Raw genomic sequence first — 72,089 nt, 5'->3', positions numbered from 1 at the left:
TGTTGTCCACCCTCTAGACTTCAATGAGGTTAAGCCGCGATACCTAAGACAGATCTGCACTCGATGACACCTCGATAACAGCCGGTCCCCACACTTACACCTTGCTCTCCTTACGTCAGTATACATCATATCAGTCTGTGACGCTGGCTTTGCAACATCTTGCGTGCCTTTAGGTTCGCCGCGACCAACACTTACCATGCACTGACCACAAAAAATAGAGGCGCCGCGGCTTCAACCCTGGAACTTTCACATGCCAAGCGAACGCTCTACCAACTGAGCTGCGCCCCATGCACCAGCAAACTGCGCTATTCACCATTCTTTGCGACTCAGATGCGCACGGACACGATGGTTGGTTGGTTTGTAGCGGTGAAGGGAGCAGAGTACAAAGGCGCGGACCCGTTCATATACACAAAAGTTCCAAGTAGTTTCGATGCTCTGGTATTACAAATGCAAATTCCGTCTGTTTTTAACGTCTTAAATTGAAAGAGCCGTCACAAATTGCTCCGTTTTCACTCCTTGTCGACAATCATACAGCACCTGAGGTAACAAACACATCTCGAGCCCCATTGTGCACTCCATTATTCATGCCAACTCTGTGCCTCGCTCTTTACTACTGTGTACCAATCTTGTCGTCCAACTGCAAAACACTGGGCCACAACAAGTTTCCGCGTCTCCATTTCACTGCGCATACTGCGAAACGCTCCCCAAACTTGGCACTCACCCTCGCAGCCGACTTTTCCCACTTTCCACGACGCTCACGCTAGTGACAGCATTATTTATAGTTCGACGTCGCGCCAAAGCGAATGAGCACATTTCGCCTACGGCTTAGGCCGCCCTCCTAGTGTGGCTGCTCCGAGTCTGCAGGCAGCGAGGGTCTGCAAGCTTCCTGTGTTCGCACCTATGTCACCTGTGCTTGCTTGTCAGAGACAGACTATCGCAAAACATACAACTCACTCCATGAATTGATTGCTACGGCATCTGTTATCAGCAGTCACAACTAGCAACACCAGTAGCAGCTGACTGCACGCAAAGAATAGGAATGTGCAGTGGGATTTACTTTAACTCAGCGCAAGGCAGATCTTTCCAACATAGGCTTGAGAATCTTACGGGAACACCTGTACTGTTTCTAAATTAAGTGTAGTCGTGGGATGAGGGTGCTTCCTGCGCACTAATAACAGCACGCTTGTCAGTTGTGGATGCTAATCATTCGCTTGTATCTTCCTAGACACATCTGCTGGTGGTGAATTATTCCACTTGCATGGCAAGGTGCGCATGTAGGTGTGTTAAAAATTCTGGAGGCACTGGGTATTGATCCCAGTACCTCTCGCATACTAAGCGAGCGCTCTACCATCTGAACCACGCCCGCCCCCCCGAAGACTAGTGGTGCTACATACAGCCATATAGACGACACAGACCCTTGCAGTCCCATTATTCAGCACACAAACACTACTCTCTATGTACCCGTTAGGGTGTCTTTCAGGTTTCGTGCATTCTGTATCGAATCGTAGTTGGCCACAATGAAAGTGGCACGTATAACGTCGAAAATAGAATTCGGACACCGCTCTGAGTAAGACCAACGTGTTGTCCACCCTCTAGACTTCAATGAGGTTAAGCCGCGATACCTAAGACAGATCTGCACTCGATGACACCTCGATAACAGCCGGTCCCCACACTTACATCTTGCTCTCCTTACGTCAGTATACATCATATCAGTCTGTGACGCTGGCTTTGCAACATCTTGCGTGCCTTTAGGTTCGCCGCGACCAACACTTATCATGCACTGACCACAAAAAATAGAGGCGCCGCGGCTTGAACCCTGGACCTTTCACATGCCAGGCGAACGCTCTACCAACTGAGCTACGCCCCATGCACGAGCAAACTGCGCTATTCCCCATTCTTTGCGACTCAGATGCGCACGGACACGATGGTTGGTTGGTTTGTAGCGGTGAAGGGAGCTGAGTACAAAGGCGCGGACCCGTTCATATACACAAAAGTTCCAAGTAGTTTCGATGCTCTGGTATTACAAATGCAAATTCCGTCTGTTTTTAACGTCTTAAATTGAAAGAGCCGTCACAAATTGCTCTGTTTTCACTCCTTGTCGACAATCATACAGCACCTGAGGTAACAAACACATCTCGAGCCCCATTATGCACTTCATTATTTATGCCAACTCAGTGCCTCGCTCTTTACTACTGTGTACCAATCTTGTCGTCCAAATGCAAAACACTGGGCCACAACAAGTTTCCGCGTCTCCATTGCACTGCGCATACTACGAAACGCTCCCCAAACTTGGCACTCACACTCGCAGCCGACTTTTCCGACTTTCCACGACGCTCACGCTAGTGACAGCATTATTTATAGTTCGACGTCGCGCCAAAGCGAATGAACACATTTCGCCTACGGCTTAGGCCGCCCTTCTAGTGAGTCTGCTCGGTGTCTGCAGGCAGTGAGGGTCTGCAAGCTTCCTGTGTTCGCACCTATGTCACCTGTGCTTGCTTGTCAGAGACAGACTATCGCAAAACATACAACTCACTCCATGAATTGATTGCTACGGCATCTGTTATCAGCAGTCACAACTAGCAACACCAGTAGCAGCTGACTGCACGCAAAGAATAGGAATGTGCAGTGGGATTTACGTGAACTCAGCGCAAGGCAGATCTTTCCGACATAGGCTTGAGAATCTTACGGGAACACTTGTACTGTTTCTAAATTAAGTGTAGGCGTGGGAGTAGGGTGCTTCCTGCGCACTAATAACAGCACGCCAGTCAATTGTGGATGCTAATCATTCGCTTGTTTCTTCCTAGACACATCTGCTGGTTGTGAATTATTCCACTTGCATGGCAAGGTGCCCAAGTAGGTGTGTTAAAAATTCTGGAGACACTGGGTATTGATCCCAGTACCTCTCGCATACTAAGCGAGCGCTCTACCATCTGAACCACGCCCGCCCCCCCGAAGACTAATGGTGCTACATACAGCCATATAGACGACACAGACCCTTGCACTCCCATTATTCAGCAGACAAACACTACTCTCTATGTATCCGTTAGGGTGTCTTTCAGGTTTCGTGCATTCTGTATCGAATCGTAGTTGGCCACAATGAAAGTGGCACGTATAACGTCGAAAATAGAATTCGGACACCGCTCTGAGTAAGACCAACGTGTTGTCCACCCGCTAGACTTCAATGAGGTTAAGCCGCGATAACTAAGACAGATCTGCACTCGATGACACCTCGATAACAGCCGGTCCCCACACTTACATCTTGCTCTCCTTACGTCAGTATACATCATATCAGTCTGTGACGCTGGCTTTGCAACATCTTGCGTGCCTTTAGGTTCGCCGCGACCAACACTTACCATGCACTGACCACAAAAAATAGAGGCGCCGCGGCTTCAACCCTGGAACTTTCACATGCCAAGCGAACGCTCTACCAACTGAGCTGCGCCCCATGCACCAGCAAACTGCGCTATTCACCATTCTTTGCGACTCAGATGCGCACGGACACGATGGTTGGTTGGTTTGTAGCGGTGAAGGGAGCAGAGTACAAAGGCGCGGACCCGTTCATATACACAAAAGTTCCAAGTAGTTTCGATGCTCTGGTATTACAAATGCAAATTCCGTCTGTTTTTAACGTCTTAAATTGAAAGAGCCGTCACAAATTGCTCCGTTTTCACTCCTTGTCGACAATCATACAGCACCTGAGGTAACAAACACATCTCGAGCCCCATTGTGCACTCCATTATTCATGCCAACTCAGTGCCTCGCTCTTTACTACTGTGTACCAATCTTGTCGTCCAACTGCAAAACACTGGGCCACAACAAGTTTCCGCGTCTCCATTTCACTGCGCATACTGCGAAACGCTCCCCAAACTTGGCACTCACCCTCGCAGCCGACTTTTCCCACTTTCCACGACGCTCACGCTAGTGACAGCATTATTTATAGTTCGACGTCGCGCCAAAGCGAATGAGCACATTTCGCCTACGGCTTAGGCCGCCCTCCTAGTGTGGCTGCTCCGTGTCTGCAGGCAGCGAGGGTCTGCAAGCTTCCTGTGTTCGCACCTATGTCACCTGTGCTTGCTTGTCAGAGACAGACTATCGCAAAACATACAACTCACTCCATGAATTGATTGCTACGGCATCTGTTATCAGCAGTCACAACTAGCAACACCAGTAGCAGCTGACTGCACGCAAAGAATAGGAATGTGCAGTGGGATTTACTTTAACTCAGCGCAAGGCAGATCTTTCCGACATAGGCTTGAGAATCTTACGGGAACACCTGTACTGTTTCTAAATTAAGTGTAGGCGTGGGATGAGGGTGCTTCCTGCGCACTAATAACAGCACGCTTGTCAGTTGTGGATGCTAATCATTCGCTTGTATCTTCCTAGACACATCTGCTGGTGGTGAATTATTCCACTCGCATGGCAAGGTGCGCATGTAGGTGTGTTAAAAATTCTGGAGGCACTGGGTATTGATCCCAGTACCTCTCGCATACTAAGCGAGCGCTCTACCATCTGAGCTACGCCCGCCCCCCCACAGACTAATGGTGCTACATACAGCCATATAGACGACACAGACCCTTGCAGTCCCATTATTCAGCACACAAACACTACTCTCTATGTACCCGTTAGGGTGTCTTTCAGGTTTCGTGCATTCTGTATCGAATCGTAGTTGGCCACAATGAAAGTGGCACGTATAACGTCGAAAATAGAATTCGGACACCGCTCTGAGTAAGACCAACGTGTTGTCCACCCTCTAGACTTCAATGAGGTTAAGCCGCGATACCTAAGACAGATCTGCACTCGATGACACCTCGATAACAGCCGGTCCCCACACTTACATCTTGCTCTCCTTACGTCAGTATACATCATATCAGTCTGTGACGCTGGCTTTGCAACATCTTGCGTGCCTTTAGGTTCGCCGCGACCAACACTTATCATGCACTGACCACAAAAAATAGAGGCGCCGCGGCTTGAACCCTGGACCTTTCACATGCCAAGCGAACGCTCTACCAACTGAGCTACGCCCCATGCACGAGCAAACTGCGCTATTCCCCATTGTTTGCGACTCAGATGCGCACGGACACGATGGTTGGTTGGTTTGTAGCGGTGAAGGGAGCAGAGTACAAAGGCGCGGACCCCTTCATATACACAAAAGTTCCAAGTAGTTTTGATGCTCTGGTATTACAAATGCAAATTCCGTCTGTTTTTAACGTCTTAAATTGAAAGAGCCGTCACAAATTGCTCCGTTTTCACTCCTTGTCGACAATCATACAGCACCTGAGGTAACAAACACATCTCGAGCCCCATTGTGCACTCCATTATTCATGCCAAATCAGTGCCTCGCTCTTTACTACTGTGTACCAATCTTGTCGTCCAAATGCAAAACACTGGGCCACAACAAGTTTCCGAGTCTCCATTGCACTGCGCATACTACGAAACGCTCCCCAAACTTGGCTCTCACCCTCGCAGCCGACTTTTCCGACTTTCCACGACGCTCACGCTAGTGACAGCATTATTTATAGTTCGACGTCGCGCCAAAGCGAATAAGCACATTTCGCCTACGGCTTAGGCCGCCCTCCTAGTGTGGCTGCTCGGTGTCTGCAGGCAGCGAGGGTCTGCAAGCTTCCTGTGTTCGCACCTATGTCACCTGTGCTTGCTTGTCAGAGACAGACTATCGCAAAACATGCAACTCACTCCATGAATTGATTGCTACGGCATCTGTTATCAGCAGTCACAACTAGCAACACCAGTAGCAGCTGACTGCACGCAAAGAATAGGAATGTGCAGTGGGATTTACGTGAACTCAGCGCAAGGCAGATCTTTCCGACATAGGCTTGAGAATCTTACTGGAACACTTGTACTGTTTCTAAATTAAGTGTAGGCGTGGGAGGAGGGTGCTTCCTGCGCACTAATAACAGCACGCTTGTCAATTGTGGATGCTAATCATTCGCTTGTATCATCCTAGACACATCTGCTGGTTGTGAATTATTCCACTTGCATGGCAAGGTGCCCAAGTAGGTGTGTTAAAAATTCTGGAGGCACTGGGTATTGATCCCAGGACCTCTCGCATACTAAGCGAGCGCTCTACCATCTGAACCACGCCCGCCCCCCCGAAGACTAGTGGTGCTACATACAGCCATATAGACGACACAGACCCTTGCACTCCCATTATTCAGCAGACAAACACTACTCTCTATGTATCCGTTAGGGTGTCTTTCAGGTTTCGTGCATTCTGTATCGAATCGTAGTTGGCCACAATGAAAGTGGCACGTATAACGTCGAAAATAGAATTCGGACACCGCTCTGAGTAAGACCAACGTGTTGTCCACCCGCTAGACTTCAATGAGGTTAAGCCGCGATACCTAAGACAGATCTGCACTCGATGACACCTCGATAACAGCCGGTCCCCACACTTACATCTTGCTCTCCTTACGTCAGTATACATCATATCAGTCTGTGACGCTGGCTTTGCAACATCTTGCTTGCCCTTAGGTTCGCCGCGACCAACACTTACCATGCACTGACCACAAAAAAAAGAGGCGCCGCGGCTTGAACCCTGGACCTTTCACATGCCAGGCGAACGCTCTACCAACTGAGCTACGCCCCATGCACGAGCAAACTGCGCTATTCCCCATTCTTTGCGACTCAGATGCGCACGGACACGATGGTTGGTTGGTTTGTAGCGGTGAAGGGAGCTGAGTACAAAGGCGCGGACCCGTTCATATACACAAAAGTTCCAAGTAGTTTCGATGCTCTGGTATTACAAATGCAAATTCCGTCTGTTTTTAACGTCTTAAATTGAAAGAGCCGTCACAAATTGCTCTGTTTTCACTCCTTGTCGACAATCATACAGCACCTGAGGTAACAAACACATCTCGAGCCCCATTATGCACTTCATTATTTATGCCAACTCAGTGCCTCGCTCTTTACTACTGTGTACCAATCTTGTCGTCCAAATGCAAAACACTGGGCCACAACAAGTTTCCGCGTCTCCATTGCACTGCGCATACTACGAAACGCTCCCCAAACTTGGCACTCACACTCGCAGCCGACTTTTCCGACTTTCCACGACGCTCACGCTAGTGACAGCATTATTTATAGTTCGACGTCGCGCCAAAGCGAATGAACACATTTCGCCTACGGCTTAGGCCGCCCTTCTAGTGAGTCTGCTCGGTGTCTGCAGGCAGTGAGGGTCTGCAAGCTTCCTGTGTTCGCACCTATGTCACCTGTGCTTGCTTGTCAGAGACAGACTATCGCAAAACATACAACTCACTCCATGAATTGATTGCTACGGCATCTGTTATCAGCAGTCACAACTAGCAACACCAGTAGCAGCTGACTGCACGCAAAGAATAGGAATGTGCAGTGGGATTTACGTGAACTCAGCGCAAGGCAGATCTTTCCGACATAGGCTTGAGAATCTTACGGGAACACTTGTACTGTTTCTAAATTAAGTGTAGGCGTGGGAGGAGGGTGCTTCCTGCGCACTAATAACAGCACGCCAGTCAATTGTGGATGCTAATCATTCGCTTGTTTCTTCCTAGACACATCTGCTGGTTGTGAATTATTCCACTTGCATGGCAAGGTGCCCAAGTAGGTGTGTTAAAAATTCTGGAGGCACTGGGTATTGATCCCAGTACCTCTCGCATACTAAGCGAGCGCTCTACCATCTGAACCACGCCCGCCCCCCCGAAGACTAGTGGTGCTACATACAGCCATATAGACGACACAGACCCTTGCACTCCCATTATTCAGCAGACAAACACTACTCTCTATGTATCCGTTAGGGTGTCTTTCAGGTTTCGTGCATTCTGTATCGAATCGTAGTTGGCCACAATGAAAGTTTCACGTATAACGTCGAAAATAGAATTCGGACACCGCTCTGAGTAAGACCAACGTGTTGTCCACCCGCTAGACTTCAATGAGGTTAAGCCGCGATACCTAAGACAGATCTGCACTCGATGACACCTCGATAACAGCCGGTCCCCACACTTACATCTTGCTCTCCTTACGTCAGTATACATCATATCAGTCTGTGACGCCGGCTTTGCAACATCTTGCGTGCCTTTAGGTTCGCCGCGACCAACACTTACCATGCACTGACCACAAAAAATAGAGGCGCCGCGGCTTGAACCCTGGACCTTTCACATGCCAGGCGAACGCTCTACCAACTGAGCTACGCCCCATGCACGAGCAAACTGCGCTATTCCCCATTCTTTGCGACTCAGATGCGCACGGACACGATGGTTGGTTGGTTTGTAGCGGTGAAGGGAGCAGAGTACAAATTCGCGGACCCGTTCATATACACAAAAATTCCAAGTACATTCGATGCTCTGGTATTACAAATGCAAATTCCGTCTGTTTTTAACGTCTTAAATTGAAAGAGCCGTCACAAATTGCTCCGTTTTCACTCCTTGTCGACAATCATACGGCACCTCAGGTAACAAACACATCTCCAGCCCCATTGTGCACTCCATTATTCATGCCAACTCAGTGCCTCGCTCTTTACTACTGTGTACCAATCTTGTCGTCCAACTGCAAAACACTGGGCCACAACAAGTTTCCGCGTCTCCATTGCACTGCGCATACTACGAAACGCTCCCCAAACTTGGCACTCACACTCGCAGCCGACTTTTCCGACTTTCCACGACGCTCACGCTAGTGACAGCATTATTTATAGTTCGACGTCGCGCCAAAGCGAATGAACACATTTCGCCTACGGCTTAGGCCGCCCTTCTAGTGAGGCTGCTCGGTGTCTGCAGGCAGTGAGGGTCTGCAAGCTTCCTGTGTTCGCACCTATGTCACCTGTGCTTGCTTGTCAGAGACAGACTATCGCAAAACATACAACTCACTCCATGAATTGATTGCTACGGCATCTGTTATCAGCAGTCACAACTAGCAACACCAGTAGCAGCTGACTGCACGCAAAGAATAGGAATGTGCAGTGGGATTTACGTGAACTCAGCGCAAGGCAGATCTTTCCGACATAGGCTTGAGAATCTTACGGGAACACTTGTACTGTTTCTAAATTAAGTGTAGGCGTGGGAGGAGGGTGCTTCCTGCGCACTAATAACAGCACGCCAGTCAATTGTGGATGCTAATCATTCGCTTGTTTCTTCCTAGACACATCTGCTGGTTGTGAATTATTCCACTTGCATGGCAAGGTGCCCAAGTAGGTGTGTTAAAAATTCTGGAGGCACTGGGTATTGATCCCAGTACCTCTCGCATACTAAGCGAGCGCTCTACCATCTGAACCACGCCCGCCCCCCCGAAGACTAGTGGTGCTACATACAGCCATATAGACGACACAGACCCTTGCACTCCCATTATTCAGCAGACAAACAACACTCTCTATGTATCCGTTAGGGTGTCTTTCAGGTTTCGTGCATTCTGTATCGAATCGTAGTTGGCCACAATGAAAGTGGCACGTATAACGTCGAAAATAGAATTCGGACACCGCTCTGAGTAAGACCAACGTGTTGTCCACCCTCTAGACTTCAATGAGGTTAAGCCGCGATACCTAAGACAGATCTGCACTCGATGACACCTCGATAACAGCCGGTCCCCACACTTACATCTTGCTCTCCTTACGTCAGTATACATCATATCAGTCTGTGACTCTGGCTTTGCAACATCTTGCGTGCCTTTAGGTTCGCCGCGACCAACACTTACCATGCACTGACCACAAAAAATAGAGGCGCCGCGGCTTGAACCCTGGCCCTTTCACATGCCAAGCGAACGCTCTACCAACTGAGCTACGCCCCATGCACGAGCAAACAGCGCTATTCCCCATTCTTTGCGACTCATATGCGCACGGACACGATGGTTGGTTGGTTTGTAGCGGTGAAGGGAGCAGAGTACAAAGGCGCGGACCCGTTCATATACACAAAAGTTCCAAGTAGTTTAGGTGCTCTGGTATTACAAATGCAAATTCCGTCTGTTTTTAACGTCTAAAATTGAAAGAGCCGTCACAAATTGCTCCGTTTTCACTCCTTGTCGACAATCATACAGCACCTGAGGTAACAAACACATCTCGAGCCCCATTGTGCACTCCATTATTCATGCCAACTCAGTGCCTCGCTCTTTACTACTGTGTACCAATCTTGTCGTCCAACTGCAAAACACTGGGCCACAACAAGTTTCCGAGTCTCCATTGCACTGCGCATACTACGAAACGCTCCCCAAACTTGGCTCTCACCCTCGCAGCCGACTTTTCCGACTTTCCACGACGCTCACGCTAGTGACAGCATTATTTATAGTTCGACGTCGCGCCAAAGCGAATAAGCACATTTCGCCTACGGCTTAGGCCGCCCTCCTAGTGTGGCTGCTCGGTGTCTGCAGGCAGCGAGGGTCTGCAAGCTTCCTGTGTTCGCACCTATGTCACCTGTGCTTGCTTGTCAGAGACAGACTATCGCAAAACATACAACTCACTCCATGAATTGATTGCTACGGCATCTGTTATCAGCAGTCACAACTAGCAACACCAGTAGCAGCTGACTGCACGCAAAGAATAGGAATGTGCAGTGGGATTTACGTGAACTCAGCGCAAGGCAGATCTTTCCGACATAGGCTTGAGAATCTTACGGGAACACTTGTACTGTTTCTAAATTAAGTGTAGGCGTGGGAGGAGGGTGCTTCCTGCGCACTAATAACAGCACGCTTGTCAATTGTGGATGCTAATCATTCGCTTGTATCATCCTAGACACATCTGCTGGTTGTGAATTATTCCACTTGCATGGCAAGGTGCCCAAGTAGGTGTGTTAAAAATTCTGGAGGCACTGGGTATTGATCCCAGTACCTCTCGCATACTAAGCGAGCGCTCTACCATCTGAACCACGCCCGCCCCCCCGAAGACTAATAGTGCTACATACAGCCATATAGACGACACAGACCCTTGCACTCCCATTATTCAGCAGACAAACACTACTCTCTATGTATCCGTTAGGGTGTCTTTCAGGTTTCGTGCATTCTGTATCGAATCGTAGTTGGCCACAATGAAAGTGGCACGTATAACGTCGAAAATAGAATTCGGACACCGCTCTGAGTAAGACCAACGTGTTGTCCACCCTCTAGACTTCAATGAGGTTAAGCCGCGATTACTAAGACAGATGACACCTCGATAACAGCCGGTCCACACACTTACATCTTGATCTCCTTACGTCAGTATACATTATATCAGTCTGTGACGCTGGCTTTGCAACATCTTGCGTGCCCTTAGGTTCGCCGCGACCAACACTTACCATGCACTGACCACAAAAAAAAGAGGTGCCCCGGCTTGAACCCTGGACTTTACACATGCCAAGCGAACGCTCTACCAACTGAGCTACGCCCCATGCACGAGCAAACTGCGCTACTCCCCATTCTTTGCGACTCAGCTGCGCACGGACACGATGGTTGGTTGGTTTGTAGCGGTGAAGGGAGCAGAGTACAAAGGCGCGGACCCGTTCATATACACAGAAGTTCCAAGTAGTTTCGATGCTCTGGTATTACAAATGCAAATTCCGTCTGTTTTTAACGTCTTAAATTGAAAGAGCCGTCACAAATTGCTCCGTTTTCACTCCTTGTCGACAATCATACAGCACCTGAGGTAACAAACACATCTCGAGCCCCATTGTGCACTCCATTATTCATGCCAACTCAGTGCCTCGCTCTTTACTACTGTGTACCAATCTTGTCGTCCAACTGCAAAACACTGGGCCACAACAAGTTTCCGCGTCTCCATTGCACTGCGCATACTACGAAACGCTCCCCAAACTTGGCACTCACAATCGCAGCCGACTTTTCCGACTTTCCACGACGCTCACGCAACGCTCACGCTAGTGACAGCATTATTTATAGTTCGACGTCGCGCCAAAGCGAATGAACACATTTCGCCTACGGCTTAGGCCGCCCTCCTAGTGTGGCTGCTCGGTGTCTGCAGGCAGCGAGGGTCTGCAAGCTTCCTGTGTTCGCACCTATGTCACCTGTGCTTGCTTGTCAGAGACAGACTATCGCAAAACATACAACTCACTCCATGAATTGATTGCTACGGCATCTGTTATCAGCAGTCACAACTTGCAACACCAGTAGCAGCTGACTGAACGCAAAGAATAGGAATGTGCAGTGGGATTTACGTGAACTCAGCGCAAGGCAGATCTTTCCGACATAGGCTTGAGAATCTTACAGGAACACTTGTACTGTTTCTAAATTAAGTGTAGGCGTGGGAGGAGGGTGCTTCCTGCGCACTAATAACAGCACGCTTGTCAATTGTGGATGCTAATCATTCGCTTGTATCTTCCTAGACAGATCTGCTGGTTGTGATTTATTCCACTTGCATGGCAAGGTGCGCAAGTAGGTGTGTTAAGAATTCTGGAGGCACTGGGTATTGATCCCAGTACCTCTCGCATACTAAGCGAGCGCTCTACCATCTGAGCTACGCCCGCCCCCCGCCACCACCCCCCCCCAAAGACTAATGGTGCTACATACAGCCATATAGACGACACAGACCCTTGCACTCCCATTATTCAGCAGACAAACACTACTCTCTATGTATCCGTTAGGGTGTCTTTCAGGTTTCGTGCATTCTGTATCGAATCGTAGTAGGCCACAATGAAAGTGGCACGTATAACGTCGAAAATAGAATTCGGACACCGCTCTGAGTAAGACCAACGTGTTGTCCACCCTCTAGACTTCAATGAGGTTAAGCCGCGATACCTAAGACAGATCTGCACTCGATGACACCTCGATAACAGCCGGTCCCCACACTTACATCTTGCTCTCCTTACGTCAGTATACATCATATCAGTCTGTGACGCTGGCTTTGCAACATCTTGAGTGCCTTTAGGTTCGCCGCGACCAACACTTACCATGCACTGACCACAAAAAATAGAGGCGCCGCTGCTTGAACCCTGGACCTTTCACATGCGAAGCGAACGCTCTACCAACTGAGCTACGCCCCATGCACGAGCAAACTGCGCTATTCCCCATTCTTTGCGACTCAGATGCGCACGGACACGATGGTTGGTTGGTTTGTAGCGGTGAAGGGAGCAGAGTACAAAGGCGCGGACCCGTTCATATACACAAAAGTTCCAAGTAGTTTCGATGCTCTGGTATTACAAATGCAAATTCCGTCTGTTTTTAACGTCTTAAATTGAAAGAGCCGTCACAAATTGCTCCGTTTTCACTCCTTGTCGACAATCATACAGCACCTGAGGTAACAAACACATCTCGAGCCCCATTGTGCACTCCATTATTCATGCCAACTCAGTGCCTCGCTCTTTACTACTGTGTACCAATCTTGTCGTCCAACTGCAAAACACTGGGCCACAACAAGTTTCCGCGTCTCCATTGCACTGCGCATACTACGAAACGCTCCCCAAACTTGGCACTCACACTCGCAGCCGACTTTTCCGACTTTCCACGACGCTCACGCTAGTGACAGCATTATTTATAGTTCGACGTCGCGCCAAAGCGAATGAACACATTTCGCCTACGGCTTAGGCCGCCCTCCCAGTGTGGCTGCTCGGTGTCTGCAGGCAGCGAGGGTCTGCAAGCTTCCTGTGTTCGCACCTATGTCACCTGTGCTTGCTTGTCAGAGACAGACTATCGCAAAACATACAACTCACTCCATGAATTGATTGCTACGGCATCTGTTATCAGCAGTCACAACTAGCAACACCAGTAGCAGCTGACTGCACGCAAAGAATAGGAATGTGCAGTGGGATTTACGTGAACTCAGCGCAAGGCAGATCTTTCCGACATAGGCTTGAGAATCTTACAGGAACACTTGTACTGTTTATAAATTAAGTGTAGGCGTGGGAGGAGGGTGCTTCCTGCGCACTAATAACAGCACGCTTGTCAATTGTGGATGCTAATCATTCGCTTGTATCTTCCTAGACACATCTGCTGGTTGTGAATTATTCCACTTGCATGGCAAGGTGCGCAAGTAGGTGTGTTAAGAATTCTGGAGGCACTGGGTATTGATCCCAGTACCTCTCGCCTACTAAGCGAGCGCTCTACAATCTGAGCTACGCCCGACCCCCCCCCCCCCCCCAAAGACTAATGGTGCTACATACAGCCATATAGACGACACAGACCCTTGCACTCCCATTATTCAGCAGACAAACACTACTCTCTATGTATCCGTTAGGTTGTCTTTCAGGTTTCGTGCATTCTGTATCGAATCGTAGTTAGCCTCAATGAAAGTGGCACGTATAACGTCGAAAATAGAATTCGGACACCGCTCTGAGTAAGACCAACGTGTTGTCCACCCTCTAGACTTCAATGAGGTTAAGCCGCGATACCTAAGACAGATCTGCACTCGATGACACCTCGATAACAGCCGGTCCCCACACTTACATCTTGCTCTCCTTACGTCAGTATACATCATATCAGTCTGTGACGGTGGCTTTGCAACATCTTGCGTGCCTTTAGGTTCGCCGCGACCAACACTTACCATGCACTGACCACAAAAAATAGAGGCGCCGCGGCTTGAACCCTGGCCCTTTCACATGCCAAGCGAACGCTCTACCAACTGAGCTACGCCCCATGCACGAGCAAACTGCGCTATTCCCCATTCTTTGCGACTCATATGCGCACGGACACGATGGTTGGTTGGTTTGTAGCGGTGAAGGGAGCAGAGTACAAAGGCGCGGACCCGTTCATATACACAAAAGTTCCAAGTAGTTTCGGTGCTCTGGTATTACAAATGCAAATTCCGTCTGTTTTTAACGTCTAAAATTGAAAGAGCCGTCACAAATTGCTCCGTTTTCACTCCTTGTCGACAATCATATAGCACCTGAGGTAACAAACACATCTCGAGCCCCATTGTGCACTCCATTATTCATGCCAACTCAGTGCCTCGCTCTTTACTACTGTGTACCAATCTTGTCGTCCAACTGCAAAACACTGGACCACAACAAGTTTCCGCGTCTCCATTGCACTGCGCATACTACGAAACGCTCCCCAAACTTGGCACTCACACTCGCAGCCGACTTTTCCGACTTTCCACGACGCTCACGCAACGCTCACGCTAGTGACAGCATTATTTATAGTTCGACGTCGCGCCAAAGCGAATGAACACATTTCGCCTACGGCTTAGGCCGCCCTCCTAGTGTGGCTGCTCGGTGTCTGCAGGCAGCGAGGGTCTGCAAGCTTCCTGTGTTCGCACCTATGTCACCTGTGCTTGCTTGTCAGAGACAGACTATCGCAAAACATACAACTCATTCCATGAATTGATTGCTACGGCATCTGTTATCAGCAGTCACAACTAGCAACACCAGTAGCAGCTGACTGCACGCAAAGAATAGGAATGTGCAGTGGGATTTACGTGAACTCAGCGCAAGGCAGATCTTTCCGACATAGGCTTGAGAATCTTACGGGAACACTTGTACTGTTTCTAAATTAAGTGTAGGCGTGGGAGGAGGGTGCTTCCTGCGCACTAAAAACAGCACGCTTGTCAATTGTGGATGCTAATCATTCGCTTGTATCTTCCTAGACACATCTGCTGGTTGTGAATTATTCCACTTGCATGGCAAGGAGCGCTCGCATACTAAGCGAGAGCTCTACCATCTGAGCTACGCCCGCCCACCCCCCCAAAGACTAATGGTGCTACATACAGCCATATAGACGACACAGACCCTTGCACTCCCATTATTCAGCAGACAAACACTACTCTCTGTGTATCCGTTAGGGTGTCTTTCAGGTTTCGTGCATTCTGTATCGAATCGTAGTTGGCCACAATGAAAGTGGCACGTATAACGTCGAAAATAGAATTCGGACACCGCTCTGAGTAAGACCAACGTGTTGTCCACCCTCTAGACTTCAATGAGGTTAAGCCGCGATACCTAAGACAGATCTGCACTCGATGACACCTCGATAACAGCCGGTCCCCACACTTACATCTTGCTCTCCTTACGTCAGTATACATCATATCAGTCTGTGACGCTGGCTTTGCAACATCTTGCGTGCCCTTAGGTTCGCCGCGACCAACACTTACCATGCACTGACCACAAAAAATGGAGGCGCCGCGGTTTGAACCCTAGACCTTTCACACGCCAAGCGAACGCTCTACCAACTGAGCTACGCCCCATGCACGAGCAAACTGCGCTATTCCCCATTCTTTGCGACTCAGATGCGCACGGACCCGATGGTTGGTTGGTTTGTAGCGGTGAAGGGAGCAGAGTACAAAGGCGCGGACCCGTTCATATACACAAAAGTTCCTAGTAGTTTCGATGCTCTGATATTACAAATGCAAATTCCGTCTGTTTTTAACGTCTTAAATTGAAAGAGCCGTCACAAATTGCTCCGTTTTCACTCCTTGTCGACAATCATACAGCACCTGAGGTAACAAACACATCTCGAGCCCCATTGTGCACTCCATTATTCATGCCAACTCAGTGCCTCGCTCTTTACTACTGTGTACCAATCTTGTCGTCCAACTGCAAAACACTGGGCCACAACAAGTTTCCGCGTCTCCATTGCACTGCGCATACTACGAAACGCTCCCCAAACTTGGCACTCACACTCGCAGCCGACTTTTCCGACTTTCCACGACGCTCACGCAACGCTCACGCTAGTGACAGCATTATTTATAGTTCGACGTCGCGCCAAAGCGAATGGACACATTTCGCCTACGGCTTAGGCCGCCCTCCTAGTGTGGCTGCTCGGTGTCTGCAGGCAGCGAGGGTCTGCAAGCTTCCTTTGTTCGCACCTATGTCACCTGTGCTTGCTTGACAGAGACAGACTATCGCAAAACATACAACTCACTCCATGAATTCATTGCTACGGCATCTGTTATCAGCAGTCACAACTAGCAACACCAGTAGCAGCTGACTGCACGCAAAGAATAGGAATGTGCAGTGGGATTTACGTGAACTCAGCGCAAGGCAGATCTTTCCGACATAGGCTTGAGAATGTTACGGGAACACTTGTACTGTTTCTAAATTAAGTGTAGGCGTGGGAGGAGGGTGCTTCCTGCGCACTAATAACAGCACGCTTGTCAATTGTGGATGCTAATCATTCGCTTGTATCTTCCTAGACACATCTGCTGGTTGTGAATTATTCCACTTGCATGGCAAGGAGCGCTCGCATACTAAGCGAGCGCTCTACCATCTGAACTACGCCCGCCCACCCCCCCAAAGACTAATGGTGCTACATACAGCCATATAGACGACACAGACCCTTGCACTCCCATTATTCAGCAGACAAACACTACTCTCTATGTATCCGTTAGGGTGTCTTTCAGGTTTCGTGCATTCTGTATCGAATCGTAGTTGGCCACAATGAAAGTGGCACGTATAACGTCGAAAATAGAATTCGGACACCGCTCTGAGTAAGACCAACGTGTTGTCCACCCTCTAGACTTCAATGAGGTTAAGCCGCGATACCTAAGACAGATCTGCACTCGATGACACCTCGATAACAGCCGGTCCCCACACTTACATCTTGCTCTCCTTACGTCAGTATACATCATATCAGTCTGTGACGCTGGCTTTGCAACATCTTGCGTGCCTTTAGGTTCGCCGCGACCAACACTTACCATGCACTGACCACAAAAAATGGAGGCGCCGCGGTTTGAAACCTGGACCTTTCACACGCCAAGCGAACGCTCTACCAATTGAGCTACGCCCCATGCACGAGCAAACTGCGCTATTCCCCATTCTTTGCGACTCAGATGCGCACGGACACGATGGTTGGTTGGTTTGTAGCGGCGAAGGGAGCAGAGTACAAAGGCGCGGACCCGTTCATATACACAAAAGTTCCTAGTAGTTTCGATGCTCTGGTATTACTAATGCAAATTCCGTCTGTTTTTAACGTCTTAAATTGAAAGAGCCGTCACAAATTGCTCCGTTTTCACTCCTTGTCGACAATCATACAGCACCTGAGGTAACAAACACATCTCGAGCCCCATTGTTCACTCCATTATTCATGCCAACTCAGTGCCTCGCTCTTTACTACTGTGTACCAATCTTGTCGTCCAACTGCAAAACACTGGGCCACAACAAGTTTCCGCGTCTCCATTGCACTGCGCATACTACGAAACGCTCCCCAAACTTGGCACTCACACTCGCAGCCGACTTTTCCGACTTTCCACGACGCTCACGCAACGCTCACGCTAGTGACAGCATTATTTATAGTTCGACGTCGCGCCAAAGCGAATGGACACATTTCGCCTACGGCTTAGGCCGCCCTCCTAGTGTGGCTGCTCGGTGTCTGCAGGCAGCGAGGGTCTGCAAGCTTCCTTTGTTCGCACCTATGTCACCTGTGCTTGCTTGACAGAGACAGACTATCGCAAAACATACAACTCACTCCATGAATTCATTGCTACGGCATCTGTTATCAGCAGTCACAACTAGCAACACCAGTAGCAGCTGACTGCACGCAAAGAATAGGAATGTGCAGTGGGATTTACGTGAACTCAGCGCAAGGCAGATCTTTCCGACATAGGCTTGAGAATGTTACGGGAACACTTGTACTGTTTCTAAATTAAGAGTAGGCGTGGGAGGAGGGTGCTTCCTGCGCACTAATAACAGCACGCTTGTCAATTGTGGATGCTAATCATTCGCTTGTATCTTCCTAGACACATCTGCTGGTTGTGAATTATTCCACTTGCATGGCAAGGTGCGCAAGTAGGTGTGTTAAAAATTCTGGAGGCACTGGGTATTGATCGCAGTACCTCTCGCATACTAAGCGAGCGCTCTACCATCTGAGCTACGCCCGCCCCCCCCCCCCCCCCCCAAAGACTAATGGTGCTACATACAGCCATATAGACGACACAGACCCTTGCACTCCCATTATTCAGCAGACAAACACTACTCTCTATGTATCCGTTAGGGTGTCTTTCAGGTTTCGTGCATTCTGTATCGAATCGTAGTTGGCCACAATGAAAGTGGCACGTATAACGTCGGAAATAGAATTCGGACACCGCTCTGAGTAAGACCAACGTGTTGTCCACCCTCTAGACTTCAATGAGGTTAAGCCGCGATACCTAAGACAGATCTGCACTCGATGACACCTCGATAACAGCCGGTCCCCACACTTACATCTTGCTCTCCTTACGTCAGTATACATCATATCAGTCTGTGACGCTGGCTTTGCAACATCTTGCGTGCCTTTAGGTTCGCCGCGACCAACACTTACCATGCACTGACCACAAAAAATGGAGGCGCCGCGGCTTGAACGCTGGACCTTTCACATGCCAAGCGAACGCTCTACCAACTGAGCTACGCCCCATGCACGAGCAAACTGCGCTATTCCCCATTCTTTGCGACTCAGATGCGCACGGACACGATGGTTGGTTGGTTTGTAGCGGTGAAGGGAGCAGAGTACAAAGGCGCGGACCCGTTCATATACACAAAAGTTCCAAGTAGTTTCCATGCTCTGGTATTACAAATGCAAATTCCGTCTGTTTTTAACGTCTTAAATTGAAAGAGCCGTCACAAATTGCTCCGTTTTCACTCCTTGTCGACAATCATACAGCACCTGAGGTAACAAACACATCTCGAGCCCCATTGTGCACTCCATTATTCATGCCAACTCAGTGCCTCGCTCTTTACTACTGTGTACCAATCTAGTCGTCCAACTGCAAAACACTGGGCCACAACAAGTTTCCGCGTCTCAATTGCACTGCACATACTACGAAACGCTCCCCAAACTTGGCACTCACACTCGCAGCCGACTTTTCCGACTTTCCACGACGCTCACGCTAGTGACAGCATTATTTATAGTTCGACGTCGCGCCAAAGCGAATGAACACATTTCGCCTACGGCTTAGGCCGCCCTCCTAGTGTGGCTGCTCGGTGTCTGCAGGCAGCGAGGGACTGCAAGCTTCCTGTGTTCGCACCTATGTCACCTGTGCTTGCTTGTCAGAGACAGACTACCGCAAAACATACAACTCACTCCATGAATTGATTGCTACGGCATCTGTTATCAGCAGTCACAACTAGCAACACCAGTAGCAGCTGACTGCACGCAAAGAATAGGAATGTGCAGTGGGATTTACGTGAACTCAGCGCAAGGCAGATCTTTCCGACATAGGCTTGAGAATCTTACGGGAACACTTGTACTGTTTCTAAATTAAGTGTAGGCGTGGGAGGAGGGTGCTTCCTGCGCACTAATAACAGCACGCTTGTCAATTGTGGATGCTAATCATTCGCTTGTATCTTCCTAGACACATCTGCTGGTTGTGAATTATTCCACTTGCATGGCAAGGTGCGCAAGTAGGTGTGTTAAAAATTCTGGAGGCACTGGGTATTGATCGCAGTACCTCTCGCATACTAAGCGAGCGCTCTACCATCTGAGCTACGCCGGCCCCCCCGAATACTTATGGTGCTACATACAGCCATATAGACGTCACAGACCCTTGCACTCCCATTATTCAGCAGACAAACCCTACTCTCTATGTATCCGTTAGGGTGTCTTTCAGGTTTCGTGCATTCTGTATCGAATCGTAGTTGGCCACAATGAAAGTGGCACGTATAACGTCGAAAATAGAATTCGGACACCGCTCTGAGTAAGACCAACGTGTTGTCCACCCTCTAGACTTCAATGAGGTTAAGCCGCGATACCTAAGACAGATCTGCACTCGATGACACCTCGATAACAGCCGGTCCCCACACTTACATCTTGCTCTCCTTACGTCAGTATACATCATATCAGTCTGTGACGCTGGCTTTGCAACATCTTGCGTGCCTTTAGGTTCGCCGCGACCAACACTTACCATGCACTGACCACAAAAAATAGAGGCGCCGCGGCTTGAACCCTGGAGCTTTCACATGCCAAGCGAACGCTCTACCAACTGAGCTACGCCCCATGCACGAGCAAACTGCGCTATTCCCCATTCTTTGCGACTCAGATGCGCACGGACACGATGGTTGGTTGGTTTGTAGCGGTGAAGGGAGCAGAGTACAAAGGCGCGGACCCGTTCATATACACAAAAGTTCCAAGTAGTTTCGATGCTCTGGTATTACAAATGCAAATTCCGTCTGTTTTTAACGTCTTAAATTGAAAGAGCCGTCACAAATTGCTCCGTTTTCACTCCTTGTCGACAATCATACAGCACCTGAGGTAACAAACACATCTCGAGCCCCATTGTGCACTCCATTATTCATGCCAACTCAGTGCCTCGCTCTTTACTACTGTGTACCAATCTTGTCGTCCAACTGCAAAACACTGGGCCACAACAAGTTTCCGCGTCTCCATTGCACTGCGCATACTACGAAACGCTCCCCAAACTTATCACTCACACTCGCAGCCCACTTTTCCGACTTTCCACGACGCTCACGCTAGTGACAGCATTATTTATAGTTCGACGTCGCGCCAAAGAGAATGAGCACATTTCGCCTACGGCTTAGGCCGCCCTCCTAGTGTGGCTGCTCGGTGTCTGCAGGCAGTGAGGGTCTGCAAGCTTCCTGTGTTCGCACCTATGTCACCTGTGCTTGCTTGTCAGAGACAGACTATCGCAAAACATACAACTCACTCCATGAATTGATTGCTACGGCATCTGTTATCAGCAGTCACAACTAGCAACACCAGTAGCAGCTGACTGCACGCAAAGAATAGGAATGTGCAGTGGGATTTACTTTAACTCAGCGCAAGGCAGATCTTTCCGACATAGGCTTGAGAATCTTACGGGAACACTTGCAGTGTTTCTAAATTAAGTGTAGGCGTGGGAGGAGGGTGCTTCCTGCGCACTAATAACAGCACGCTTGTCAATTGTGGATGCTAATCATTCGCTTGTATCTTCCTAGACACATCTGCTGGTGGTGAATTATTCCACTTGCATGGCAAGGTGCGCATGTAGGTGTGTTAAAAATTCTGGAGGCACTGGGTATTGATCCCAGTACCTCACGCATACTAAGCGAGCGCTCTACCATCTGAGCTACGCCCGCCTCCCCCAAAGACTAATGGTGCTACATACAGCCATATAGACGATACAGACCCTTGCACTCCCATTATTCAGCAGACAAACACTACTCTCTATGTATCCGTTAGGGTGTCTTTCAGGTTTCGTTAATTCTGTATCGAATCGTAGTTGGCCACAATGAAAGTTGCGCGTATAACGTCGAAAATAGAATTCGGACACCGCTCTGAGTAAGACCAACGTGTTGTCCACCCTCTAGACTTCAATGAGGTTAAGCCAGAATACCTAAGACAGATCTGCACTCGATGACACCTCGATAACAGCCGGTCCCCACACTTACATCTTGCTCTCCTTACGTCAGTATACATCATATCAGTCTGTGACGGTGGCTTTGCAACATCTTGCGTGCCTTTAGGTTCGCCGCGACCAACTCTTACCATGCACTGACCACAAAAAATAGAGACGCCGCGGCTTGAACCCTGGACCTTTCACATGCCAAGCGAACGCTCTACCAACTGAGCTACGCCCCATCCACGAGCAAACTGCGCTATTCCCCATTGTTTGCGACTCAGATGCGCACGGACACGATGGTTGGTTGGTTTGTAGCGGTGAAGGGAGCAGAGTACAAAGGCGCGGACCCGTTCATGTACACAAAAGTTCCAAGTAGTTTCGATGCTCTGGTATTACAAATGCAAATTCCGTCTGTTTTTGACGTCTTAAATTGAAAGAGCCGTCACAAATTGCTCCGTTTTCACTCCTTGTCGACAATCATACAGCACCTGAGGTAAAAACACATCTCGAGCCTCATTGTGCACTCCATTATTCATGCCAACTCAGTGTCTCGCTCTTTACTACTGTGTACCAATCTTGTCGTCCAACTGCAAAACACTGGGCCACAACAAGTTTCCGCGTCTCCATTGCACTGCGCATACTACGAAACGCTCCCCAAACTTATCACTCACACTCGCAGCCCACTTTTCCGACTTTCCACGACGCTCACGCAACGCTCACGCTAGTGACAGCATTATTTATAGTTCGACGTCGCGCCAAAGAGAATGAGCACATTTCGCCTACGGCTTAGGCCGCCCTCCTAGTGTGGCTGCTCGGTGTCTGCAGGCAGTGAGGGTCTGCAAGCTTCCTGTGTTCGCACCTATGTCACCTGTGCTTGCTTGTCAGAGACAGACTATCGCAAAACATACAACTCACTCCATGAATTGATTGCTACGGCATCTGTTATCAGCAGTCACAACTAGCAACACCAGTAGCAGCTGACTGCACGCAAAGAATAGGAATGTGCAGTGGGATTTACTTTAACTCAGCGCAAGGCAGATCTTTCCGACATAGGCTTGAGAATCTTACGGGAACACTTGTAGTGTTTCTAAATTAAGTGTAGGCGTGGGAGGAGGGTGCTTCCTGCGCCCTAATAACAGCACGCTTGTCAATTGTGGATGCTAATCATTCGCTTGTATCTTCCTAGACACATCTGCTGGTGGTGAATTATTCCACTTGCATGGCAAGGTGCGCATGTAGGTGTGTTAAAAATTCTGGAGGCACTGGGTATTGATCCCAGTACCTCACGCATACTAAGCGAGCGCTCTACCATCTGAGCTACGCCCGCCCCTCCCCCTCCCCCCCAAAGACTAATGGTGCTACATACAGCCATATAGACGATACAGACCCTTGCACTCCCATTATTCAGCAGACAAACACTACTCTCTATGTATCCGTTAGGGTGTCTTTCAGGTTTCGTTAATTCTGTATCGAATCGTAGTTGGCCACAATGAAAGTGGCACGTATAACGTCGAAAATAGAATTCGGACACCGCTCTGAGTAAGACCAACGTGTTGTCCACCCTCTAGACTTCAATGAGGTTAAGCCAGAATACCTAAGACAGATCTGCACTCGATGACACCTCGATAACAGCCGGTCCCCACACTTACATCTTGCTCTCCTTACGTCAGTATACGTCATATCAGTCTGTGACGCTGGCTTTGCAACATCTTGCGTGCCTTTAGGTTCGCCGCGACCAACTCTTACCATGCACTGACCACAAAAAATAGAGACACCGTGGCTTGAACCCTGGACCTTTCACGTGCCAAGCGAACGCTCTACCAACTGAGCTACGCCCCATCCACGAGCAAACTGCGCTATTCCCCATTCTTTGCGACTCAGATGCGCACGGACACGATGGTTGGTTGGTTTGTAGCGGTGAAGGGAGCAGAGTACAAAGGCGCGGACCCGTTCATATACACAAAAGTTCCAAGTAGTTTCGATGCTCTGGTATAACAAATGCAAATTCCGTCTGTTTTTAACGTCTTAAATTGAAAGAGCCGTCACAAATTGCTCCGTTTTCACTCCTTGTCGACAATCATACAGCACCTGAGGTAACAAACACATCTCGAGCCCCATTGTGCACTCCATTATTCATGCCAACTCAGTGCCTCGCTCTTTACTACTGTGTACCAACCTTGTCGTCCAACTGCAAAACACTGGGCCACAACAAGTTTCCGCGTCTCCATTCCACTGCGCATACTACGAAACGCTCCCCAAACTTGGCACTCACTCACTCACGCAGCCGGCTTTTCCGACTTTCCACGACGCTCACGCTAGTGACAGCATTATTTATAGTTCGACGTCGCGCCAAAGCGAATGAGTACATTTCGCCTACGGCTTAGGCCGCCCTCCTAGTGTGGTTGCTCGGTGTCTGCAGGCAGCGAGGGTCTGCAAGCTTCCTGTGTTCGCACCTATGTCACCTGTGCTTGCTTGTCAGAGACAGACTATCGCAAAACATACAACTCACTCCATGAATTGATTGCTACGGCATCTGTTATCAGCAGTCACAACTAGCAACACCAGTAGCAGCTGACTGCACGCAAAGAATAGGAATGTGCAGTGGGATTTACTTTAACTCAGCGCATGGCAGATCTTTCCGACATAGGCTTGAGAATCTTACGGGAACACTTGTACTGTTTCTAAATTAAGTGTAGGCGTGGGAGGAGGGTGCTTCCTGCGCACTAATAACAGCACGCTTGTCAATTGTGGATGCTAATCATTCGCTTGTATCTTCCTAGACACATCTGCTGGTGGTGAATTATTCCACTTGCATGGCATGTAGGTGTGTTAAAAATTCTGGAGGCACTGGGTATTGATCCCAGTACCTCACGCATACTAAGCGAGCGCTCTACCATCTGAGCTACGCCCGCCCCCCCCCAAAGACTAATGGTGCTACATACAGCCATATAGACGATACAGACCCTTGCACTCCCATTATTCAGCAGACAAACACTACTCTCTATGTATCCGTTAGGGTGTCTTTCAGGTTTCGTTAATTCTGTATCGAATCGTAGTTGGCCACAATGAAAGTGGCACGTATAACGTCGAAAATAGAATTCGGACACCGCTCTGAGTAAGACCAACGTGTTGTCCACCCTCTAGACTTCAATGAAGTTAAGCCAGAATACCTAAGACAGATCTGCACTCGATGACACCTCGATAACAGCCGGTCCCCACACTTACATCTTGCTCTCCTTACGTCAGTATACATCATATCAGTCTGTGACGGTGGCTTTGCAACATCTTGCGTGCCTTTAGGTTCGCCGCGACCAACTCTTACCATGCACTGACCACAAAAAGTAGAGGCGCCGCCGCTTGAACCCTGGACCTTTCACATGCCAAGCGAACGCTCTACCAACTGAGCTACGCCCCATCCACGAGCAAACTGCGCTATTCCCCATTCTTTGCGACTCAGATGCGCACGGACACGATGGTTGGTTGGTTTGTAGCGGTGAAGGGAGCAGAGTACAAAGGCGCGGACCCGTTCATGTACACAAAAGTTCCAAGTAGTTTCGATGCTCTGGTATTACAAATGCAAATTCCGTCTGTTTTTGACGTCTTAAATTGAAAGAGCCGTCACAAATTGCTCCGTTTTCACTCCTTGTCGACAATCATACAGCACCTGAGGTAAAAACACATCTGGAGCCTCATTGTGCACTCCATTATTCATGCCAACTCAGTCCCTCGCTCTTTACTACTGTGTACCAATCTTGTCGTCCAACTGCAATACACTGGGCCACAACAAGTTTCCGCGTCTCCATTGCACTGCGCATACTACGAAACGCTCCCAAAACTTATCACTCACACTCGCAGCCCACTTTTCCGACTTTCCACGACGCTCGCGAAACGCTCACGCTAGTGACAGCATTATTTATAGTTCGACGTCGCGCCAAAGAGAATGAGCACATTTCGCCTACGGCTTAGGCCGCCCTCCTAGTGTGGCTGCTCGGTGTCTGCAGGCAGTGAGGGTCTGCAAGCTTCCTGTGTTCGCACCTATGTCACCTGTGCTTGCTTGTCAGAGACAGACTATCGCAAAACATACAACTCACTCCATGAATTGATTGCTACGGCATCTGTTATCAGCAGTCACAACTAGCAACACCAGTAGCAGCTGACTGCACGCAAAGAATAGGAATGTGCAGTGGGATTTACGTGAACCCGGCGCAAGGCAGATCTTTCCGACATAGGCTTGAGAATCTTACGGGAACACTTGTACTGTTTCTAAATTAAGTGTAGGCGTGGGAGAAGGGTGCTTCCTGCGCACTAATAACAGCACGCTTGTCAATTGTGGATGTTAATCATTCGCTTGTATCTTCCTAGACACATCTGCTGGTGGTGAATTATTCCACTTGCATGGCAAGGTGCGCATGTAGGTGTGTTAAAAATTCTGGAGGCACTGGGTATTGATCCCAGTACCTCTCGCATACTAAGCGAGCGCTCTACCATCTGAGCTACGCCCGCCTCCCCAAAAACTAATGGTGCTACATACAGCCATATAGACGACTCAGACCCTTGCACTCCCATTATTCAGCAGACAAACACTACTCTCTGTGTATCCGTTAGGGTGTCTTTCAGGTTTCGTGCATTCTGTATCGAATCGTATTTGGCCATAATGAAAGTGGCACGTATAACGTCGAAAATAGAATTCGGACACCGTTCTGAGTAAGACCAACGTGTTGTCCACCCTCTAGACTTCAATGAGGTTAAGCCGCGATACCTAAGACAGATCTGCACTCGATGACACCTCGATAACAGCCGGTCCACACACTTACATCTTGCTCTCCTTACGTCAGTATACATCGTATCAGTCTGTGACTCTGGCTTTGCAACATCTTGCGTGCCTTTGGGTTCGCCGCGACCAACACTTACCATGCACTGACCACAAAAAATAGAGGCGCGCTGCTTGAACCCTGGACCTTTCACAGGCCAAGCGAACGCTCTACCAACTGAGCTACGCCCCATGCACGAGCAAACTGCGCTATTCCCCATTCTTTGCGACTCAGATGCGCACGGACACGATGGTTGGTTGGTTTGTAGCGGTGAAGGGAGCAGAGTACAAAGGCGCGGACCCGTTCATATACACAAAAGTTCCAAGTAGTTTCGATGCTCTGGTATTACAAATGCAAAGTCCGTCTGTTTTTAACGTCTTAAATCGAAAGAGCCGTCACAAATTGCTCCGTTTTCACTCCTTGTCGACAATCATACAGCACCTGAGGTAACAAACACATCTCGAGCCCCATTGTGCACTCCATTATTCATGCCAACTCAGTGCCTCGCTCTTTACTACTGTGTACCAACCTTGTCGTCCAACTGCAAAACACTGGGCCACAACAAGTTTCCGCGTCTCCATTGCACTGCGCATACTACGAAACGCTCCCCAAACTTGGCACTCACACTCGCAGCCGACTTTTCCGACTTTCCACGACGCTCACGCAACGCTCACGCTAGTGACAGCATTATTTATAGTTCGACGTCGCGCCAAAGCGAATGGACACATTTCGCCTACGGCTTAGGCCGCCCTCCTAGTGTGGCTGCTCGGTGTCTGCAGGCAGTGAGGGTCTGCAAGCTTCCTGTGTTCGCACCTATGTCACCTGTGCTTGCTTGTCAGAGACAGACTATCGCAAAACATGCAACTCACTCCATGAATTGATTGCTACGGCATCTGTTATCAGCAGTCACAACTAGCAACACCAGTAGCAGCTGACTGCACGCAAAGAATAGGAATGTGCAGTGGGATTTACTTTAACTCAGCGCAAGGCAGATCTTTCCGACATAGGCTTGAGAATCTTACGGGAACACTTGTACTGTTTCTAAATTAAGTGTAGGCGTGGGAGGAGGGTGCTTCCTGCGCACTAATAACAGCACGCTTGTCAATTGTGGATGCTAATCATTCGCTTGTATCTTCCTAGACACATCTGCTGGTGGTGAATTATTCCACTTGCATGGCAAGGTGAGCATGTAGGTGTGTTAAAAATTCTGGAGGCACTGGGTATTGATCCCAGTACCTCACGCATACTAAGCGAGCGCTCTACCATCTGAGCTACGCCCGCCTCCCCCAAAGACTAATGGTGCTACATACAGCCATATAGACGATACAGACCCTTGCACTCCCATTATTCAGCAGACAAACACTACTCTCTATGTATCCGTTAGGGTGTCTTTCAGGTTTCGTTAATTCTGTATCGAATCGTAGTTGGCCACAATGAAAGTGGCACGTATAACGTCGAAAATAGAATTCGGACACCGCTCTGAGTAAGACCAACGTGTTGTCCACCCTCTAGACTTCAATGAGGTTAAGCCAGAATACCTAAGACAGATCTGCACTCGATGACACCTCGATAACAGCCGGTCCCCACACTTACATCTTGCTCTCCTTACGTCAGTACACATCATATCAGTCTGTGACGGTGGCTTTGCAACATCTTGCGTGCCTTTAGGTTCGCCGCGACCAACTCTTACCATGCACTGACCACAAAAAATAGAGGCGCCGCGGCTTGAACCCTGGCCCTTTCACATGCCAAGCGAACGCTCTACCAACTGAGCTACGCCCCATCCACGAGCAAACTGCGCTATTCCCCATTCTTTGCGACTCAGATGCGCACGGACACGATGGTTGGTTGGTTTGTAGCGGTGAAGGGAGCAGAGTACAAAGGCGCGGACCCGTTCATGTACACAAAAGTTCCAAGTAGTTTCGATGCTCTGGTATTACAAATGAAAATTCCGTCTGTTTTTGACGTCTTAAATTGAAAGAGCCGTCACAAATTGCTCCGTTTTCACTCCTTGTCGACAATCATACAGCACCTGAGGTAAAAACACATCTGGAGCCTCATTGTGCACTCCATTATTCATGCCAACTCAGTGCCTCGCTCTTTACTACTGTGTACCAATCTTGTCGTCCAACTGCAAAACACTGGGCCACAACAAGTTTCCGCGTCTCCATTGCACTGCGCATACTACGAAACGCTCCCCAAACTTGGCACTCACTCACTCACGCAGCCGGCTTTTCCGACTTTCCACGACGCCCACGCTAGTGACAGCATTATTTATAGTTCGACGTCGCGCCAAAGCGAATGAGCACATTTCGCCTACGGCTTAGGCCGCCCTCCTAGTGTGGCTGCTCGGTGTCTGCAGGCAGCGAGGGTCTGCAAGCTTCCTGTGTTCGCACCTATGTCACCTGTGCTTGCTTGTCAGAGACAGACTATCGCAAAACATACAACTCACTCCATGAATTGATTGCTACGACATCTGTTATCAGCAGTCACAACTAGCAACACTAGTAGCAGCTGACTGCACACAAAGAATAGGAATGTGCAGTGGGATTTACTTTAACTCAGCGCAAGGCAGATCTTTCCGACATAGGCTTGAGAATCTTACGGGAACACTTGTACTGTTTCTAAATTAAGTGTAGGCGTGGGAGGAGGGTGCTTCCTGCGCACTAATAACAGCACGCTTGTCAATTGTGGATGCTAATCATTCGCTTGTATCTTCCTAGACACATCTGCTGGTGGTGAATTATTCCACTTGCATGGCAAGGTGAGCATGTAGGTGTGTTAAAAATTCTGGAGGCACTGGGTATTGATCCCAGTAACTCTCGCATACTAAGCGAGCGCTCTACCATCTGAGCTACGCCCGCCACCCGGAAAGACTAATGGTGCTACATACAGCCATATAGACGACACAGACCCTTGCAGTCCCATTATTCAGCACACAAACACTACTCTCTATGTATCCGTTAGGGTGTCTTTCAGGTTTCGTGCATTCTGTATCGAATCGTAGTTGGCCACAATGAAAGTGGCACGTATAACGTCGAAAATAGAATTCGGACACTGCTCTGAGTAAGACTAACGTGTTGTCCACCCTCTAGACTTCAATGAGGTTAAGCCGCGATACCTAAGACAGATCTGCACTCGATGACACCTCGATAACAGCCGGTCCCCACACTTACATCTTGCTCTCCTTACGTCAGTATACATCATATCAGTCTGTGACGCTGGCTTTGCAATATCTTGCGTGCCTTTAGGTTCGCCGCGACCAACACTTACCATGCACTGACCACAAAAAATAGAGGCGCCGAGCCTTGAACCCTGGACCTTTCACATGCCAAGCGAACGCTCTACCAACTGAGCTTCGCCCCATGCACGAGCAAACTGCGCTATTCCCCATTCTTTGCGACTCAGATGCGCACGGACACGATGCTTGGTTGGTTTGTAGCGGTGAAGGGAGCAGAGTACAAAGGCGCGGACCCATTCATATACACAAAAGTTCCAAGTAGTTTCGATGCTCTGGTATTACAAATGCAAATTCCGTCTGTTTTTAACGTCTTAAATTGAAAGAGCCGTCACAAATTGCTCCGATTTCACTCCTTGTCGACAATCATACAGCACCTGAGGTAACAAACACATCTCGAGCCCCATTGTGCACTCCATTATTCATGCCAACTCCGTGCCTCGCTCTTTACTACTGTGTACCAATCTTGTCGTCCAACTGCAAAACACTGGGCCACAACAAGTTTCCGCGTCTCCATTGCACTGCGCATACTACGAAACGCTCCCCAAACTTGGCACTCACTCACTCACACAGCCGGCTTTTCCGACTTTCCACGACGCTCACGCTAGTGACAGCATTATTTATAGTTCGACGTCGCGCCAAAGCGAATGAGTACATTTCGCCTTCGGCTTAGGCCGCCCTCCTAGTGTGGCTGCTCGGTGTCTGCAGGCAGCGAGGGTCTGCAAGCTTCCTGTGTTCGCACCTATGTCACCTGTGCTTGCTTGTCAGAGACAGACTATCGCAAAACATACAACTCACTCCATGAATTGATTGCTACGGCATCTGTTATCAGCAGTCACAACTAGCAACACCAGTAGCAGCTGACTGCACGCAAAGAATAGGAATGTGCAGTGGGATTTACGTGAACTCAGCGCAAGGCAGATCTTTCCGACATAGGCTTGAGAATGTTACGGGAACACTTGTACTGTTTCTAAATTAAGTGTAGGCGTGGGAGGAGGGTGCTTCCTGCGCACTAATAACAGCACGCTTGTCAATTGTGGATGCTAATCATTCGCTTGTATCTTCTTAGACACATCTGCTTGTTGTGAATTATTCCACTTGCATGGCAAGGTGCGCATGTAGGTGTGTTAAAAATTTTGGAGGCACTGGGTTTTGAACCCAGTACCTCTCGCATACAAAGCGAGCGCTCTACCATCTGAGCTACGCCCGCCCCCTCCCCCCCCAAAAGACTAATGGTGCTACATACAGCCATATAGACGACACAGACCCTTGCACTCCCATTATTCAGCAGACAAACACTACTCTCTATGTATCCGTTAGGGTGTCTTTCAGGTTTCGTGCATTCTGTATCGAATCGTAGTTGGCCACAATGAAAGTGGCACGTATAACGTCGAAAATAGAATTCGGACACCGCTCTGAGTAAGACCAACGTGTTGTCCACCCTCTAGACTTCAATGAGGTTAAGCCGCGATACCTAAGACAGATCTGCACTCGATGACACCTCGATAACAGCCGGTACCCACACTTACATCTTGCTCTCCTTACGTCAGTATACATCATATCAGTCTGTGACGCTGGCTTTGCAACATCTTGCGTGCCTTTAGGTTCGCCGCGACCAACACTTACGATGCACTCACCACAAAAAATGGAGGCGCCGCGGTTTGAAACCTGGACCTTTCACATGCCAAGCGAACGCTCTACCAACTGAGCTACGCCCCATGCACGAGCAAACTGCGCTATTCTCCATTCTTTGCGACTCAGATGCGCACGGACACGATGGTTGGTTGGTTTGTAGCGGTGAAGGGAGCAGAGTACAAAGGCGCGGACCCGTTCATATACACAAAAGTTCCAAGTAGTTTCGATGCTCTGGTATTACAAATGCAAATTCCGTCTGTTTTTAACGTCTTAAATTGAAAGAGCCGTCACAAATTGCTCCGTTTTCACTCCTTGTCGACAATCATACAGCACCTGAGGTAACAAACACATCTCGAGCCCCATTGTGCACTCCATTATTCATGCCAACTCAGTGCCTCGCTCTTTACTACTGTGTACCAATCTTGTCGTCCAACTGCAAAACACTGGGCCACAACAAGTTTCCGCGTCTCCATTGCACTGCGCATACTACGAAACGCTCCCCAAACTTGGCACTCACACTCGCAGCCGACTTTTCCGACTTTCCACGACGCTCACGCAACGCTCACGCTAGTGACAGCATTATTTATAGTTCGACGTCGCGCCAAAGCGAATGGACACATTTCGCCTACGGCTTAGGCCGCCCTCCTAGTGTGGCTGCTCGGTGTCTGCAGGCAGTGAGGGTCTGCAAGCTTCCTGTGTTCGCACCTATGTCACCTGTGCTTGCTTGTCAGAGACAGACTATCGCAAAACATACAACTCACTCCATGAATTGATTGCTACGGCATCTGTTATCAGCAGTCACATCTAGCAACACCAGTAGCAGCTGACTGCACGCAAAGAATAGGAATGTGCAGTGGGATTTACTTTAACTCAGCGCAAGGCAGATCTTTCCGACATAGGCTTGAGAATCTTACGGGAACACTTGTACTGTTTCTAAATTAAGTGTAGGCGTGGGAGGAGGGTGCTTCCTGCTCACTAATAACAGCACGCTTGTCAATTGTGGATGCTAATCATTCGCTTGTATCTTCCTAGACACATCTGCTGGTGGTGAATTATTCCACTTGCATGGCAAGGTGCGCATGTAGGTGTGTTAAAAATTCTGGAGGCACTGGGTATTGATCCCAGTACCTCACGCATACTAAGCGAGCGCTCTACCATCTGAGCTACGCCCGCCTCCCCCAAAGACTAATGGTGCTACATACAGCCATATAGACGATACAGACCCTTGCACTCCCATTATTCAGCAGACAAACACTACTCTCTATGTATCCGTTAGGGTGTCTTTCAGGTTTCGTTAATTCTGTATCGAATCGTAGTTGGCCACAATGAAAGTGGCACGTATAACGTCGAAAATAGAATTCGGACACCGCTCTGAGTAAGACCAACGTGTTGTCCACCCTCTAGACTTCAATGAGGTTAAGCCAGAATACCTAAGACAGATCTGCACTCGATGACACCTCGATAACAGCCGGTCCCCACACTTACATCTTGCTCTCCTTACGTCAGTATACATCATATCAGTCTGTGACGGTGGCTTTGCAACATCTTGCGTGCCTTTAGGTTCGCCGCGACCAACTCTTACCATGCACTGACCACAAAAAATAGAGGCGCCGCGGCTTGAACCCTGGCCCTTTCACATGCCAAGCGAACGCTCTACCAACTGAGCTACGCCCCATCCACGAGCAAACTGCGCTATTCCCCATTCTTTGCGACTCAGATGCGCACGGACACGATGGTTGGTTGGTTTGTAGCGGTGAAGGGAGCAGAGTACAAAGGCGCGGACCCGTTCATGTACACAAAAGTTCCAAGTAGTTTCGATGCTCTGGTATTACAAATGAAAATTCCGTCTGTTTTTGACGTCTTAAATTGAAAGAGCCGTCACAAATTGCTCCGTTTTCACTCCTTGTCGACAATCATACAGCACCTGAGGTAAAAACACATCTGGAGCCTCATTGTGCACTCCATTATTCATGCCAACTCAGTGCCTCGCTCTTTACTACTGTGTACCAATCTTGTCGTCCAACTGCAAAACACTGGGCCACAACAAGTTTCCGCGTCTCCATTGCACTGCGCATACTACGAAACGCTCCCCAAACTTGGCACTCACTCACTCACGCAGCCGGCTTTTCCGACTTTCCACGACGCCCACGCTAGTGACAGCATTATTTATAGTTCGACGTCGCGCCAAAGCGAATGAGCACATTTCGCCTACGGCTTAGGCCGCCCTCCTAGTGTGGCTGCTCGGTGTCTGCAGGCAGCGAGGGTCTGCAAGCTTCCTGTGTTCGCACCTATGTCACCTGTGCTTGCTTGTCAGAGACAGACTATCGCAAAACATACAACTCACTCCATGAATTGATTGCTACGACATCTGTTATCAGCAGTCACAACTAGCAACACTAGTAGCAGCTGACTGCACGCAAAGAATAGGAATGTGCAGTGGGATTTACTTTAACTCAGCGCAAGGCAGATCTTTCCGACATAGGCTTGAGAATCTTACGGGAACACTTGTACTGTTTCTAAATTAAGTGTAGGCGTGGGAGGAGGGTGCTTCCTGCGCACTAATAACAGCACGCTTGTCAATTGTGGATGCTAATCATTCGCTTGTATCTTCCTAGACACATCTGCTGGTGGTGAATTATTCCACTTGCATGGCAAGGTGAGCATGTAGGTGTGTTAAAAATTCTGGAGGCACTGGGTATTGATCCCAGTAACTCTCGCATACTAAGCGAGCGCTCTACCATCTGAGCTACGCCCGCCACCCCGAAAGACTAATGGTGCTACATACAGCCATATAGACGACACAGACCCTTGCAGTCCCATTATTCAGCACACAAACACTACTCTCTATGTATCCGTTAGGGTGTCTTTCAGGTTTCGTGCATTCTGTATCGAATCGTAGTTGGCCACAATGAAAGTGGCACGTATAACGTCGAAAATAGAATTCGGACACCGCTCTGAGTAAGACTAACGTGTTGTCCACCCTCTAGACTTCAATGAGGTTAAGCCGCGATACCTAAGACAGATCTGCACTCGATGACACCTCGATAACAGCCGGTCCCCACACTTACATCTTGCTCTCCTTACGTCAGTATACATCATATCAGTCTGTGACGCTGGCTTTGCAATATCTTGCGTGCCTTTAGGTTCGCCGCGACCAACACTTACCATGCACTGACCACAAAAAATAGAGGCGCCGAGCCTTGAACCCTGGACCTTTCACATGCCAAGCGAACGCTCTACCAACTGAACTACGCCCCATGCACGAGCAAACTGCGCTATTCCCCATTCTTTGCGACTCAGATGCGCACGGACACGATGCTTGGTTGGTTTGTAGCGGTGAAGGGAGCAGAGTACAAAGGCGCGGACCCGTTCATATACACAAAAGTTCCAAGTAGTTTCGATGCTCTGGTATTACAAATGCAAATTCCGTCTGTTTTTAACGTCTTAAATTGAAAGAGCCGTCACAAATTGCTCCGATTTCACTCCTTGTTGACAATCATACAGCACCTGAGGTAACAAACACATCTCTAGCCCCATTGTGCACTCCATTATTCATGCCAACTCAGTGCCTCGCTCTTTACTACTGTGTACCAATCTTGTCGTCCAACTGCAAAACACTGGGCCACAACAAGTTTCCGCGTCTCCATTGCATTGCGCATACTACGAAACGCTCCCCAAACTTGGCACTCACCCTCGCAGCCGACTTTTCCGACTTTCCACGACGCTCACGCTAGTGACAGCATTATTTATAGTTCGACGTCGCGCCAAAGCGAATGAGCACATTTCGCCTACGGCTTAGGCCGCCCACCTAGTGTGGCTGCTCGGTGTCTGCAGGCAGCGAGGGTCTGCAAGCTTCCTGTGTTCGCACCTATGTCACCTGTGCTTGCTTGTCAGAGACAGACTATCGCAAAACATACAACTCACTCCATGAATTGATTGCTACGGCATCTGTTATCAGCAGTCACAACTAGCAACACCAGTAGCAGCTGACTGCACGCAAAGATTAGGAATGTGCAGTGGGATTTACGTGAACTCGGCGCAAGGCAGATCTTTCCAACATAGGCTTGAGAATCTTACGGGAACACTTGTACTGTTTCTAAATTAAGTGTAGGCGTGGGAGAAGGGTGCTTCCTGCGCACTAATAACAGCACGCTTGTCAATTGTGGATGCTAATCATTCGTATGTATCTTCCTAGACACATCTGCTGGTGGTGAATTATTCCACTTGCATGGCAAGGTGCGCATGTAGGTGTGTTAAAAATTCTGGAGGCACTGGGTATTGATCCCAGTACCTCTCGCATACTAAGCGAGCGCTCTACCATCTGAGCTACGCCCGCCTCCCCAAAAACTAATGGTGCTACATACAGCCATATAGACGACACAGACCCTTGCACTCCCATTATTCAGCAGACAAACACTACTCTCTGTGTATCCGTTAGGGTGTCTTTCAGGTTTCGTGCATTCTGTATGGAATCGTATTTGGCCACAATGAAAGTGGCACGTATAACGTCGAAAATAGAATTCGGACACCGCTCTGAGTAAGACCAACGTGTTGTCCACCCTCTAGACTTCAATGAGGTTAAGCCGCGATACCTAAGACAGATCTGCACTCGATGACACCTCGATAACAGCCGGTCCACACACTTACATCTTGCTCTCCTTACGTCAGTATACATCATATCAGTCTGTGACTCTGGCTTTGCAACATCTTGCGTGCCTTTGGGTTCGCCGCGACCAACACTTACCATGCACTGACCACGAAAAATAGAGGCGCGCTGCTTGAACCATGGACCTTTCACATGCCAAGCGAACGCTCTACCAACTGAGCTACGCCCCATGCACGAGCAAACTGCGCTATTCCCCATTCTTTGCGACTCAGATGCGCACGGACACGATGGTTGGTTGGTTTGTAGCGGTGAAGGGAGCAGAGTACAAAGGCGCGGACCCGTTCATATACACAAAAGTTCCAAGTAGTTTCGATGCTCTGGTATTACAAATGCAAATTCCGTCTGTTTTTAACGTCTTAAATCGAAAGAGCCGTCACAAATTGCTCCGTTTTCACTCCTTGTCGACAATCATACAGCACCTGAGGTAACAAACACATCTCGAGCCCCATTGTGCACTCCATTATTCATGCCAACTCAGTGCCTCGCTCTTTACTACTGTGTACCAATCTTGTCGTCCAACTGCAAAACACTGGGCCACAACAAGTTTCCGCGTCTCCATTGCACTGCGCATACTACGAAACGCTCCCCAAACTTGGCACTCACTCACTCACACAGCCGGCTTTTCCGACTTTCCACGACGCTCACGCTAGTGACAGCATTATTTATAGTTCGACGTCGCGCCAAAGCGAATGAGTACATTTCGCCTTCGGCTTAGGCCGCCCTCCTAGTGTGGCTGCTCGGTGTCTGCAGGCAGCGAGGGTCTGCAAGCTTCCTGTGTTCGCACCTATGTCACCTGTGCTTGCTTGTCAGAGACAGACTATCGCAAAACATACAAGTCACTCCATGAATTGATTGCCACGGCATCTGTTATCAGCAGTCACAACTAGCAACACCAGTAGCAGCTGACTGCACGCAAAGAATAGGAATGTGCAGTGGGATTTACGTGAACTCAGCGCAAGGCTGATCTTTCCGACATAGGCTTGAGAATCTTACGGGAACACTTGTACTGTTTCTAAATTAAGTGTAGGCGTGGGAGGAGGGTGCTTCCTGCGCACTAATAACAGCACGCTTGTCAATTGTGGATGCTAATCATTCGCTTGTATCTTCTTAGACACATCTGCTTGTTGTGAATTATTCCACTTGCATGGCAAGGTGCGCATGTAGGTGTGTTAAAAATTTTGGAGGCACTGGGTTTTGAACCCAGTACCTCTCGCATACTAAGCGAGCGCTCTACCATCTGAGCTACGCCCACCCCCCCAAAAAGCCTAATGGTGCTACATACAGCCATATAGACGACACAGACCCTTGCACTCCCATTATTCAGCAGACAAACACTACTCTCTATGTATCCGTTAGGGTGTCTTTCAGGTTTCGTGCATTCTGTATCGAATCGTAGTTGGCCACAATGAAAGTGGCACGTATAACGTCGAAAATAGAATTCGGACACCGCTCTGAGTAAGACCAACGTGTTGTCCACCCTCTAGACTTCAATGAGGTTAAGCCGCGATACCTAAGACAGATCTGCACTCGATGACACCTCGATAACAGCCGGTCCCCACACTTACATCTTGCTCTCCTTATGTCAGTATACATCGTATCAGTCTGTGACGTTGGCTTGGCAGCATCTTGCGTTCCTTTAGGTACGCCGCGACCAACACTTACCATGCATTGACCACAAAAAATAGAGGCGCGCGGCTTGAACCCTGGACCTTTCACAGGCCAAGCGAACGCTCTACCAACTGAGCTACGCCCCATGCACGAGCAAACTGCGCTATTCCCCATTCTTTGCGACTCAGATGCGCACGGACACGATGGTTGGTTGGTTTGTAGCGGTGAAGGGAGCAGAGTACAAATGCGCGGACCCGTTCATATACACAAAAGTTCCAAGTAGTTTCGATGCTCTGGTATTACAAATGCAAATTCCGTCTGTTTTTAACGTCTTAAATTGAAAGAGCCGTCACAAATTGCTCCGTTTTCACTCCTTGTCGACAATCATACAGCACCTGAGGTAACAAACACATCTCGAGCCCCATTGTGCACTCCATTATTCATGCCAACTCAGTGCCTCGCTCTTTACTACTGTGTACTAATCTTGTCGTCCAACTGCAAAACACTGGGCCACAACAAGTTTCCGCATCTCCATTGCACTGCGCATACTACGAAACGCTTCCCAAACTTGGCACTCACCCTCGCAGCCGACTTTTCCGACTTTCCACAACGCTCACGCAACGCTCACGCTAGTGACAGCATTATTTATAGTTCGACGTGGCGCCAAAGCGAATGAGCACATTTCGCCTACGGCTTAGGCCGCCCTCCTAGTGTGGCTGCTCGGTGTCTGCAGGCAGTGAGGGTCTGCAAGCTTCCTGTGTTCGCACCTATGTCACCTGTGCTTGCTTGTCAGAGACACACTATCGCAAAACATACAACTCACTCCATGAATTGATTGCTAAAGGCATCTGTTATCAGCAGTCACAACTAGCAACATCAGTAGCAGCTTACTGCACGCAAAGAATAGGAATGTGCAGTGGGATTTACGTGCACTCGGCGCAAGGCAGATCTTTCCGACATAGGCTTGAGAATCTTATGGGAACACTTGTACTGTTTCTAAATTAAGTGTAGGCGTGGGAGGAGGGTGCTTCCTGCGCACTAATAACTTCACGCTTGTCAATTGTGGATGCTAATCATTCGCTTGTATCTTCCTAGACACATCTGCTGGTTGTGAATTATTCCACTTGCATGGCAAGGTGCGCATGTAGGTGTGTTAAAAATTCTGGAGGCACTGGGTATTGATCCCAGAACCTCTCGCATACTAAGCGAGCGCTCTACCATCTGAGCTACGCCCGCCCCCACAAAGACTAATGGTGCTACATACAGCCATATAGACGACACAGACCCTTGCACTCCCATTATTCAGCAGACAAACACTACTCTCTATGTATCCGTTAGGGTGTCTTTCAGGTTTCGTGCATTCTGTATCGAATCGTAGTTGGCCACAATGAAAGTGGCACGTATAACGTCGAAAATAGAATTCGGACACCGCTCTGAGTAAGACCAACGTGTTGTCCACCCTCTAGACTTCAATGAGGTTAAGCCGCGATACCTAAGACAGATCTGCACTCGATGACACCTCGATAACAGCCGGTCCCCACACTTACATCTTGCTCTCCTTACGTCAGTATACATCATATCAGTCTGTGACGCTGGCTTTGCAACATCTTGCGTGCCTTTAGGTTCGCCGCGACCAACACTTACCATGCACTGAACACAAAAAATAGAGGCGCCGCGGCTTGAACCCTGGACCTTTCACATGCCAAGCGAACGCTCTACCAACTGAGCTACGCCCCATGCACAAGCAAACTGCGCTATTCCCCATTCTTTGCGACTCAGATGCGCACGGACACGATGGTTGGTTGGTTTGTAGCGGTGAAGGGAGCAGAGTACAAAGTCGCGGACCCGTTCATATACACAAAAGTTCCAAGTAGTTTCGATGCTCTGGTATTACAAATGCAAATTCCGTCTGTTTTTAACGTCTTAAATTGAAAGAGCCGTCACAAATTGCTCCGTTTTCACTCCTTGTCGACATTCATACAGCACCTGAGGTAACAAACACATCTCGAGCCCCATTGTGCACTCCATTATTCATGCCAACTCAGTGCCTCGCTCTTTACTACTGTGTACCAATCTTGTCGTCCAACTGCAAAACACTGGGCCACAACAAGTTTCCGCATCTCCATTGCACTGCGCATACTACGAAACGCTCCCCAAACTTGGCACTCACCCTCGCAGCCGACTTTTCCGACTTTCCACGACGCTCACGCTAGTGACAGCATTATTTATAGTTCGACGTCGCGCCAAAGCGAATGAGCACATTTCGCCTACGGCTTAGGCCGCCCTCCTAGTGTGGCTGCTCGGTGTCTGCAGGCAGCGAGGGTCTGCAAGCTTCCTGTGTTCGCACCTATGTCACCTGTGCTTGCTTGTCAGAGACAGACTATCGCAAAACATACAACTCACTCCATGAATTGATTGCTACGGCATCTGCTATCAGCAGTCACAACTAGCAACACCAGTAGCAACTGACTGCACGCAAAGAATAGGAATGTGCAGTGGGATTTACGTGCACTCGGCGCAAGGCAGATCTTTCCGACATAGGCTTGAGAATCTTATGGGAACACTTGTACTGTTTCTAAATTAAGTGTAGGCGTGGGAGGAGGGTGCTTCCTGCGCACTAATAACAGCACGCTTGTCAATTGTGGATGCTAATCATTCGCTTGTATCTTCCTAGACACATCTGCTGGTTGTGAATTATTCCACTTGCATGGCAAGGTGCGCATGTAGGTGTGTTAAAAATTCTGGAGGCACTGGGTATTGATCCCAGAACCTCTCGCATACTAAGCGAGCGCTCTACCATCTGAGCTACGCCCGCCCCCCCAAAGACTAATGGTGCTACATACAGCCATATAGACGACACAGACCCTTGCACTCCCATTATTCAGCAGACAAACACTACTCTCTATGTATCCGTTAGGGTGTCTTTCAGGTTTCGTGCATTCTGTATCGAATCGTAGTTGGCCACAATGAAAGTGGCACGTATAACGTCGAAAATAGAATTCGGACACCGCTCTGAGTAAGACCAACGTGTTGTCCACCCTCTAGACTTCAATGAGGTTAAGCCGCGATACCTAAGACAGATCTGCACTCGATGACACCTCGATAACAGCCGGTCCCCACACTTACATCTTGCTCTCCTTACGTCAGTATACATCGTATCAGTCTGTGACGTTGGCTTTGCAGCATCTTGCGTTCCTTTATGTACGCCGCGACCAACACTTACCATGCATTGACCACAAAAAATAGAGGCGCCGCGGCTTGAACCCTGGACCTTTCACAGGCCAAGCGAACGCTCTACCAACTGAGCTACGCCCCATGCACGAGCAAACTGCGCTATTCCCCATTCTTTGCGACTCAGATGCGCACGGACACGATGGTTGGTTGGTTTGTAGCGGTGAAGGGAGCAGAGTACAAATGCGCGGACCCGTTCATATACACAAAAGTTCCAAGTAGTTTCGATGCTCTGGTATTACAAATGCAAATTCCGTCTGTTTTTAACGTCTTAAATTGAAAGAGCCGTCACAAATTGCTCCGTTTTCACTCCTTGTCGACAATCATACAGCACCTGAGGTAACAAACACATCTCGAGCCCCATTGTGCACTCCATTATTCATGCCAACTCAGTGCCTCGCTCTTTACTACTGTGTACCAATCTTGTCGTCCAACTGCAAAACACTGGGCCACAACAAGTTTCCGCATCTCCATTGCACTGCGCATACTACGAAACGCTTCCCAAACTTGGCACTCACCCTCGCAGCCGACTTTTCCGACTTTCCACAACGCTCACGCAACGCTCACGCTAGTGACAGCATTATTTATAGTTCGACGTGGCGCCAAAGCGAATGAGCACATTTCGCCTACGGCTTAGGCCGCCCTCCTAGTGTGGCTGCTCGGTGTCTGCAGGCAGTGAGGGTCTGCAAGCTTCCTGTGTTCGCACCTATGTCACCTGTGCTTGCTTGTCAGAGACACACTATCGCAAAACATACAACTCACTCCATGAATTGATTGCTAAAGGCATCTGTTATCAGCAGTCACAACTAACAACATCAGTAGCAGCTGACTGCACGCAAAGAATAGGAATGTGCAGTGGGATTTACGTTCACTCGGCGCAAGGCAGATCTTTCCGACATAGGCTTGAGAATCTTACGGGAACACTTGTACTGTTTCTAAATTAAGTGTAGGGGTGGGAGGAGGGTGCTTCCTGCGCACTAATAACAGCACGCTTGTCAATTGTGGATGCTAATCATTCGCTTGTATCTTCCTAGACACATCTGCTGGTTGTGAATTATTCCACTTGCATGGCAAGGTGCGCATGTAGGTGTGTTAAAAATTCTGGAGGCACTGGGTATTGATCCCAGAACCTCTCGCATACTAAGCGAGCGCTCTACCATCTGAGCTACGCCCGCCCTCCCCAAAGACTAATGGTGCTACATACAGCCATATAGACGACACAGACCCTTGCACTCCCATTATTCAGCAGACAAACACTACTCTCTATGTATCCGTTAGGGTGTCTTTCAGGTTTCGTGCATTCTGTATCGAATCGTAGTTGGCCACAATGAAAGTGGCACGTATAACGTCGAAAATAGAATTCGGACACCGCTCTGAGTAAGACCAACGTGTTGTCCACCCTCTAGACTTCAATGAGGTTAAGCCGCGATACCTAAGACAGATCTGCACTCGATGACACCTCGATAACAGCCGGTCCCCACACTTACATCTTGCTCTCCTTACGTCAGTATACATCATATCAGTCTGTGACGCTGGCTTTGCAACATCTTGCGTGCCTTTAGGTTCGCCGCGACCAACACTTACCATGCACTGAACACAAAAAATAGAGGCGCCGCGGCTTGAACCCTGGACCTTTCACATGCCAAGCGAACGCTCTACCAACTGAGCTACGCCCCATGCACGAGCAAACTGCGCTATTCCCCATTCTTTGCGACTCAGATGCGCACGGACACGATGGTTGGTTGGTTTGTAGCGGTGAAGGGAGCAGAGTACAAAGTCGCGGACCCGTTCATATACACAAAAGTTCCAAGTAGTTTCGATGCTCTGGTATTACAAATGCAAATTCCGTCTGTTTTTAACGTCTTAAATTGAAAGAGGCGTCACAAATTGCTCCGTTTTCACTCCTTGTCGACATTCATACAGCACCTGAGGTAACAAACACATCTCGAGCCCCATTGTGCACTCCATTATTCATGCCAACTCAGTGCCTCGCTCTTTACTACTGTGTACCAATCTTGTCGTCCAACTGCAAAACACTGGGCCACAACAAGTTTCCGCATCTCCATTGCACTGCGCATACTACGAAACGCTCCCCAAACTTGGCACTCACCCTCGCAGCCGACTTTTCCGACTTTCCACGACGCTCACGCTAGTGACAGCATTATTTATAGTTCGACGTCGCGCCAAAGCGAATGAGCACATTTCGCCTACGGCTTAGGCCGCCCTCCTAGTGTGGCTGCTCGGTGTCTGCAGGCAGCGAGGGTCTGCAAGCTTCCTGTGTTCCCACCTATGTCACCTGTGCTTGCTTGTCAGAGACACACTATCGCAAAACATACAACTCACTCCATGAATTGATTGCTAAAGGCATCTGTTATCAGCAGTCACAACTAGCAACATCAGTAGCAGCTGACTGCACGCAAAGAATAGGAATGTGCAGTGGGATTTACGTGCACTCGGCGCAAGGCAGATCTTTCCGACATAGGCTTGAGAATCTTATGGGAACACTTGTACTGTTTCTAAATTAAGTGTAGGCGTGGGAGGAGGGTGCTTCCTGCGCACTAATAACAGCACGCTTGTCAATTGTGGATGCTAATCATTCTCTTGTATCTTCCTAGACACATCTGCTGGTTGTGAATTATTCCACTTGCATGGCAAGGTGCGCATGTAGGTGTGTTAAAAATTCTGGAGGCACTGGGTATTGATCCCAGAACCTCTCGCATACTAAGCGAGCGCTATACCATCTGAGCCACGCCCGCCCCCCCGAAGACTAATGGTGCTACATACAGCCATATAGACGACACAGACCCTTGCACTCCCATTATTCAGCAGACAAACACTACTCTCTATGTATCCGTTAGGGTGTCTTTCAGGTTTCGTGCATTCTGTATCGAATCGTAGTTGGCCACAATGAAAGTGGCACGTATAACGTCGAAAATAGAATTCGGACACCGCTCTGAGTAAGACCAACGTGTTGTCCACCCTCTAGACTTCAATGAGGTTAAGCCGCGATACCTAAGACAGATCTGCACTCGATGACACCTCGATAACAGCCGGTCCCCACACTTACATCTTGCTCTCCTTACGTCAGTATACATCATATCAGTCTGTGACGCTGGCTTTGCAACATCTTGCGTGCCTTTAGGTTCGCCGCGACCAACACTTACCATGCACTGAACACAAAAAATAGAGGCGCCGCGGCTTGAACCCTGGACCTTTCACATGCCAAGCGAACGCTCTACCAACTGAGCTACGCCCCATGCACCAGCAAACTGCGCTATTCCCCATTCTTTGCGACTCAGATGCGCACGGACACGATGGTTGGTTGGTTTGTAGCGGTGAAGGGAGCAGAGTACAAAGGCGCGGACCCGTTCATATACACAAAAGTTCCAAGTAGTTTCGATGCTCTGCTATTACAAATGCAAATCCGTCTGTTTTTAACGTCTTAAATTGAAAGAGCCGACACAAATTGCTCCGTTTTCACTCCTTGTCGACAATCATACAGCACCTGAGGTAACAAACACATCTCGGGCCCCATTGTGCACTCCATTATTCATGCCAACTCAGTGCCTCGCTCTTTCCTACTGTGTACCAATCTTGTCGTCCAACTGCAAAACACTGGGCCACAACAAGTTTCCGCATCTCCATTGCACTGCGCATACTACGAAACGCTCCCCAAACTTGGCACTCACCCTCGCAGCCGACTTTTCCGACTTTCCACGACGCTCACGCTAGTGACAGCATTATTTATAGTTCGACGTCGCGCCAAAGCGAATGAGCACATTTCGCCTACGGCTTAGGCCGCCCTCCTAGTGTGGCTGCTCGGTGTCTGCAGGCAGCGAGGGTCTGCAAGCTTCCTGTGTTCGCACCTATGTCACCTGTGCTTGCTTGTCAGAGACAGACTATCGCAAAACATACAACTCACTCCATGAATTGATTGCTACGGCATCTGTTATCAGCAGTCACAACTAGCAACACCAGTAGCAGCTGACTGCACGCAAAGAATAGGAATGTGCAGTGGGATTTACGTGAACTCAGCGCAAGGCAGATCTTTCCGACATAGGCTTGAGAATCTTACGGGAACACTTGTACTGTTTCTAAATTAAGTGTAGGCGTGGGAGGAGGGTGCTTCCTGCGCACTAATAACAGCACGCTTGTCAATTGTGGATGCTAATCATTCGCTTGTATCTTCCTAGACACATCTGTTGGATGTGAATTATTCCACTTGCATGGCAAGGTGCGCATGTAGGTGTGTTAAAAATTCTGGAGGCACTGGGTATTGATCCCAGAACCTCTCGCATACTAAGCGAGCGCTCTACCATCTGAGCTACGCCCGCCCCCCCAAAGACTAATGGTGCTACATACAGCCATATAGACGACACAGACCCTTGCACTCCCATTATTCAGCAGACAAACACTACTCTCTATGTATCCGTTAGGGTGTCTTTCAGGTTTCGTGCATTCTGTATCGAATCGTAGTTGGCCACAATGTAAGTGGCACGTATAACGTCGAAAATAGAATTCGGACACCGCTCTGAGTAAGACCAACGTGTTGTCCACCCTCTAGACTTCAATGAGGTTAAGCCGCGATACCTAAGACAGATCTGCACTCGATGACACCTCGATAACAGCCGGTCCCCACACTTACATCTTGCTCTCCTTACGTCAGTATACATCATATCAGTCTGTGACGCTGGCTTTGCAACATCTTGCGTGCCTTTAGGTTCGCCGCGACCAACACTTACCATGCACTGACCACAAAAAATAGAGGCGCTGCAGCTTGAACCCTGGACCTTTCACATGCCAAGCGAACGCTCTACCAACTGAGCTACGCCCCATGCACGACCAAACTGCGCTATTCCCCATTCTTTGCGACTCAGATGCGCACGGACACGATGGTTGGTTGGTTTGTAGCGGTGAAGGGAGCAGAGTACAAAGGCGCGGACCCGTTCATATACACAAAAGTTCCAAGTAGTTTCGATGCTCTGGTATTACAAATGCAAATTCCGTCTGTTTTTAACGTCTTAAATTGAAAGAGCCGTCAAAAAATGCTCCGTTTTCACTCCTTGTCGACAATCATACAGCACCAGAGGTAACAAACACATCTCGAGCCCCATTGTGCACTCCATTATTCATGCCAACTCAGTGCCTCGCTCTTTACTACCGTGTACCAATCTTGTCGTCCAACTGCAAAACACTCGGCCACAACAAGTTTCCGCGTCTCCATTGCACTGCGCATACTACGAAAGGCTCCCCAAACTTGGCACTCACCATCGCAGCCGCCTTTTCCGACTTCACGCAACGCTCACGCTAGTGACAGCATTATTTATAGTTCGACGTCGCGCCAAAGCGAATGAGCACATTTCGCCTACGGCTTAATCCGCCCTCCTAGTGTGGCTGCTCGGTGTCTGCAGGCACCGAGGGTCTGCAAGCTTCCTGTGTTCGCACCTATGTCACCTGTGGTTGCTTGTCAGAGACAGACTATCGCAAAACATACAACTCACTCCATGAATTGATTGCTACGGCATCTGTTATCAGCAGTCACAACTAGCAACACCAGTAGCAACTGACTGCACGCAAAGAATAGGAATGTGCAGTGGGATTTACGTGAACTCAGCGCAAGGCAGATCTTTCCGACATAGGCTTGAGAATCTTACGGGAACACTTGTACTGTTTCTAAATTAAGTGTAGGCGTGGGAGGAGGGTGCTTCCTGCGCACTAATAACAGCACGCTTGTCAATTGTGGATGCTAATCATTCGCTTGTATCTTCCTAGACACATCTGCTGGTTGTGAATTATTCCACTTGCATGGCAAGGTGCGCATGTAGGTGTGTTAAAAATTCTAGAGGCACTGGGTATTGATCCCAGGACCTCTCGCATACTAAGCGAGCGCTCTACCATCTGAGCTACGCCCGCCCCCCCAAAGACTAATGGTGCTACATACTGCCATATAGACGACACAGACCCTTGCACTCCCATTATTCAGCAGACAAACACTACTCTCTAAGTATCCGTTAGGGTGTCTTTCAGGTTTCGTGCATTCTGTATCGAATCGTAGTTGGCCACAATGAAAGTGGCACGTATAACGTCGAAAATAGAATTCGGACACCGCTCTGAGTAAGACCATCGTGTTGTCCACCCTCTAGACTTCAATGAGGTTAAGCCGCGATACCTAAGACAGATCTGCACTCGATGACACCCCGATAACAGCCGTTCCCCACACTTACATCTTGCTCTCCTTACGTCAGTATACATCATATCAGTCTGTGACGCTGGCTTTGCAACATCTTGCGTGCCTTTAGGTTCGCCGCGACCAACACTTACCATGCACTGAACACAAAAAATAGAGGCGCCGCGGCTTGAACCCTGGACCTTTCACATGCCAAGCGAACGCTCTACCAATTGAGCTACGCCCCACGCACGAGCAAACTGCGCTATTCCCCATTCTTTGCGACTCAGATGCGCACGGACACGATGGTTGGTTGGTTTGTAGCGGTGAAGGGAGCAGAGTACAAAGGCGCGGACCCGTTTATATACACAAAAGTTCCAAGTAGTTTCGATGCTTTGGTATTACAAATGCAAATTCCGTCTGTTTTTGACGTTTTAAATTGAAAGAGCTGTCACAAATTGCTCCGTTTTCTCTCCTTGTCGACAATCATACAGCACCTGAGGTAACAAACACATCTCGAGCCCCATTGTGCACTCCATTATTCATGCCAACTCAGTGCCTCGCTCTTTACTACTGTGTACCAATCTTGTCGTCCAACTGCAAAACACTGGGCCACAACAAGTTTCCGCATCTCCATTGCACTGCGCATACTACGAAACGCTCCCCAAACTTGGCACTCACCCTCGCAGCCGACTTTTCCGACTTTCCACGACGCTCACGCTAGTGACAGCATTATTTATAGTTCGACGTCGCGCCAAAGCGAATGAGCACATTTCGCCTACGGCTTAGGCCGCCCTCCTAGTGTGGCTGCTCGGTGTCTGCAGGCAGTGAGGGTCTGCAAGCTTCCTGTGTTCGCACCTATGTCACCTGTGCTTGCTTGTCAGAGACAGACTATCGCAAAACATACAACTCACTCCATGAATTGATTGCTATGGCATCTGTTATCAGCAGTCACAACTAGCAACACCAGTAGCAGCTGACTGCACGCAAAGAATAGGAATATGCAGTGGGATTTACGTGCACTCGGCGCAAGGCAGATCTTTCCGACATAGGCTTGAGAATCTTACGGGAACACTTGTACTGTTTCTAAATTAAGTGTAGGCGTAGGAGGAGGGTGCTTCCTGCGCACTAATAACAGCACGCTTGTCAATTGTGGATGCTAATCATTCGCTTGTATCTTCCTAGACACATCTGCTGGTTGTGAATTATTCCACTTGCATGGCAAGGTGCGCATGTAGGTGTGTTAAAAATTCTGGAGGCACTGGGTATTGATCCCAGTACCTCTCGCATACTAAGCGAGCGCTCTACCATCTGAGCTACGCCCGCCCCCCCCCCCAAAGACTAATGGTGCTACATACAGCCATATAGACGACACAGACCCTTGCACTCCCATTATTCAGCAGACAAACACTACTCTCTAAGTATCCGTTAGGGTGTCTTTCAGGTTTCGTGCATTCTGCATCGAATCGTAGTTAGCCACAATGAAAGTGGCATGTATAACGTCGAAAATAGAATTCGGACACCGCTCTGAGTAAGACCATCGTGTTGTCCACCCTCTAGACTTCAATGAGGTTAAGCCGCGATACCTAAGACAGATCTGCACTCGATGACACCTCGATAACAGCCGGTCCCCACACTTACATCTTTTTCTCCTTACGTCAGTACACATCATATCAGTCTGTGACGCTGGCTTTGCAACATCTTGCGTGCCTTTAGGTTCGCCGCGACCAACACTTACCATGCCCTGACCACAAAAAATGGAAGCGCTGCGGCTTGAACCCTAGACCTTTCACATGCGAAGCGAACGCTCTACCAACTGAGCTACGCCCCATGCAAGAGCAAACTGCGCTATTCCCCATTCTTTGCGACTCAGATGCGCACGGACACGATGGTTGGTTGGTTTGTAGCGGTGAAGGGAGCAGAGTACAAAGGCGCGGACCCGTTCATATACACAAAATTTCCAAGTAGTTTCGATGCTCTGGTATTACAAACGCAAATTCCGTCTGTTTTAGACGTCTTAAATTGAAAGAGCCGTCACAAATTGCTCCGTTTTCACTCCTTGTCGACAATCATACAGCACCTGAGGTAACAGACACAACTCGAGCCCCATTGTGCACTCCATTATTCATGCCAACTCAGTGCCTCGCTCTTTACTACTGTGTACCAATCTCGTCGTCGAACTGCAAAACACTTGGCCACAACAAGTTTCCGCGTCTCCATTGCACTGCGCATACTACGAAACGCTCCCCAAACTTGGCACTCACCCTCGCAGCCGACTTTTCCGACTTTCCACGACGCTCACGCTAGTGACAGCATTATTTATAGTTCGACGTCGCGCCAAAGCGAATGAGCACATTTCGCCTACGGCTTAGGCCGCCCTCCTAGTGTGGCTGCTCGGTGTCTGCAGGCAGCGAGGGTCTGCAAGCTTCCTGTGTTCGCACCTATGTCACCTGTGCTCTCTTGTCAGAGACAGACTGTCGCAAAACATACAACTCACTCCATGAATTGATTGCTACGGCATCTGTTATCAGCAGTCACAACTAGCAACACCAGTAGCAGCTGACTGCACACAAAGAATAGGAATGGGCAGTGGGATTTACGTGAACTCGGCGCAAGGCAGATCTTTCCGACGTTGGCTTGAGAACCTTACGGGAACACTTGTACTGTTTCTAAATTAAGTGTAAGCGTGGGAGGAGGGTGCTTCCTACACACTAATAACAGCACGCTTGTGAATTGTGGATGCTAATCATTCGCTTGTATCTTCCTAGACACATCTGCTGGTGGTGAATTTTTCCACTTGCATGGCGAGGTGCGCATGTAGGTGTGTTAAAAATTCTGGAGGCACTGGGTATTGATCCCAGTACCTCTCGCATACTAAGCGAGCGCTCTACCATCTGAGCTACGCCCGCGCCCTCGAAGACTAATGGTGCTACATACAGCCATATAGACGACACAGACCCTTGCACTCCCATTATTCAGCAGACAAACACTACTCTCTATATATCCGTTAGGGTGTCTTTCAGGTTTCGTGCATTCTGTATCGAATCGTAGTTGGCCACAATGAAAGTGGCACGTATAACATCGAAAATAGAATTCGGACACCGCTCTGAGTAAGTCCAACGTGTTCTCCACCCTCTAGACTTCAATGAGGTTAAGCCGCGATACCTAAGACAGATCTGCACTCGATGACACCTCGATAACAGCCGGTCCCCACACTTACATCTTTTTCTCCTTACGTCAGTATACATCATATCAGTCTGTGACGCTGGCTTTGCAACATCTTGCGTGCCTTTAGGTTCGCCGCGACCAACACTTACCATGCACTGACCACAAAAAATGGAGGCGCCGCGGCTTGAACCCTGGACCTTTCACATGCCAAGCGAACGCTCTACCAACTGAGCTACGCCCCATGCACGACCAAACTGCGCTATTCCCCATTCTTTGCGACTCAGATGCGAACGGACACGATGGTTGGTTGGTTTGTAGCGGTGAAGGGAGCAGAGTACAAAGGCGCGGACCCGTTCATATACACAAAAGTTCCAAGTAGTTTCGATGCTCTGATATTACAAATGCAAATTCCGTCTGTTTTTAACGTCTTAAATTGAAAGAGCCGTCACAAATTGCTCCGTTTTCACTCCTTGTCGACAATCATACAGCACCTGAGGTAACAAACACATCTCGAGCCCCATTGTGCACTCCATTATTCATGCCAACTCAGTGCCTCGCTCTTTACTACTGTGTACCAATCTTGTCGTCCAACTGCAAAGCACTCAACAACAAAAAGTTTCCGCATCTCCATTGCACTGCGCATGCTACGAAACACTCCCCAAACTTGGCACTCACCCTCGCAGCCGACTTTTCCGACTTTCCACGACGCTCACGCTAGTCACAGCATTATTTATAGATCGACGTCGCGCCAAAGCGAATGAGCACATTTCGCCTACGGCTTAGGCCGCCCTCCTAGTGTGGCTGCTCGGTGTCTGCAGGCAGCGAGGGTCTGCAAGCTTCCTGTGTTCGCACGTATGTCACCTGTGCTTGCTTGTCAGAGACAGACTATCGCAAAACATACAACTCACTCCATGAATTGATTGCTACGGCATCTGTTATCAGCAGTCACAACTAGCAACACCAGTAGCAGCTGACTGCACGCAAAGAATAGGAATGTGCAGTGGGATTTACGTGAACTCGGCGGAAGGCAGATCTTTCCGACATAGGCTTGAGAACCTTATGGGAACACTTGTACTGTTTCTAAATTAAGTGTAGGCGTGGGAGGAGGGTGCTTCCTGCGCACTAATAACAGCACGCTTGTCAATTGTGGATGCTAATCATTCGCTTGTATCTTCCTAGACACATCTGCTGGTTGTGAATTATTCCACTTGCATGGCAAGGTGCGCATGTAGGTGTGTTAAAAATTCTGGAGGCACTGCGTATTGATCCCAGTACCTCTCGCGTACTAAGCGAGCGCTCTACCATCTGAGCTACGCCCGCCCCCCCGAAGGCTAATGGTGCTACATACAGCCATATAGACGACACAGACCCTTGCACTCCCATTATTCAGCAGACAAACACTACTCTCTATATATCCGTTAGGGTGTCTTTCAGGTTTCGTGCATTCTGTATCGAATCGTAGTTGGCCACAATGAAAGTGGCACGTATAACATCGAAAATAGAATTCGGACACCGCTCTGAGTAAGACCAACGTGTTGTCCACCCTCTAGACTTCAATGAGGTTAAGCCGCGATACCTAAGACAGATCTGCACTCGATGACACCTCGATAACAGCCGGTCCCCACACTTACAACTTGCTCTCCTTACGTCAGTATACATCATATCAGTCTGTGACGCTGGCTTTGCAACATCTTGCTTGCCTTTAGGTTCGCCGCGACCAACACTTACCATGCACTGACCACAAAAAATGGAGGCGCCGCCGCTTGAACCCTGGACCTTTCACATGCCAAGCGAACGCTCTACCAACTGAGCTACGCCCCATGCACGAGCAAACTGCGCTATTCCCCATTCTTTGCGACTCAGATGCGCACGGACACGATGGTTGGTTGGTTTGTAGCGGTGAAGGGAGCAGAGTACAAAGGCGCAGACCCGTTCATAAACACAAAAGTTCCAAGTAGTTTCGTTGCTCTGATATTACAAATGCAAAGTCCGTCTGTTTTTAACGTCTTAAATTGAAAGAGCCGTCACAAATTGCTCCGTTTTCACTCCTTGTCGACAATCATACAGCACCTGAGGTAACAAACACATCTCGAGCCCCATTTTGCACTCCATTATTCATGCCAACTCAGTGCCTCGCTCTTTACTACTGTGTACCAATCTTGTCGTCCAACTGCAAAACACTGGGCCACAACAAGTTTCCGCGTCTCCATTGCACTGCGCATACTACGAAACGCTCCCCAAACTTGGCACTCACCCTCGCAGCCGACTTTTCCGACTTTCCACGACGCTCACGCTAGTGACAGCATTATTTATAGTTCGACGTCGCGCCAAAGCGAATGAGCACATTTCGCCTACGGCTTAGGCCGCCCTCCTAGTGTGGCTGCTCGGTGTCTGCAGGCAGCGAGGGTCTGCAAGCTTCCTGTGTTCGCACGTATGTCACCTGTGCTTGCTTGTCAGAGACAGACTATCGCAAAACATACAACTCACTCCATGAATTGATTGCTACGGCATCTGTTATCAGCAGTCACAACTAGCAACACCAGTAGCAGCTGACTGCACGCAAAGAATAGGAATGTGCAGTGGGATTTACGTGAACTCGGCGGAAGGCAGATCTTTCCGACATAGGCTTGAGAACCTTACGGGAACACTTGTACTGTTTCAAAATTAAGTGTAGGCGTGGGAGGAGGGTGCTTCCTGCGCACTAATAACAGCACGCTTGTCAATTGTGGATGCTAATCATTCGCTTGTATCTTCCTAGACACATCTGCTGGTTGTGAATTATTCCACTTGCATGGCAAGGTGCGCATGTAGGTGTGTTAAAAATTCTGGAGGCACTGCGTATTGATCCCAGTACCTCTCGCGTACTAAGCGAGCGCTCTACCATCTGAGCTACGCCCGCCCCCCCGAAGGCTAATGGTGCTACATACAGCCATATAGACGACACAGACCCTTGCACTCCCATTATTCAGCAGACAAACACTACTCTCTATATATCCGTTAGGGTGTCTTTCAGGTTTCGTGCATTCTGTATCGAATCGTAGTTGGCCACAATGAAAGTGGCACGTATAACATCGAAAATAGAATTCGGACACCGCTCTGAGTAAGACCAACGTGTTGTCCACCCTCTAGACTTCAATGAGGTTAAGCCGCGATACCTAAGACAGATCTGCACTCGATGACACCTCGATAACAGCCGGTCCCCACACTTACAACTTGCTCTCCTTACGTCAGTATACATCATATCAGTCTGTGACGCTGGCTTTGCAACATCTTGCTTGCCTTTAGGTTCGCCGCGACCAACACTTACCATGCACTGACCACAAAAAATGGAGGCGCCGCCGCTTGAACCCTGGACCTTTCACATGCCAAGCGAACGCTCTACCAACTGAGCTACGCCCCATGCACGAGCAAACTGCGCTATTCCCCATTCTTTGCGACTCAGATGCGCACGGACACGATGGTTGGTTGGTTTGTAGCGGTGAAGGGAGCAGAGTACAAAGGCGCAGACCCGTTCATAAACACAAAAGTTCCAAGTAGTTTCGTTGCTCTGATATTACAAATGCAAAGTCCGTCTGTTTTTAACGTCTTAAATTGAAAGAGCCGTCACAAATTGCTCCGTTTTCACTCCTTGTCGACAATCATACAGCACCTGAGGTAACAAACACATCTCGAGCCCCATTTTGCACTCCATTATTCATGCCAACTCAGTGCCTCGCTCTTTACTACTGTGTACCAATCTTGTCGTCCAACTGCAAAACACTGGGCCACAACAAGTTTCCGCGTCTCCATTGCACTGCGCATACTACGAAACGCTCCCCAAACTTGGCACTCACCCTCGCAGCCGACTTTTCCGACTTTCCACGACGCTCACGCTAGTGACAGCATTATTTATAGTTCGACGTCGCGCCAAAGCGAATGAGCACATTTCGCCTACGGCTTAGGCCGCCCTCCTAGTGTGGCTGCTCGGTGTCTGCAGGCAGCGAGGGTCTGCAAGCTTCCTGTGTTCGCACCTATGTCACCTGTGCTTGCTTGTCAGAGACAGACTATCGCAAAACATACAACTCACTCCATGAATTGATTGCTACGGCATCTGTTATCAGCAGTCACAACTAGCAACACCAGTAGCAGCTGACTGCACGCAAAGAATAGGAATGTGCAGTGGGATTTACGTGAACTCGGCGGAAGGCAGATCTTTCCGACATAGGCTTGAGAACCTTACGGGAACACTTGTACTGTTTCTAAATTAAGTGTAAGTGTGGGAGGAGGGTCCTTCCTGCGCACTAATAACAGCACGCTTGTCAATTGTGGATGCTAATCATTCGCTTGTATCTTCCTAGACACATCTGCTGGTTGTGAATTATTCCACTTGCATGGCAAGGTGCGCATGTAGGTGTGTTAAAAATTCTGGAGGCACTGGGTATTGATCCCAGTACCTCTCGCATACTAAGCGAGCGCTCTACCATCTGAGCTACGCCCGCCCCCCCCGAAGGCTAATGGTGCTACATACAGCCATATAGACGACACAGACCCTTGCACTCCCATTATTCAGCAGACAAACACTACTCTCTATATATCCGTTAGGGTGTCTTTCAGGTTTCGTGCATTCTGTATCGAATCGTAGTTGGCCACAATGAAAGTGGCACGTATAACGTCGAAAATAGAATTCGGACACCGCTCTGAGTAAGACCAACGTGTTGTCCACCCTCTAGACTTCAATGAGGTTAAGCCGCGATACCTAAGACAGATCTGCACTCGATGACACATCGATAACAGCCGGTCCCCACACTTACATCTTTTTCTCCTTACGTCAGTATACATCATATCAGTCTGTGACGCTGGCTTTGCAACATCTTGCGTGCCTTTAGGTTCGCCGCGACCATCACTTACCATGCACTGACCACAAAAAATTGAATCGCCGCGGCTTGAACCCTGGATCTTTCACATGCCAAGCGAACGCTCTACCAACTGAGCTACGCCCCATGCACGAGCAAACTGCGCTATTCCCCATTCTTTGCGACTCAGATGCGCACGGACACGATGGTTGGTTGGTTTGTAGCGGTGAAGGGAGCAGAGTGCAAAGGCGCGGACCCGTTCATATACACAAAAGTTCCAAGTAGTTTCGATGCTCTGGTATTACAAATGCAAATTCCGTCTGTTTTTAACGTCTTAAATTGAAAGAGCCGTCACAAATTGCTCCGTTTTCACTCCTTGTCGACAATCATACAGCACCTGAGGTAACAAACACATCTCGAGCCCCATTGTGCACTCCATTATTCATGCCAACTCAGTGCCTCGCTCTTTACTACTGTGTACCAATCTTGTCGTCCAACTGCAAAACACTGGGCCACAACAAGTTTCCGCGTCACCATTGCACTGCGCATACTACGAAACGCTCCCCAAACTTGGCACTCACCCTCGCAGCCGACTTTTCCGACATTCCACCACGCTCACGCTAGTGACAGCATTATTTATAGTTCGACGTCGCGCCAAAGCGAATGAGCACATTTCGCCTACGGCTTAGGCCGCCCTCCTAGTGTGGCTGCTCGGTGTCTGCAGGCAGCGAGGGTCTGCAAGCTTCCTGTGTTCGCACCTATGTCACCTGTGCTCTCTTGTCAGAGACAGACTATCGCAAAACATACAACTCACTCCATGAATTGATTGCTACGGCATCTGTTATCAGCAGTCACAACTAGCAACACCAGTAGCAGCTGACTGCACGCAAAGAATAGGAATGTGCAGTGGGATTTACGTGAACTCGGCGCAAGGCAGATCTTTCCGACATAGGCTTGAGAATCTTACGGGAACACTTGTACTGTTTCTAAATTAAGTGTAAGCGTGGGAGGAGGGTGCTTCCTGCACACTAATAACAGCACGCTTGTCAATTGTAGATGCTAATCATTCGCTTGTATCTTCCTAGACACATCTGCTGGTTGTGAATTATTCCACTGCATGGCAAGGTGCGCATGTAGGTGTGTTAAAAATTCTGGAGGCACTGGGTATTGATCCCAGTACCTCTCCCATACTAAGCGAGCGCTCTACCAGCTGAGCTACGCCCGCCCTCCCGAAGACTTATGGTGCTACATACAGCCATATAGACGACACAGACCCTTGCACTCCCATTATTCAGCAGACAAACACTACTCTCTATGTATCCGTTAGGGTGTCTTTCAGGTTTCGTGCATTCTGTATCGAATCGTAGTTGGCCACAATGAAAGTGGCACGTATAACGTCGAAAATAGAATTCGGACACCGCTCTGAGTAAGACCAACGTGTTGTCCACCCTCTAGACTTCAATGAGGTTAAGCCGCGATACCTAAGACAGATCTGCACTCGATGACACCTCGATAACAGCCGGTCCCCACACTTACAACTTGCTCTCCTTACGTCAGTATACATCATATCAGTCTGTGACGCTGGCTTTGCAACATCTTGCTTGCCTTTAGGTTCGCCGCGACCAACACTTACCATGCACTGACCACAAAAAATGGAGGCGCCGCCGCTTGAACCCTGGACCTTTCACATGCCAAGCGAACGCTCTACCAACTGAGCTACGCCCCATGCACGAGCAAACTGCGCTATTCCCCATTCTTTGCGACTCTGATGCGCACGGACACGATGGTTGGTTGGTTTGTAGCGGTGAAGGGAGCAGAGTACAAAGGCGCGGACCCGTTCATAAACACAAAAGTTCCAAGTAGTTTCGTTGCTCTGATATTACAAATGCAAATTCCGTCTGTTTTTAACGTCTTAAATTGAAAGAGCCGTCACAAATTGCTCCGTTTTCACTCCTTGTCGACAATCATACAGCACCTGAGGTAACAAACACATCTCGAGCCCCATTGTGCACTCCATTATTCATGCCAACTCAGTGCCTCGCTCTTTACTACTGTGTACCAATCTTGTCGTCCAACTGCAAAACACTGGGCCACTACAAGTTTCCGCGTCTCCATTGCACTGCGCATACTACGAAACGCTCCCCAAACTTGGCACTCACCCTCGCAGCCGACTTTTCCGAATTTCCACGACGCTCACGCTAGTGACAGCATTATTTATAGTTCGACGTCGCGCCAAAGCGAATGAGCACATTTCGCCTACGGCTTAGGCCACCCTCCTAGTGTGGCTGCTCTGTGTCTGCAGGCAGCGAGGGTCTGCAAGCTTCCTGTGTTCGCACCTATGTCACCTGTGCTTGCTTGTCAGAGACAGACTATCGCAAAACATACAACTCACTCCATGAATTGATTGCTACGGCATCTGTTATCAGCAGTCACAACTAGCAACACCAGTAGCAGCTGACTGCACGCAAAGAATAGGAATGTGCAGTGGGATTTACGTGCACTCGGCGCAAGGCAGATCTTTCCGACATAGGCTTGAGAATCTTACGGGAACACTTGTACTGTTTCTAAATTAAGTGTAGGCGTGGGAGGAGTGTGCTTCCTGCGCACTAATAACAGCACGCTTGTCAATTGTGTATGCTAATCATTCGCTTGTATCTTCCTAGACACATCTGCTGGTTGTGAATTATTCCACTTGCATGGCAAGGTGCGCATGTAGGTGTGTTAAAAATTCTGGAGGCACTGGGTATTGATCCCAGTACCTCTCGCATACTAAGCGAGCGCTCTACCATCTGAGCAACGCCCGCCCCCGGAAGTCTAATGGTGCTACATACAGCCATATAGACGACACAAACCCTTGCACTCCCATTATTCAGCAGACAAACACTACTCTCTATGTATCCGTTAGGGTGTTTTTCAGGTTTCGTGCATTCTGTATCGAATCGTAGTTGGCCACAATGAAAGTGGCACGTATAACGTCGAAAATAGAATTCGGACACCGCTCTGAGTAAGACCAACGTGTTGTCCACCCTCTAGACTTCAATGAGGTTAAGCCGCGATACCTAAGACAGATCCGCACTCGATGACACCTCTATAACAGCCGGTCCCCACACTTACATCTTGCTCTCCTTACGTCAGTATACATCATATCAGTCTGTGACGCTGGCTTTGCAACATCTTGCGTGCCTTTAGGTTCGCCGCGACCAACACTTACCATGCATTGACCACAAAAAATGGAGGCGCCGCGCCTTGAACCCTGGACCTTTCACATGCCAAGCGAACGCTCTACCTACTGAGCTACGCCCCATGCACGAGCAACTGCTCTATTCCCCATTCTTTGCGACTCAGATGGGCACGGACACGATGGTTGGTTGGTTTGTAGCGGTGAAGGGAGCAGAGTACAAAGGCGCGGACCCGTTCATGTACACAAAAGTTCCAAGTAGTTTCGATGCTCTGGTATTACAAATGCAAATTCCGTCTGTTTTTAACGTCTTAAATTGAAAGAGCCGTCACAAATTGCTCCGTTTTCACTCCTTGTCGACAATCATACAGCACCTGAGGTAACAAACACATCTCGAGCTCCTTTGTGCACTCCATTATTCATGCCAACTCAGTGCCTCGCTCTTTACTACTCTGTACCAATCTTGTCGTCCAACTGCAAAACACTGGGCCACAACAAGTTTCCGCGTCTCCATTGCACTGCGCATACTACGAAACGCTCCCCAAACTTGGCACCACCCTCACAGCCGACTTTTCCGACTTTCCACCACGCTCACGCTAGTGACAGCATTATTTATAGTTCGACGTCGCGCCAAAGCGAATGAGCACAATTCGCCTACGGCTTAGGCCGCCCTCCTAGTGTGGCTGCTCGGTGTCTGCAGGCACCGAGGGTCTGCAAGCTTCCTGTGTTCGCACCTACGTCACCTGTGCTTGCTTGTCAGAGACAGACTATCGCAAAACATACAACTCACTCCATGAATTGATTGCTACGGCATCTGTTATCAGCAGTCACAACTAGCAACACCAGTAGCAGCTGACTGCACGCAAAGAATAGGAATGTGCAGTGGGATTTACGTGAACTCGGCGCAAGGCAGATCTTTCCGACATAGGCTTGAGAACCTTACGGGAACACTTGTACTGTTTCTAAATTAAGTGTAAGCGTGGGAGGAGGGTGCTTCCTGCGCACTAATAACAGCACGCTTGTCAATTGTGGATGCTAATCATTCGCTTGTATCTTCCTAGACACATCTGCTGGCTGTGAATTATTCCACTTGCATGGCAAGGTGCGCATGTAGGTGTGTTAAAAGTTCTGAAGGCACTGGGTATTGATCCCAGTACCTCTCGCATACTAAGCGAGCGCTCTACCATCTGAGCAATGCCCGCCCCCCCGAAGTCTAATGGTGCTACATACGGCCATATAGACGACACAAACCCTTGCACTCCCATTATTTAGCAGACAAACACTACTCTCTATGTATCCGTTAGGGTGTTTTTCAGGTTTCGTGCATTCTGTATCGAATCGTAGTTGGCCACAATGAAAGTGGCACGTATAACGTCGAAAATAGAATTCGGACACCGCTCTGAGTAAGACCAACGTGTTGTCCACCCTCTAGACTTCAATGAGGTTAAGCTGCGATACCTAAGACAGATCTGCACTCGATGACACCTCGATAGCAGCCGGTCCCCACACATACATCTTGCTCTCCTTACGTCAGTATACATCATATCAGTCTGTGACGCTGGCTTTGCAACATCTTGCGTGCCTTTAGGTTCGCCGCGACCAACACATACCATGCACTGACCACAAAAAATGGAGGCGCCACGGTTTGAACCCTGGACCTTTCACATGCCAAGCGAACGCTCTACCAACTGAGCTACCCCCCATGCACGAGCAAACTGCGCTATTCCCCATTCTTTGCGACTCAGATGCGCACGGACACGATGGTTGGTTGGTTTGTAGCGGTGAAGGGAGCAGAGTACAAAGGCGCGGACCCGTTCATATACACAAAAGTTCCAAGTAGTTTCGATGCTCTGGTATTACAAATGCAAATTCCGTCTGTTTTTAACGTCTTAAATTGAAAGAGCCATCACAAATTGCTCCGTTTTCACTCCTTGTCGACAATCATACAGCACCTGAGGTAACAAACACATCTCGAGCCCCATTGTGCACTCCATTATTCATGCCAACTCAGTGCCTCGCTCTTTACTACTGTGTACCAATCTTGTCGTCCAACTGCAAAACACTGGGCCACAACAAGTTTCCGCGTCTCCATTGCACTGCGCATACTACGAAACGCTCCCCAAACTTGTCACTCACCCACGCAGCCGACTTTTCCGACTTTCCACGACGCTCACGCTAGTGACAGCATTATTTATAGTTCGACGTCGCGCCAAAGCGAATGAGCACATTTCGCCTACGGCTTAGGCCGCCCTCCTAGTGTGGCTGCTCGGTGTCTGCAGGCAGCGAGGGTCTGCTAGCTTCCTGTGTTCGCACCTATGTCACCTGTGCTTGCTTGTCAGAGACAGACTATCGCAAAACATACAACTCACTCCATGAATTGATTGCTACGGCATCTGTTATCAGCAGTCACAACTAGCAACACCAGTAGCAGCTGACAGCACGCAAAGAATAGGAATGTGCAGTGGGATTTACGTGAACTCGGCGCAAGGCAGATCTTTCCGACATAGGCTTGAGAATCTTACGGGAACACTTGTACTGTTTCTAAATTAAGTGTAGGCGTGGGAGGAGGGTGCATCCCGCGCACTAATAACAGCACGCTTGCCAATTGTGGATGCTAATCATTCGCTTGTATCTTCCTAGACACATCTGCTGGCTGTGAATTATTCCACTTGCATGGCAAGGTGCGCATGTAGGTGCGTTAAAAATTCTGGAGGCACTGGGTATTGATCCCATTACCTCTCACATAATAAGCGAGCGCTCTACCACCTGAGCTACGCCCGCCCACCCGAAGACTAATGGTGCTACACACAGCCATATAGACGACGCAGACCCTTGCATTCCCATTATTCAGCAGACAAACACTACTCTCTATGTATCCGTTAGGGTGTCTTTCAGGTTTCGTACATTCTGTATCGAATCGTAGTTGGCCACAATGAAAGTGGCACGTATATCGTTGAAAATAGGGTTCGGACACCGCTCTGAGTAAGACCAACGTGTTGTCCACCCTCTAGACTTCAATGAGGTTACGCCGTGATACCTAAGACAGATCTGCACTCGATGACACCTCGATAACAGCCGGTCCCCACACTTACATCTTGCTCTCCTTACGTCAGTATACATCATATCAGTCTGTGACGCTGGCTTTGCAACATCTTGCGTGCCTTTAGGTTCGCCGCGACCAACACTTACCATGCACTGACCACAATAAATGAAGGCGCCGCGGCTTGAACCCTGCACGTTTCACATGCGAAGCGAACGCTCTACCAACTGAGCTACGCCACATGCACGACCGAACTGCGCTATTCCCCATTCTTTGCGACTCTGATGCGCACGGACACGATGGTTGGTTGGTTTGTAGCGGTGAAGGGAGCAGAGTACAAAGGCGCGGACACGTTCATATACACAAAAGTTCCAAGTAGTTTCGATGCTCTGGTATTACAAATGCAAATTCCGTCTGTTTTTAACGTCTTAAATTGAAAGAGCCATCACAAATTGCTCCGTTTTCACTCCTTGTCGACAATCATACAGCACCTGAGGTAAGAAACACACCTCGAGCCCCATTGTGCACTCCATTATTCATGCCAACTCAGTGCCTCGCTCTTTACTACTGTGTACCAATCTTGTCGTCCAACTGCAAAACACTGGGCCACAACAAGTTTCCGCGTCTCCATTGCACTGCGCATACTACAAAATTCTCCCCAAACTTGGCACTCACCCACGCAGCCGACTTTTCCGACTTTCCACGACGCTCACGCTAGTGACAGCATTATTTATAGTTCGACGTCGCGCCAAAGCGAATGAGCACATTTCGCCTACGGCTTAGGCCGCCCTCCTAGTGTGGCTGCTCGGTGTCTGCAGGCAGCGAGGGTCTGCAAGCTTCCTGTGTTCGCACCTATGTCACCTGTGCTTGCTTGTCAGAGACAGACTATCGCAAAACATACAACTCACTCCATGAATTGATTGCTACGGCATCTGTTATCAGCAGTCACAACTAGCAACACCAGTAGCAGCTGACTGCACGCAAAGAATAGGAATGTGCAGTGGTATTTACGTGAACTCGGCGCAAGGCAGATCTTTCCGACATAGGCTTGAGAATCTTACGGGAACACTTGTACTGTTTCTAAATTAAGTGTAGGCGTGGGAGGAGGGTGCTTCCTGCGCACTAATAACAGCACGCTTGTCAATTGTGGATGCTAATCATTCGCTTGTATCTTCCTAGACACATCTGCTGGTTGTGAATTATTCCTCTTGCACGGCATGGTGCGCATGTAGGTGTGTTAAAAATTCTGGAGGCACTGGGTATTGATCCCAGTACCTCTTGCATACTAAGCGAGCGCTCTACCATCTGAGCTACGCCCGCCCCCCCAAAGACTGCTGGTGCTACATACAGCCATATAGACGACACAGACCCTAGCACCCCCATTATTCAGCAGACAAACACTACTCTCTATGTATCCGTTAGGGTGTCTTTCAGGTTTCGTGCATTCTGTATCGAATCGTAGTTGGCCACAATGAAAGTGGCACGTAAAACATCGAAAATAGAATTCGGACACCGCTCTGAGTAAGACCAACGTGTTGTCCACCCTCTAGACTTCAATGAGGTTAAGCCGCGATACCTAAGACAGATGACACCTCAATAACAGCCGGTCCCCACACTTATATCTTGCTCTCCTTACGTCAGTATACATCATATCAGTCTGACCACAAAAATGGAGGCGCCGCGGCTTGAACGCTGGACCTTTCACATGCCAAGCGAACGCTCTACCAACTGATCTACGCCCTATGCTCGAGCAAACTGCGCTATTCCCCATTCTTTGCGACTCAGATGCGCACGGACACGATGGTTGGTTGGTTTGTAGCGGTGAAGGGAGCAGAGTACAAATGCGCGGACCCGTTCATATACACAAAAGTTCCAAGTAGTTTCGATGCTCTGGTATTACAAATGCAAATTCCGTCTGTTTTTAACGTCTTAAATTGAAAGAGCCGTCACAAATTGCTCCGTTTTCACTCCTTGTCGACAATCATACAGCACCTGAGGTAACAAACACATCTCGAGCCCCATTGTGCACTCCATTATTCATGCCAACTCAGTGCCTCGCTCTTTACTACCGTGTACCAATCTTGTCGTCCAACTGCAAAACACTCGGCCACAACAAGTTTCCGCGTCTCCATTGCACTGCGCATACTACGAAAGGCTCCCCAAACTTGGCACTCACCCTCTCAGCCGACTTTTCCGACTTCACGCAACGCTCACGCTAGTGACAGCATTATTTATAGTTCGACGTCGCGCCAAAGCGAATGAGCACATTTCGCCTACGGCTTAGGCCGCCCTCCTAGTGTGGCTGCTCGGTGTCTGCAGGCAGCGAGGGTCTGCAAGCTTCCTGTGTTCGCACCTATGTCACCTGTGCTTGCTTGTCAGAGACAGACTATCGCAAAACATACAACTCACTCCATGAATTGATTGCTACGGCATCTGTTATCAGCAGTCACAACTAGCAACACCAGTAGCAGCTGACTGCACGCAAAGAATAGGAATGTGCAGTGGGATTTACGTGAACTCGGCGCAAGGCAGATCTTTCCGACATAGGCTTGAGAATCTTACGGGAACACTTGTACTGTTTCTAAATTAAGTGTAGGCGTGGGAGGAGGGTGCTTCCTGCGCACTAATAACAGCACGCTTGTCAATTGTGGATGCTAATCATTCGCTTGTATCTTCCTAGACACATCTGCTGGTTGTGAATTATTCCTCTTGCACGGCATGGTGCGCATGTAGGTGTGTTAAAAATTCTGGAGGCACTGGGTATAGATCGCAGTACCTCTTGCATACTAAGGGAGCGCTCTACCATCTGAGCTACGCCCGCCCCCCCGAAGACTAATGGTGCTACATACAGCCATATAGACGACACAGACCCTAGCACTCCCATTATTCAGCAGACAAACACTACTCTCTATGTATCCGTTAGGGTGTCTTTCAGGTTTCGTGCATTCTGTATCGAATCGTAGTTGGCCACAATGAAAGTGGCACGTATAACGTCGAAAATAGAATTCGGACACCGCTCTGAGTAAGACCAACGTGTTGTCCACCCTCTAGACTTCAATGAGGTTAAGCCGCGATACCTAAGACAGATCTTCACTCGATGACACCTCAATAACAGCCGGTCCCCACACTTACATCTTGCTCTCCTTACGTCAGTATATATCATATCAGTCTGTGACGCTGGCTTTGCAACATCTTGCGTGCCTTTAGGTTCGCCGCGACCAACACTTACCATGCACTGACCACAAAAAATGGAGGCGCCGCGGCTTGAACCCTAGACCTCTCACATGCCAAGCGAACGCTCTACCAACTGAGCTACGCCCCATGCACGAGCAAACTGCGCTATTCCCCATTCTTTGCGACTCAAATTCGCAAGGACACGATGGTTGGTTGGTTTGTAGCGGTGAAGGGAGCAGAGTACAAAGGCGCGGACCCGTTCATATACACAAAAGTTCCAAGTAGTTTCGATGCTCTGGTATTACAAATGCAAATTCCGTCTGTTTTTAACGTCTTAAATGGAAAGAGCCGTCACAAATTGCTCCGTTTTCACTTCTTGTCGACAATCATACAGCACCTGAGGTAACAAACACATCTCGAGCCCCATTGTGCACTCCATTATTCATGCCAACTCAGTGCCTCGCTCTTTACTACTGTGTACCAATCTTGTCGTCCAACTGCAAAACACTCGGCCACAACAAGTTTCCGCGTCTCCATTGCACTGCGCATACTACGAAACGCTCCCCAAACTTGGCACTCACCCTCGCAGCCGACTTTTCCGACTTTCCACGACGCCCACGCTAGTGACAGCATTATTTATAGTTCGACGTCGCGCCAAAGCGAATGAGCACATTTCGCCTACGGCTTAGGCCGCCCTCCTAGTGTGGCTGCTCGGTGTCTGCAGGCAGCGAGGGTCTGCAAGCTTCCTGTGTTCGCACCTATGTCACCTGTGCTTGCTTGTCAGAGACAGACTATCGCAAAACATACAACTCACTCCATGAATTGATTGCTACGGCATCTGTTATCAGCAGTCACAACTAGCAACACCAGTAGCAGCTGACTGCACGCAAAGAATAGGAATGTGCAGTGGGATTTACGTGAACTCGGCGCAAGGCAGATCTTTCCGACATAGGCTTGAGAATCTTACGGGAACACTTGTACTGTTTCTAAATTAAGTGTAGGCGTGGGAGGAGGGTGCTTCCTGCGCACTAATAACAGCACGCTTGTCAATTGTGGATGCTAATCATTCGCTTGTATCTTCCTAGACACATCTGCTGGTTGTGAATTATTCCTCTTGCACGGCATGGTGCGCATGTAGGTGTGTTAAAAATTCTGGAGGCACTGGGTATAGATCCCAGTACCGCTTGCATACTAAGCGAGCGCTCTACCATCTGAGCTACGCCCGCCCCCCCGAAGACTAATGGTGCTACATACAGCCATATAGACGACACAGACCCTTGCACTCCCATTATTCAGCAGACAAACACTACTCTCTATGTATCCGTTAGGGTGTCTTTCAGGTTTCGTGCATTCTGTATCGAATCGTAGTTGGCCACAATGAAAGTGGCACGTATAACGTCGAAAATAGAATTCGGACACCGCTCTGAGTAAGACCAACGTGTTGTCCACCCTCTAGACTTCAATGAGGTTAAGCCGCGATACCTAAGACAGATCTTCACTCGATGACACCTCAATAACAGCCGGTCCCCACACTTACATCTTGCTCTCCTTACGTCAGTATATATCATATCAGTCTGTGACGCTGGCTTTGCAACATCTTGCGTGCCTTTAGGTTCGCCGCGACCAACACTTACCATGCACTGACCACAAAAAATGGAGGCGCCGCGGCTTGAACCCTAGACCTCTCACATGCCAAGCGAACGCTCTACCAACTGAGCTACGCCCCATGCACGAGCAAACTGCGCTATTCCCCATTCTTTGCGACTCAAATTCGCAAGGACACGATGGTTGGTTGGTTTGTGGCGGTGAAGGGAGCAGAGTACAAAGGCGCGGACCCGTTCATATACACAAAAGTTCCAAGTAGTTTCGATGCTCTGGTATTACAAATGCAAATTCCGTCTGTTTTTAACGTCTTAAATTGAAAGAGCCGTCACAAATTGCTCCGTTTTCACTCCTTGTCGACAATCATACAGCACCTGAGGTAACAAACACATCTCGAGCCCCATTGTGCACTCCATTATTCATGCCAACTCAGTGCCTCGCTCTTTACTACTGTGTACCAATCTTGTCGTCCAACTGCAAAACACTGGGCCACAACAAGTTTCCGCGTCTCCATTGCACTGCGCATACTACGAAACGCTCCCCAAACTTGGCACTCACCCTCGCAGCCGACTTTTCCGACTTTCCACGACGCCCACGCTAGTGACGGCATTATTTATAGTTCGACGTCGCGCCAAAGCGAATGAGCACATTTCGCCTACGGCTTAGGCCGCCCTCCTAGTGTGGCTGCTCGGTGTCTGCAGGCAGCGAGGGTCTGCAAGCTTCCTGTGTTCGCACCTATGTCACCTGTGCTTGCTTGTCAGAGACAGACTATCGCAAAACATACAACTCACTCCATGAATTGATTGCTACGGCATCTGTTATCAGCAGTCACAACTAGCAACACCAGTAGCAGCTGACTGCACGCAAAGAATAGGAATGTGCAGTGGGATTTACGTGAACTCGGCGCAAGGCAGATCTTTCCGACATAGGCTTGAGAATCTTACGGGAACACTTGTACTGTTTCTAAATTAAGTGTAGGCGTGGGAGGAGGGTGCTTCCTGCGCACTAATAACAGCACGCTTGTCAATTGTGGATGCTAATCATTCGCTTGTATCTTCCTAGACACATCTGCTAGTTGTGAATTATTCCTCTTGCACGGCAAGGTGCGCATGTAGGTGTGTTAAAAATTCTGGAGGCACTGGGTATTGATCCCAGTACCTCTCGCATACTAAGCAAGCGCTTTACCATCTGGGCTACGCCCGCCCCCCCGAAGACTAATGGTGCTACATACAGCCATATAGACGACACAGACCCTTGCACTCCCATTATTCAGCAGACAAACACTACTCTCTACGTATCCGTTAGGGTGTCTTTCAGGTTTCGTGCATTCTGTATCGAATCGTAGTTGGCCACAATGAAAGTGGCACGTATAACGTCGAAAATAGAATTCGGACACCGCTCTGAGTAAGACCAACGTGTTGTCCACCCTCTAGACTTCAATGAGGTTAAGCCGCGATACCTAAGACAGATCTTCACTCGATGACACCTCAATAACAGCCGGTCCCCACACTTACATCTTGCTCTCCTTACGTCAGTATATATCATATCAGTCTGTGACGCTGGCTTTGCAACATCTTGCGTGCCTTTAGGTTCGCCGCGACCAACACTTACCATGCACTGACCACAAAAAATGGAGGCGCCGCGGCTTGAACCCTACACCTTTCACATGCCAAGCGAACGCTCTACCAACTGGGCTACGCCCCATGCACAAGCAAACTGCGCTATTCCCCGTTCTTTGCGACTCAGATGCGCACGGACACAATGGTTGGTTGGTTTGTAGCAGTGAAAGGAGCAGAGTACAACGGCGCGGACCCGTTCATATACACAAAAGTTCCAAGTAGTTTCGATGCTCTGGTATTACAAATGCAAATTCCGTCTGTTTTTAACGTCTTAAATTGAAAGAGCCGTCACAAATTGCTCCGTTTTCACTCCTTGTCGACAATCATACAGCACCTGAGGTAACAAACACATCTCGAGCCCCATTGTGCACTCCATTATTCATGCCAACTCAGTGCCTCGCTCTTTACTACCGTGTACCAATCTTGTCGTCCAACTGCAAAACACTCGGCCACAACTAGTTTCCGCGTCTCCATTGCACTGCGCATACTACGAAAGGCTCCCCAAACTTGGCACTCACCCTCTCAGCCGACTTTTCCGACTTCACGCAACGCTCACGCTAGTGACAGCATTATTTATAGTTCGACGTCGCGCCAAAGCGAATGAGCACATTTCGCCTACGGCTTAGGCCGCCCTCCTAGTGTGGCTGCTCGGTGTCTGCAGGCAGCGAGGGTCTGCAAGCTTCCTGTGTTAGCACCTATGTCACCTGTGCTTGCTTGTCAGAGACAGACTATCGCAAAACATACAACTCACTCCATGAATTGATTGCTACGGCATCTGTTATCAGCAGTCACAACTAGCAACACCAGTAGCAGCTGACTGCACGCAAAGAATAGGAATGTGCAGTGGGATTTACGTGAACTCGGCGCAAGGCAGATCTTTCCGACATAGGCTTGAGAATCTTACGGGAACACTTGTACTGTTTCTAAATTAAGTGTAGGCGTGGGAGGAGGGTGCTTCCTGCGCACTAATAACAGCACGCTTGTCAATTGTGGATGCTAATCATTCGCTTGTATCTTCCTAGACACATCTGCTGGTTGTGAATTATTCCTCTTGCACGGCATGGTGCGCATGTAGGTGTGTTAAAAATTCTGGAGGCACTGGGTATAGATCCCAGTACCTCTTGCATACTAAGCGAGCGCTCTACCATCTGAGCTACGCCCGCCCCCCCGAAGACTAGTGGTGCTACATACAGCCATATAGACGACACAGACCCTTGCACTCCCATTATTCAGCAGACAAACACTACTCTCTATGTACCCGTTAGGGTGTCTTTCAGGTTTCGTGCATTCTGTATCGAATCGTAGTTGGCCACAATGAAAGTGGCACGTATAACGTCGAAAATAGAATTCGGACACCGCTCTGAGTAAGACCAACGTGTTGTCCACCCTCTAGACTTCAATGAGGTTAAGCCGCGATACCTAAGACAGATCTTCACTCGATGACACCTCAATAACAGCCGGTCCCCACACTTACATCTTGCTCTCCTTACGTCAGTATATATCATATCAGTCTGTGACGCTGGCTTTGCAACATCTTGCGTGCCTTTAGGTTCGCCGCGACTAACACTTACCATGCACTGACCACAAAAAATGGAGGCGCCGCGGCTTGAACCCTAGACCTCTCACATGCCAAGCGAACGCTCTACCAACTGAGCTACGCCCCATGCACGAGCAAACTGCGCTATTCCCCATTCTTTGCGACTCAAATTCGCAAGGACACGATGGTTGGTTGGTTTGTAGCGGTGAAGGGAGCAGAGTACAAAGGCGCGGACCCGTTCATATACACAAAAGTTCCAAGTAGTTTCGATGCTCTGGTATTACAAATGCAAATTCCGTCTGTTTTTAACGTCTTAAATTGAAAGAGCCGTCACAAATTGCTCCGTTTTCACTCCTTGTCGACAATCATACAGCACCTGAGGTAACAAACACATCTCGAGCCCCATTGTGCACTCCATTATTCATGCCAACTCAGTGCCTCGCTCTTTACTACTGTGTACCAATCTTGTCGTCCAACTGCAAAACACTGGGCCACAACAAGTTTCCGCGTCTCCATTGCACTGCGCATCCTACGAAACGCTCCCCAAACTTGGCACTCACCCTCGCAGCCGACTTTTCCGACTTTCCACGACGCCCGAGCTAGTGACAGCATTATTTATAGTTCGACGTCGCGCCAAAGCGAATGAGCACATTTCGCCTACGGCTTAGGCCGCCCTCCTAGTGTGGCTGCTCGGTGTCTGCAGGCAGCGAGGGTCTGCAAGCTTCCTGTGTTCGCACCTATGTCACCTGTGCTTGCTTGTCAGAGACAGACTATCGCAAAACATACAACTCACTCCATGAATTGATTGCTACGGCATCTGTTATCAGCAGTCACAACTAGCAACACCAGTAGCAGCTGACTGCACGCAAAGAATAGGAATGTGCAGTGGGATTTACGTGAACTCGGCGCAAGGCAGATCTTTCCGACATAGGCTTGAGAATCTTACGGGAACACTTGTACTGTTTCTAAATTAAGTGTAGGCGTGGGAGGAGGGTGCTTCCTGCGCACTAATAACAGCACGCTTGTCAATTGTGGATGCTAATCATTCGCTTGTATCTTCCTAGACACATCTGCTAGTTGTGAATTATTCCTCTTGCACGGCAAGGTGCGCATGTAGGTGTGTCAAAAATTTTGGAGGCACTGGGTATTGATCCCAGTACCTCTTGCATACTAAGCGAGCGCTTTACCATCTGAGCTACGCCCGCCCCCCCGAAGACTAATGGTGCTACATACAGCCATATAGACGACACAGACTCTTGCACTCCCATTATTCAGCAGACAAACACTACTCTCTACGTATCCGTTAGGGTGTCTTTCAGGTTTCGTGCATTCTGTATCGAATCGTAGTTGGCCACAATGAAAGTGGCACGTATAACGTCGAAAATAGAATTCGGACACCGCTCTGAGTAAGACCAACGTGTTGTCCACCCTCTAGACTTCAATGAGGTTAAGCCGCGATACCTAAGACAGATCTTCACTCGATGACACCTCAATAACAGCCGGTCCCCACACTTACATCTTGCTCTCCTTACGTCAGTATATATCATATCAGTCTGTGACGCTGGCTTTGCAACATCTTGCGTGCCTTTAGGTTCGCCGCGACCAACACTTACCATGCACTGACCACAAAAAATGGAGGCGCCGCGGCTTGAACCCTAGACCTTTCACATGCCAAGCGAACGCTCTACCAACTGGGCTACGCCCCATGCACAAGCAAACTGCGCTATTCCCCGTTCTTTGCGACTCAGATGCGCACGGACACAATGGTTGGTTGGTTTGTAGCGGTGAAGGGAGCAGAGTACAACGGCGCGGACCCGTTCATATACACAAAAGTTCCAAGTAGTTTCGATGCTCTGGTATTACAAATGCAAATTCCATCTGTTTTTAACGTCTTAAATTGAAAGAGCCGTCACAAATTGCTCCGTTTTCACTCCTTGTCGTCAATCATACAGCACCTGAGGTAACAAACACATCTCGAGCCCGGTTGTGCACTCCATTATTCATGCCAACTCAGTGCCTCGCTCTTTACTACTGTGTACCAATCTTGCCGTCCAACTGCAAAACACTGGGCCACAACAAGTTTCCGCGTCTCCATTGCACTGCGCATACTACGAAACGCTCCCCAAAGTTGGCACTCACCCTCGCAGCCGACTTTTCCGACTTCACGCAACGCTCACGCTAGTGACAGCATTATTTATAGTTCGACGTCGCGCCAAAGCGAATGAGCACATTTCGCCTACGGCTTAGGCCGCCCTCCTAGTGTGGCTGCTCGGTGTCTGCAGGCAGCGAGTGTCTGCAAGCTTCCTGTGTTCGCACCTATGTCACCTGTGCTTGCTTGTCAGAGACAGACTATCGCAAAACATACAACTCACTCCATGAATTGATTGCTACGGCATCTGTTATCAGCAGTCACAACTAGCAACACCAGTAGCAGCTGACTGCACGCAAAGAATAG

At 49.0% G+C, this 72,089-nt stretch overlaps 8 non-coding genes across 8 annotated transcripts; all 8 read right to left on the bottom strand.

Moving 5' to 3' along the window:
* Positions 1-1,794: 1,794 nt before the first annotated feature.
* Positions 1,795-1,867, bottom strand: Trnaa-ggc (transfer RNA alanine (anticodon GGC)). The gene has a single exon. It is a non-coding gene; the product is annotated as a tRNA-Ala (tRNA).
* A 6,243-nt stretch (positions 1,868-8,110) lies between these two features.
* On the bottom strand, positions 8,111-8,183 carry Trnaa-ggc (transfer RNA alanine (anticodon GGC)). Its single transcript has one exon. It is a non-coding gene; the product is annotated as a tRNA-Ala (tRNA).
* Positions 8,184-31,315: 23,132 nt separating this feature from the next.
* On the bottom strand, positions 31,316-31,389 carry Trnat-ugu (transfer RNA threonine (anticodon UGU)). The gene has a single exon. It is a non-coding gene; the product is annotated as a tRNA-Thr (tRNA).
* A 6,269-nt stretch (positions 31,390-37,658) lies between these two features.
* On the bottom strand, positions 37,659-37,732 carry Trnat-agu (transfer RNA threonine (anticodon AGU)). Its single transcript has one exon. It is a non-coding gene; the product is annotated as a tRNA-Thr (tRNA).
* A 1,518-nt stretch (positions 37,733-39,250) lies between these two features.
* Trnat-agu (transfer RNA threonine (anticodon AGU)) lies at positions 39,251-39,324 on the bottom strand. The gene has a single exon. It is a non-coding gene; the product is annotated as a tRNA-Thr (tRNA).
* Positions 39,325-40,829: 1,505 nt separating this feature from the next.
* On the bottom strand, positions 40,830-40,903 carry Trnat-agu (transfer RNA threonine (anticodon AGU)). The gene has a single exon. It is a non-coding gene; the product is annotated as a tRNA-Thr (tRNA).
* Positions 40,904-42,420: 1,517 nt separating this feature from the next.
* On the bottom strand, positions 42,421-42,494 carry Trnat-agu (transfer RNA threonine (anticodon AGU)). Its single transcript has one exon. It is a non-coding gene; the product is annotated as a tRNA-Thr (tRNA).
* A 3,085-nt stretch (positions 42,495-45,579) lies between these two features.
* On the bottom strand, positions 45,580-45,653 carry Trnat-agu (transfer RNA threonine (anticodon AGU)). Its single transcript has one exon. It is a non-coding gene; the product is annotated as a tRNA-Thr (tRNA).
* Between the last annotated feature and the right edge of the window lie 26,436 nt (positions 45,654-72,089).

This window comes from Schistocerca gregaria, chromosome 10 (assembly GCF_023897955.1).
Source record: "Schistocerca gregaria isolate iqSchGreg1 chromosome 10, iqSchGreg1.2, whole genome shotgun sequence".
Taxonomy (NCBI): Eukaryota; Metazoa; Arthropoda; class Insecta; order Orthoptera; family Acrididae; genus Schistocerca; species Schistocerca gregaria.
The sequence above is the reverse complement of the archived record's forward strand: the minus strand, read 5'-3'. Positions and strand labels throughout refer to the sequence as shown.